This window comes from Periplaneta americana, chromosome 16 (genome assembly GCF_040183065.1).
Source record: "Periplaneta americana isolate PAMFEO1 chromosome 16, P.americana_PAMFEO1_priV1, whole genome shotgun sequence".
NCBI lineage: Eukaryota > Metazoa > Arthropoda > Insecta > Blattodea > Blattidae > Periplaneta > Periplaneta americana.
The window spans coordinates 159,305,766-159,377,854 of NC_091132.1; the positions used below are offsets into that span (position 1 = coordinate 159,305,766).

The 72,089-nt window shown below is 48.9% G+C and overlaps 1 protein-coding gene across 1 annotated transcript; it reads left to right on the forward strand.

Annotated features, from left to right (window-relative positions):
- The first annotated feature begins 39,496 nt into the window (after nucleotides 1-39,496).
- LOC138691418 (uncharacterized) lies at nucleotides 39,497-40,690 on the forward strand. Its single transcript, XM_069813329.1, has one exon. It carries the CDS (start codon nucleotides 39,497-39,499, stop codon nucleotides 40,688-40,690), a length of 1,194 nt encoding a protein of 397 aa, XP_069669430.1.
- Nucleotides 40,691-72,089: the final 31,399 nt, after the last annotated feature.

The following is a 72,089-nucleotide window of genomic DNA, read 5'->3' on the forward strand; positions in this document are numbered from 1 at the left end:
TTTTGATTAATTTATTTCAAATTCGGCAGGTTTGTTGTGTCTGTACATTTAAATAACAGTACCAAACTTCATCAAGTTTTATTCATTAGTTACTAAGGGTGCTATGCATAGACATTTCGCTAGCCCGCGCTACGAACGTGCTAAACTATCGACTGATTACTTGTACAGGATTCATATCATATCATATATTGCTAACACTGGTTTATGAATACGAAAAACGTTAGTTCGCTGATCATACACTGGAAGTCCGCGCTAAGAATGTCTATGAATATGGCCCATAGACATTAATTTTCATTTATTTTAATAATATTAAATTAATATTAAATATGACTCAGTTAAGAGAGAAGTTTTATATGATATTCCTATTGAATTTGGTATTCCCAAGAAACTAGTTCGATTAATTAAAACGTGCCTCAGTGAAACTTACGGCAGAGTCCGTATAGGCCAGCTTCTGTCTGATGCTTTTCCAATTCACTGCGGGCTAAAGCACTCTCACCTTTACTTTTTAACTTCGCTCTAGAATATGCCATTAGAAAAATTCAGGATAACAGAGAGGGTTTGGAATTGAACGGGATACATCAGCTTCTTGTCAATGCGGATGACGTGAATATGTTAGGATAAAATCCAGAAACTATTAGGGGAAACACGGAAATTTTACTTGAGAAATTAAAGAGATAGGTTTGGAAGTAAATTCAGAAAAAAAAAAAAAAGTATATGATTATGTACGAAATGGAAATATAAAAATTGGAGGTGGAAAAATTCAAATATCTTGGAGCAACAGTAACAAATATAAATGATACTCGGGAGGAAATTAAACGCAGAATAAATATGGGAAATGCCTGTTATTATTCGGTTGAAAAGCTTTTGTCATCTAGTCTGCTGTCAAAAAATCAGAAAGTTAGAATTTATAAAAGTTATATTGCCGGTTGTTCTGTATGGTTGTGAAACTTGGACTCTCACTTTGAGAGAGGAATAGAGATTAAGGGTGTTTGAGAACAAGGTTCTTAGGAAAATATTTGAGGCAAAGAGGAATGAAGTTACAGGAAAATGGAGAAAGTTACACAACACAGAACTGCACGCATTATATTCTTCACCTGACGTATTTAGGAATATTAAATCCAGATGTTTGGGATGGGCAGAGCATTTAGCATGTGTGAGCGAATCCAGAAATGCATATAGAGTGTTATTTAGGAGGCCAGAGAGAATAAGACTTTTGGGGAGGTGGAGACGTAGATGGAAGGATAATATAAAAATGGATTTGGTGGAGGTGGGATATGAAGATAGAGACTGGCTTAATCTTGCACAGAATAAAGACCGATGTCGGGCTTATGTGAGGGCGGCAATGAACCTGCGGGTTCCTTAAAAGCCATTTGTAAATAAGTAAGTAATTTTAAATTATGCGTAAATTCAAAATATAGTCCTAGCTGACGGCTTCAGAATTGTTTTTGCTTTTAAACATTTTCTGTGAGGGAGTTACATTCCATGATAAAGAAAACTGTGTATGGATTTTTAAATTTGAGAATTGGATCACGAGAAAACATTTTCTTACAAATAATAATTTTTGCATAATAATTTTCTTTAATTTTTTTAAAGTTAAAAATTCATGTCATGAAAAGTTTTCGGTAAAGAACTCATTCCATGCACAGCTTTGTGTATTGGACTAAGCTGAGTATTATTGCAAAGTTTCATGTAAATCGGAGCCAACGGAAGCCTTCAACATAAATGATCGCATTAAGTTATGCAACTCCTGAAATAATAGCCATTCTATGTTGACCAAAGCCCTAGTTTTGAGAAAACTTTATTTTTAGTGGGTGTAGTAGGTTTAAGAGAGCTGCGCGTAGCATCTTAAAAATGGTCGCCAGAGCTTTAAAATTTGTAGGTGAGGGTTAAATATAGGACAGAATGTTAAACAAATTATGTTGTTGTTTAGTCAACTGTTCGAAGACAGGTTTGAACCTCACAAGTGACACCAACAAAGCACTGAGGCAACTAGACCAGGAGATAATGGGGTAGGGTGGTCAGTTACTTTTCCCCTCCATTGCATACATCGATGACTAGCTACATATTACATTAGTCAGACTTCAGATGCATACAAACAATTATTTTTCCTCCGACACATATCGTCAAGTGAAAGGTACTGCCTGATAATAGATAGGCTATACATATCAGCCAGAACTTCAATCAGAGGATATGAACAATTGTATAAGATAATTATTTATGGAAAGAAACAAAAATGTTTATTTTTACTATTTTGGCCAAAAATTCAGTCCTAGTGTCCCTCAAGGAAGAGTTTTCATGAAGATCCTAAATAAAAAAATAGTGCAATAAGTAATTAAAATATTTTGTATATTTGTTTCATTTCAGTAAGAAATCTTTACCAATATTCCTCTCATAAAACTAGAAAAATTTGTACGGAAGTGTGTTTAAAAATATCCTAATTTAGACTATTTATATTTTGGTTATAATAAGATTTTCTGTAAGTTATAGAATTGGGAAATTTTGAGAATTGAACTTGGTTCAATTTTTCTATATCTGAGGGATTCTCCTTATATGAACGATATCATGTTTTAATGTGCTAATGTACTTTTTTTTTTACACTGAGCTTTCTGATGCGCAGTATGCTATATTGAATTAACATGATATTAGTGCTATAAAGCAGAATTGACATATCTAAAAGAATATTTGTCTACCTTACACAGCCCTATCGGACAAATAGGCAGAGGTACCTTCAAGCGGCACGTGATGTGTAAGAGATGAATGCTGTGTAACAATATTTGAAGAGAAGAAACAAACCAACTCTTGACTTTCGGTACTTGAAAAGCAATGCTACAAAAAACAATTGCACTTTATCTACGTGGTTGTCACCTGGTTCAAGAATTGTAAATTTGTTTTGTTGGGTTTTTAGCTTTTCAAAGTGTAGGTAAAATGGAAGTGGTTTTGGTTACATTAATCATTTTCAGAAAGAGTGTTGTTTTATTGGAGAGATTATGGATGACTAAAAGGGGTATTTTGAGGAATTTTGAATGAAATTAGAAGAAAATTAGGTGGAAATAATCAAAAACTTCTCATAAAAAGAAAGTGTGGCCATTTGCAGTAACGACGAAAAAACACACTATCATGTAAAAACATTTACAGGACATTTCTTTCATAAACGGTGTCAGTGTCCATATAACGATATAAGACCATATGTCCACATCTGTGGAGTAATGGTTAGCGCGTCTGGCCGCAAAACCAGGTGGCCCGGGTTCGATTCCCGGTCGGGGCAAGTTACCTGATTGAGGTTTTATCCGGGATTTTCCCTCAACCCAATATGACCATTTGCTGGGTGACTATTGGTGCTGGACCCCGGACTCAATTCACCGGCATTATCACTTTCATCTCATTCAAAAGCTAAATAACCTAAGCTGTCGATAAAACGTCGTAAAATAACCTACTAAAAATTAAAAAAATCAATTTAAATATGTAGGTTTGTAGAGCAGGTACATCCAGTGAATATATAAGTGCACTTGTACGAGGTGGAGATAATTATTCTTCTCAGCTAAGAGGTGTAGGGCTCATCAGTAAGGTCTACATTGTGTTACGTTACACAAAGCATTGAAGATTTTACACTATTTTGAAGATGGCAAATGTGATACCTTGGGGACAAGAGATGACTACAACAATATAGCCTATCACAAAATTACGATATTCAAATTGTACTTTCATTCATTCATTCATTCATTCATTCATTCATTCATAGTGTTCTGTCCAAGGACAGGTCTTTCACTGCAGACTCAGCTTTCTCTAACCTTTTCTATTTTCTGCCTTCTCTTTGTTTCCACATATGTCCATATATCTTAATCATCTGATATCTTCTTCTGCCCCGAACTCTTTTTTCGTTTATCATTCATTCTAATGCATCCTCCAGTAGGCAGTTTCTTCTTAGCAAGTGACCCAACCAATTCCTTTTTCTCTTCCTGATCAGTTTCAGCGTCATTCTTTCTTCACCCACTCTTTCCAACACAGCTTCATTTCTTATTCTGTCTGGCCACTTCAACCTTCCATTCTTTTCCATATCCACATTTCAAATGCTTCTATTCGCTTCTCTTCACTTCATCGTAACGTCTATGTTTCTGCTGTCAAACAATGCTATACTCCACACAAAGCACTTCACTAGTCTCTTCCTTAGTTCGTTTTCCAGAGGTCCGCAGAAGATGCTCCTTTTTCTATTAAAAGCTTCCTTGGCCATTGCTATCCTCCTTTTGACTTCCTGGCAGCAGCTTTTACTTTAATATGTACAAATGATTTACCGAGTGACAGATTTGTTCTGGTTGGATGCTGCATGCCGTTCAGTTTTGCGTCCACTCTGATGTTTTATGAATGAATCAAAAACCTATTTCGTTATTTCATTCAGCTGTGCGCTCCGCTGAGTTGCTGTACAGGAGAAGCTCGCAGTCGCTCCATTGGCGACTGTAAACTTCCCAAGTTTCCTAGTTTTCACGTTATGAAATATACACGAATGTGATGTTCATGAAACCTAATGCATTTCCTCAAAGTTTCGTGGTACGGACAAGAGACTTTCACACACATAGTAGCAGTGCTGATGCCTCTATTTGGTGCTCAGAGTTAATTGGCCTGATACGTGGGAAATGCTACAGGCTTTCCTACAAACATTGCTTATGGCAGAAAATTGCGGTTAAATAAATAAGAATGTGTGAAATAGTACGTACTTTCTTTTTAAATATTTGACGAAGTAACTAAAAGTAGCTCTTTAAATAAAATTTTGGTAAATTAATTTTTCACGATAATTTCTACATGCTCTTCTTAGAAGGAGAATAACTGTGTGCTATGTATGAGAAGGAACTAGATACATAGGGAACCTATTACAATATTCACAGAGATAATAGATCAAGTCATGCGAACCAGTTTTGACAGATAATTTTCTTGATAAGTCAATAGTTTTGGGAGTACGAAACATAACGTGTTTCAACGCTCCTTGAGGTCATTGCTCCGCAGTGGAGACGAGTGTAACTCCAAGACTTGCGAGAGGAGAATGTAAACAAAAACGTCTCATCACATACGTTTCGATCAAATTACTGTACTATCGTAACACTTAACACATTATTTAACAATACTGTAAACTTAATTTCTTTTCTAAATTAATTTATATTTAATTCCTTCAAAGATAGTAACTTTAATGAAGATTGAGTTATAGAATGTGTATTCGTAATAATGTTATTTTTTAGTTTACATCTAATGCAAAGGAATCTTTAATGGAAATAGATACAGTGAATGTTAGATTAAGTTTCATGGCACTAAACTTAAAGTTAAAGTGGTTATAGCGTCATAAAGAATATTATTTTGATGTACCGAAGTACGTACTGTTGGTGACTGGTAAATCCGGCCCTGTAACGAATTTCACCCACTCCACTTCTAACAGTCCGCAAGCTGTCAACAAACACGTGACAAACCGAGGTAGAGGGTAGAGAAGAGACTGCTCTGCTACTGCTACTATTGATAAAGAAAAGATATTACTCACCGGTGAATCATAATGCTGTTGCTTCAATTACATTAGCCTCAGAAACCGTTTTAGCTGTATTTGATAACAGCCATACTATTAAACTGAACATATTCACCTGTTCAAATATTTTATTTACTATTACATATTACTTGCTTATTTTCTGTTACAAAAAAGGGTGCTGTTTAAAAAAAAACAGCACTATATGAACGATTGGATACACTTAGATAAATCACACGAGAAATGTCGAAATTCAAACATTAACCAAAATGACATATTGCAAGAAAGGGACGAATTCACATTGCATATTTCTGACAACAAAATCAGAAGGAAAATAAGTTTGAAAAGATTTCTGGTAAATTACTACGTGCATTAGTTCGCCGAAATTAACTATTTCATCAAACATTTGTGACCAATGGTAATTAAAACATTATTGGAAACTTAGGACTGCAGTGTCCTAAATGTAATACATCAAATAGCAAATACACATTAAAGCGATCTGAGGGTATTCTGAAAATGACTATAACTACATCTAAATAGTAAATACTAGTTTGCTAATATGTAGTTTAATTAGTAACGGGAAAACGTTTTGCCTATCCAGTCGCAGCCCTTTCAACAGCTGTAAATGAATTAACATACTCCTTTAATAAATTGCGAGTTAATCACACTCTTCAGTATTTTCAAAATTGTTTCGATAAGCTAACTGCAAATTAAGAGAAAGTGCCATCCAGCACTTTGCTGTAAAAATAGAATAAAATAATACTTTTAAGAAGTCGCGTTGTGAAAGTAGGTAGCAATAAATTTTCACAAGAAAGAAGTGTAGGATCCGCAGTTACGACAGCGTGTGCTTCACAACTAGGCAGTCCGTGGTTCCATTCCTGACGTGGGGTGAAATTTATCTCTATGCCACAGGACTCGGTAGGTCTTGCACTTGTCCTGTAACATATCCTGTGAGAGATATGCCATCCCCTACATCTCGTTGTCTTGTTGAGTTGGTTAAGGCGAAGATAAAACAAGACAAAGACGGAAGTTGTGTACGAAGGCCTGCCAAAGGATAGCGAGACTCCCTCGAATCATTAAGAAATGGACAAAGGGCTAAAGTAACGAAGAAGTTCATTACCCGTCATCATGAGTAATTATCAAATCAGGCTTGGCATTGAAATCAGATTCCTGCTTTCAAACTAGGCAGAGGGAGTCGGATGTTAACACCGAATGAGTAAGTCCAAGGTGACATTTATTATAACTAAAAACTTGAAACAATTATAAAGAAGAACACACTAACTAAACTAAATTGTTATAACAAAAACTAAAGAGCTAGTAATGTATTACAGAACGCGAAAGCGAAAGATCATGAAACCAATGTTTTCAACACGTACAACACACAGGCAGGCAAGACTGAGGATCTGACCACCTGACAACCATAAATTGACTGACAAACTCTCGCTACTGAAGCGTGTGGGGGGTGGGGAGCAATTTTCACCCCTAACTTCTCCAAGTTCTAGGGCCGGATTTACCAGTCACTAACAGTATGATATTTCCGTGCAGAAATTCTGCGATGGATAGAACAGAGAAAAATTCTCTCCGGCACCAGGACTCGAATCTGCGTTTTCAGTTCTACATGCTGACGCTTTATCTACTAAGCCACACCGGATTATAGTTCTGATGCCTGATTGAATCCGTCTCAGTTAAGTTCTACCTCTCAGATTTCCTTTGGTGGCCTACCCTCATGTACTGTGTCACAGAATATGTGTCAGTGGCATAATGTCCAACGCACTGTGTACAGAGGTGCACTCATTACGAGTGACAAAGTGGCCGGAATCCGATGGGATGAGCGCCATCTTGAATCACTAAGTGATTACTTACGCATATCATATTATTATGATGTACTGAAGTACATAATGATATTTCCGTGCAGGAATTCTGCGTTACCATGTGATTAAGTATGGATAGAACAGAGAAAAATTCGAGAATTTTTCTCTGTTCTATCCATCCTTCATCATGTAATAAAGAATGCTAAATACCAAACAATTTGCGTAATTAATTGATTCAATACTTTGTTTTCATCTACAGTAATTTTATTGAAATGTATTTGATGAGACGTTTTTGTTTACATTCTCCTCTCGCAAGTCTTGCGGAGTGGATGATTGCAGTTACACTCACCCACCCATACTGAGTAGCAATGACCTCAAGGAGTGTTGCAGCGTTGCAACATCTTACATTTCTTATTCTCAAAACTATTTGACGTATCAAAAACTTATTTGACAAAACTGGTTCGCATTGACTTCATCTGTTACCACTGTGATTTAGTGCAATAGGTTCCCTTCCACCTTGTAGAATGGTATAATTCATTCTATGTATGCGAAATATGTATTTTATTAGTTGGAATTAGATTTAAATACTACAAATATACAAGTATTGCCACTTTTAGGGTAATTCTGTACTACATAGAGTAATTCTAAGGTAAGGTTACTCTTAGGATAATTTTAGGGTAATAATGAAAAAACTAGAAGCTTTTATATGGAAAAAGAAATTGTTTATTAAAGCATTATTTGACTATTAATATTGAACTATATCAGTCTTATTTCCAATTCTGCTGTAACAGTTTTTTGCGGGTTCAAATTTAACACAGTCCTGAACACCATTTTTGGTACACATAATTTCACTCATCGAGTCTGTTTTTAGCTGATTTCTGTGACGAGTTTTTATTAGCTTTAGCTGGCTAAAAACTCTCTACTGATGCATTTGACGATGGCAGACAGAAAATAATCTTCAGATTCGGGAACACCTGATGGTCTGCAGCATTTTTCAAAGAAAAAAACATTTTCCAATAATCTAAAACACTTATATTAGGGTTTAAACCCAAAGATTTAGGATCAATAAGGCTATGTTGCCTCAATTCATTGAAAGTATTTTGTAATTTGACATCATGCAAATACCGATAAGTGTGAAACTAAGATGAAATTATTCTCTTGTTTTAATATTCATGTATTTCTTTTAATATAGGGTAATTTAGGATAAATCTTTGATAATGTCGGTTTACAAGCAAAACAATTTAAGTAAAAAATATTAATTAATTTTGAGAAACGGCGTTTGTATGTTCTTGGAAAAACTGAATCCTCGAAGTATTATTTTTAGTAAGTTGTTCTCTTTATGTGTATGTGATAATTCAATTCACACATAGAAGTTATATTTTTGACTTAATGTGTTTTGCTTCTAAACCGACGATATAAAGAAAATGAATCAGGAAGGTTGTTCTTTCACACAATGTTAATATGATTTTGTAACCCAGTTATGTCAGATTGCATTACTTTCTTACAATATCGGATTGGCATTGCTCCAACCCCACATAATATGAGATTTGCAATATCTGCATTGAATTGCCCTCCTCCAAGACAATTACTTGATTAAATTATGTTAACGCATCAACCTATAGCCCTAGTACATAGCCTAACACAGCGATCATCAGAACACTGCACTCTCGGGCTAGCGTCTCTTACCCGCGGACAGACACTGCCCTAGCGTGCAATCGTCGCTGCTGGCGGGTATGCTGTCTCTCTATCCCTTGTGCACGATGGAGCAGAGTTCCTTACCCTCCATGCACTCTACCCATTTCAGCGAGTGCTGACGACCACTGGCCTAACAGAATTGGAAAGCCTATACTGTTTGTGCAGCAACATTTAATGGCATCCCTTTGATGAAGCGGTTGTTTGTAAATTTAACTGCATTATTTCTCGATATAAGTACTGAATTTTATGATCTTCGAAAATATTCTCGTGTGTTCCACAGTTGTAGTTTGAGTGTTCTGGTTTGAAAAACTCTCGTTTTTTGATAATTTCAATATTAGTCTATTATTATTATTATTATTATTATTATTATTATTATTATTATTATTATTACCTATATACTGTATTTTAATTGGCCAACGGGTGTTGACCAGCACATAAATAAATAAATAAATAAGTAAATAAGTAAATAAAACAGACGAACGAACGAACCAAGGAACCAACGAACGAGCGAGTGAGCAAGCATTGAGAATATTCCTCACTACAGAGGTTCTTCTCCTGCCAGAACAGTATGACATTACAGCCACACAAGCTTCACTCTTTTTTTCCATTTATTAACTGCCTCCATCGATCTCTATCTTTAGCATCATCCTCTGTGATCTCAATATTCCTCATAGGTTGCTGCATATTCTGTTTCCAGTAAGTCTGTAGTCGATTTCCTCTTCCCTCCAACTTCCATTCATACACCATCTTAGGAGTACATGTCTCATCCATTCTGCATAAATGTCCATACCTACCACTTAAATCGTCCTCTTTCAGTTTCCACCATTATATCCTCTTCATTTTCATATTTCTCCTTATCTCGTATTCCTGATGTATTTTTAGCAGTGGTTTCCTGCTGATTTTCTCCAGAAGTCCATTTCAACCGTAATTGACTCATCAAAACATTTCTTCAGCATCGTCCAGCTCTCTGCCCTATACAGGGTGAGGCTTATTACAGTAATTTTATTATTATTATTATTATTATTATTATTATTATTATTATTATTAGAGACGGGTCGGCACCACAGTTTCTCGAAACTCGATATCGATATATATTTTAGAGCTTCCATATACGAAACTCGATAGAACTTTAAAAGTTGGAGGGATTAAAGAACTACAAACAGCATTAGAATTGAATTAAAACCTGTTTTTTTAGGTTACTTGTATTGTGAGATTTTCTCGTCAAAATATTGTTGAATCTACTATCAGCGCGGTTCATATCGTTCAGATCCACTTGAAAAAACTAGAACGTACTGAATAGCTCTGTCACTTAAAAGTGAAAACTGCAGAAGGATTCTTTAAGCCACAAGTACTTGTTTAAGAATTACTTTATTATTGTTTTCTTCAAATCTTCATTAGTCCCGCATTCAAAGCAACGAAAGGACTTTGCTCGGCGTAATAATAATAATACTAATAATAATAATAATAATAATAATAATAATAATAATAATAATAGTAATAATAATAGTAATAATAATAATAATAATAATAATAACAATAATAATTAGGGGCGGAAGTTGATGACCTCAAAATTTACATAAAATGATCATTAAAATGCCCTTCAACTAATGGAAAAATGACATAAAATTAAAAGAAAATTACATTTAAATATTATTCACCGTACTCATACCACAACTTTTTAAAAATTAGTCACCTTGTTTCAATGACTGCCCTGAAAATCTCGGAGAGAGGAGGCAACTTCCTGCAATTTGGCTAAGATAAAGGAAAAGAACATGCAACAAAATGAAGGTTTCAAGGGAAAACTATAGATTTTAATGAGGGTTTACACTGTGTTTCAATCAGGGGTGGTCCATGTCAGTGCCTTCATTCTGTCTCCTCCTCCTTCCACACTTCACTTTTGTTACCAGATCTTCCAGATGAGCGAGTGTAAATGACGAAACAAATTGTGGCGCAGCTGCATTCTTGCAATCTTTGTGTTAAAATGCTGTCTGCTGCAGTAGACATCCCTTCCGAACCATGTTGAGGACACAACGTCCTGTCCAGGACATGGTGAAAGTTTCCTCCGTTCCAAACATAAATTCTAAAGACACCCTCGTACCAACAAAAGAACAGTAGCGGTCAAAGTCCTCACTTAAACTAAGCTGCTATGAAGCATTTGATATTACTTCCGTGGTGTGAGGTGAAGCCTTCAGTGGAATGAGGAATGGACTTTAGAGTCTGTTCCAAACTATAAAACTCAAACTCCATTGTTATTCACTTATTCAGTAGGTAATTGCTACTGATCTATTTGATTAGAAAATGATATAACAGACCTATCGGTAAAGAAGAAAGTAAAATGCATTCCAAATTATCTCAAAGTTCTTCAAAGTATTAAAAATGACCAAAAAATGTCGAAAAAATGTAAAAATGACCTGTTAGTTAAAAAAGTAAAAAAATGTAAAAAATGTAATATAAGAAATTACTTTTTTACGTTGATATTAACATAGTAAGGATTTCTATATTAATAGACACTGTCCTAATGTGAAAATAAGAAGATGACTTTTCATCAACATCCGCCCGCCTATAATAATAATAATAATAATAATAATAATTTTAAACTTACATTAGACATTCACAAATAGAGCCACTCCCTGATGAGGATTGAACCTGTGTCTGCTAGACTTTAGTGAACATATTGTCAATTGAATCATGGCAGAAGAATTCTAATGTGATAGAAGTTCACACTTGACTAAAGACTCGCATTAAGCAAATGACTGACATCGACTTCCCAGACAGTTCTTTACATAGAAACAATCAGAATCCCATTCCAACAAACTGAACCATCTAAACCGCAGGAACCAAGAAATGATACCCAGTTCGTCAAGTGTGAATCATGTCATCAACCTCTCGAGTTACAACTTGTCAGAAGCAGAATCTTCTATTCTAAATAAAGGACTGAACTTTGCTCTGTCCAACCCGGTCACCAATCTGGACCTATCATGTGCAGCCGAGGCTGCAGCGTCCAAACTTTCAGATCCACAGGCCTCTGAGTACAGGTGGAGAATTAGATCCATGCTCGAGAAATCGAAACCACCTAAACATAATATATCCCCTGCAGAACGCAAAGCCCTACACGACCTAAAAACTAACCCTAACATCAAAATCCTACCTGCGGACAAAGGAAACTGTACCGTAGTACTCAATACAACTGATTACCAAGAAAAGATCTCCGATTTCCTTCAGAACGAGACCTATACCGAAATACACAAAGACCCCACTACTAAGGTGGAAAACAAAATCAAGAAACTGTTGAACAAACACAAATCTCTTCTCCCACCGAATATCTACAAGAAGATTACCCCACGCCACAGCAAACCACCACACTTATATGGTCTCCCCAAGGTTCATAAACAGGATGTCCCTCTCACACCCATAGTGAGTTCCATAGGCTCTCCTTGTCATGCCTTAGCTAGATTCTTGTGCAAGACCTTAACACATCTCGCCGGGAAGACGTCCTCCTACGTAAAGAACTCCAGACACTTTGTCGACATCATAAGGAACACCTCTGTAGATATGCACGACACTCTTGTGAGCTTTGACGTGGTAAGCCTATTTACAAATGTCCCAGTAGATGAAGCTCTTTCCATTGTAAGAAGGAAATTAGAAGCTGATAATAACATCTCTTCGTCCACTCAACTCTCCATAGAGTCAATAATGGAACTACTGGATATTTGTCTTAAGACGACTTATTTTGTTTTTAACAACAGGCTCTTCCAACAGAACGAAGGCATGGCGATGGGTTCCCCCCTTTCCCCTCTCATCAGAACATCTACATGGAATATTTCGAGGAACTGGCCTTATCTACTGCCAGCCATAAACCTACCCTGTGGCTCCGTTATGTAGATGATACATTCATAATATGGCCTCATAGGCCCCAATTATTAGATGGCTTCTTAACACATCTCAACTCACTCCGCCCCTCTATCCAGTTCACGATGGAATTGGAAAAAGACAATTGTCTGCCATTTCTAGATGTATTAGTCACGAGGGACCAAGACAAACTGGCAACCACAGTCTACCGGAAATCCACACATATGGGGAGGTATCTTCATCTGTAATAAAGAATCCGACCTTCAAAATGAAGTACAATCACTCACTAACACTTTTGTAAATCCCCAAGAATTCATCAAAAAGCCATAAGTCATAACCAAGAAAACAAGAGCGATCCCCCCCCCCCCCTGACCTCCTGAGTACCATAGTTATCCCATACGTAAGAGGCACCTCTGAAAAAAATTCAAGAAAATCTCCAAGAAATATAACATCAGAGCGGTCTTCCAATCAGAGAGTACACTCAGCCGAATCCTGTCCAACAACAAACCCAAACCTAATTACATGGATACCAGACACTGCTTTTATAACATTCCGTGTGAATGCGGTCGCGTGTATATAGGCGAAACGAGCAGACCTCTGTCCACAAGAATTAAGGAGCACAAGTACAACTTCAAACAATGCCTAATAGACAAATCAAGAATAGTACAACGCAGCTTTGAATCTGGACACAAAATGAAGTGGGAAGATACTTCAATCCTACAAACTGAGCGTTCTCTGACTCAGAGGAAATACAAGGAAGCCGCACATATGAGTTTTTCGGATGGTGCCATTAGTCAACCTAGTCTAATTCTTCTGGATATTTGGTTACCCATAGTTGAACAAGACATCAGAAATATTCAATACAAGAGGAAGAATGCTGTCACCTACACCACGTAGACCACCTGGGGTCATCTCCACCACCATTAGACAACTCAACCTAGTGTTGCAGCTTAGTAATTAGTAGTAGTGTCTGCTACCGCTACGTGGCAGTAGTAGTTTTTTTATCTTGTCCTTTGTTACTAGTTTTTTTCCCTTTTATCTTCATATTATTTTCTATCGCAGTATCATAACACTTGTTCATTATTTCAGTTCCCCACCCCCTTCTTTTGTGTGTCTTTCATCAATTTTTTAGCCACTTCACGCCCATCTTCTTTATTCCGTTTGGTTTTAGTGCCAACATACTGCTAATGACTTCGGGTCTTTCTTAATTATAATCTCCACTGAAGCCAGGACTCGACGATCAGTCATACAGAATAGCTGTACGTAACGATCCCAACAATAGGTTTTTTTCTCTTCTCTCCTTTCCACCTGAAGACGAAGGGAGAACCACCCTTCGAAACGTTGTGTCTTAATTTTTTGATTGTGACAACCAGCAATGGAAAAAGTCCAAACACTTCACCTAAACAAAACGACAATATTTAAATTCCCTTGTGGCCGGTCGACTACATTTAAAATAAAGTCGAAAGTTCTCAACCCGAGTAGTCTACTATCAATTTTCTTTTCTAAAACTTCTACCACTCTCTGCTAGATCTCGTCGTAAGATGTGCCATAAGATGTGTTCCAGCAGGCAGTGCTTCTACTTATTAATGCTAGTTCCATTTTTTCATTCTCTATGGAATTCATTGCTCAACCTAGCCCCTACCACGCCGTAGCGGAGAAGTGAGAAATATGTTCCCAAATTGAAGCAGCCAAAAGCCGCCATTTGTTGGTAGAAAACGCGCGGGATTTCGAAACCGCTATTTAAATACGCGTTGTATTGCGTATCCGAAAGCTAAATGGTTTTATTTACAAGAACAAAACTTCCTTTGCGATTTACCTTTAATACCGCGTTTCTGCTGTCAGCAGAGTTGCTACGTTTTCTGTGAGAGAAATCGGGATATCAGAAGCTGACTTAAGACATTAGACTGATCATCACTTTATAGTTGTTTTCTACAAAGTAGTGTTCGCGTGCTTATAATGTAATACTCGCCTCCTTGAGGAACGCTAAAATACGAAGGACACACAATAGAGTGAATAGGCTACTACAGGCTAATCGTTTTCTCTTTTATTAACCACGAATATGTTTTAACCATTCGCTACTAAATAACTTTTCTTTCTCGGAACCGGTATTGCAACAGTATATCTGACGATTAATCCATGTTTAAACATAGTTCACTGAATTATACAACGCAGGAATTGTATGTGTCTGTTATTAGTGTAAAATACCATATCAAAACGCTATCCTTTTTTTTCCACTCAACACAGCTAAAATATGCAATGGTGATTAATTGCGAGAGCAGCAACTAAGTACCGAAAAGGATTAATCAACAAAGAGGTAGAATTAGCGGAACTATTATCTTGTGAGTAGAGTTGCCTTATGGCAATTAGCTGGGTTACCTCACAGACTTACTAAATTTCCGCGGGTTATCTCTATGTTTACAATGCTAAATTTGAATAAATAAAAATATGGGATAATAGGAAATGCAGACTAACTTGTTTAAATGACGTTGTAGGCTGTTATCGCTCAAATCGGGATCTTTTATCAATCTCGACTAGCTTTATCGGGATTCAATTAGGCTGTCAGGCTTGCATCATTTTCATAGAAACTCTGAATGTGAATATTCATAACCACGGTTAATACAGGAATTAATGTATACTTTTTGCCGTAGGTTAAACTGCTGTATGAAATTTAAAGAAGCAGCAGCAGCAGTAGTGGTAGTGGTGGTGGTAGTAGTGGCAGTAGTAGTAGTAGTAGCAGCAGCAGCAGCAGCAGTATAAGGAACTGTTTCATTAATCCGTAACTAAGACAAGAGTCACTTTCAATCATTCAAATTAAATAATTAACGTTTTCTGTACCTTCAAATTCAGCGAATAATTATTCATGTATGCACTGAAACATCAACTGTTTGAAGAAAATGAAGGCTATGAAGTGGATGAAGAACAATAGCAATGTATATTGTAATAACGTAGTTTCAAGGTAAAAACTACTGTATCTTCGAAATGAGTTGAACACACTGAGTGACTCATTGTAGGGTAGAAATTCTCTCTTCGGATTGCACCTATCCACTTTCGGTTAAGGGAATCTCTACTCGGAGGAAACCTGAAGCACAAACAGTCATATAAGTATAATAGTTAGTCTTCTGTAACATAATTCGGGGCAAAAATCGTAGTAGAAATTAAAGATTAACTAATAAGTGAAATGTAACATTCCTTCCTTCTTTATCTTTACATCCTTGCTCATTGCTGCAATTAAAAAACAGCGCACGAACGAACCTGTACTTATTCAGCTCAACCAACAAATGGCCGGCCGTCGGCTGTTCAATTTGGGAGCATAACACTAGCACCAGTGAGCGGTCTAGCAGTTATTTAGTAAGTCTATGTGCTCAACGCGTAACAATGCCATCTTCAACAAAGCAAATGACATATTGGACCGCCATTATGATTCTTTATTTCAATTAAAACAAGCAAAGATAGCGTTTTATGTACAGTATGTGTATTGAGGAGCTCGGTTTGAGTCCCATGGGATAACCAGGATGAATCTTTCCCACTGAGGTAAGCTTTATAAGTTTTATTATGTTTCTTGCTTGAAAACTGCAATAATAAGTAGGGAATAGAAACATTTACGTTTCATAGCGTCAATAGCAATTCTAAGAATAAATGTGTATATTGGGGGCTGATAATTAAGCCTCGACTGGACAGGCACATTTAAAAACACTACCGATCGTGCGACGCAATTTAAAAAATACTGAGGACAAGGAAGTTTTATGGTTTTAATACATTACATTACTTTATGACCATCCTTTTTTATCAATAAACATAAACAAAATAAATCGTATAATGCAGCGCTTCTGAAAGTTTGGAATTCTGTAATTGTAGACTATTTAAGTAGTATTTCAAATTTGGAGATTACTGCAAAATGTAGGTATATGAAGTCACGAAAATACGAATCAATAAAAACATGATGTCAGACAGTGTACTAGGTTTAGTGTAAAATAATGATAACAAATTTCTGCGCCCGACCCCAAAATATTAATCATTATCATATTTCATAATTATTACTATTGAATATCTAAAAAGAAATATAATATTTATCACTTCATATCTGGATTTTCTGTGTATTTATCCATGAAAACAAATCACAGAAATAGTCTACAGCTTTCCGCCCTAAAACCAGATAATTATGCCTTTAAAAAGTAACATATTCATCCCACTCAACAGAACAATAATTAAGTACTAGATTTTATATAATTACGTGTGTGAATTATTGTTAAATACTATTAAAATATATTAACATTTGTATACTAAGGATTATTTTTTATTAAGTTATTATTTTTTTACTCTTAAAAATCTAATACAAGTTCATAGTAGGCCTACTGATTATAGCAAATGTGCACTTTAAACCAATTGAAAATGCAAGCTTTTGAGAGTGTATGTGCATTATTAACATAGTTTCAATTCTACAGTTACACCCACCTCTTTAAATTAATAATAATAATAATAATAATAATAATAAAAATGGACTACAAGAATTCCAAGTTTGTACACTACGTTAAAAGTGATCCGAAATGGAAAAAAGTTTGAGAAAGACTGGCATAATGTATTACAATATGTTCATATTCGTTGTTATTAAATCTAATTCAAATTCAAGTAACTGTTACGAAAATCTTCATTTGTCCCTAATTTAATAGAAATATATTGTACGAATGAACAATTGCTTCGAAATATCTATAATTTTTAACCAACGTTACGAACTTACAATATCAGAGGTCTTACAGGTGGCCACGAACTAATCATAGACCCCTCAATTAATAACGGCTGAATTGACACGAACTCATCTTTCCTTTTTGGTGCTTTTATTATCGAAGCGGTCTCAACGTTGACAGAAATTGAAATATATTGAATCTCATAACTACTTCCAGCCTACTTGGTCTGATCAATTGTTTGGGTCACATAATCCCGTAGCTCACCATGGATTCATTTTGCCTTAATATCACCTCCATTCCACCAATTCAGTCGACGCTGAGTGACCTCGTTAAATAACAGACTTACAAGCTGCCGGAAAGAAAAAAAAAGTGGATACATTTTATCTTTCCACGTTCGAATGTAGAAAGTTGCACTGTCTCCGAGAGCGTGGAAATAAAATATAGGTTATGCACATAATTATAATCAATCAGTCGGAGTGTAATCAAACTCACATCCCAGCACACGAGTCTCTTTCCCTAGTCCATCTATGCCGATTGTCACTAGCTGTATTAAATTAAATTAAACATTTTAGGCGGCTTTTACAAGTCTTTCAGAACTTTCGAAAACAATTCCAGGAATTTTCAAGTAATTCACTGATTCGATTATTATCGAAGTTACTTGCAGTATTGTAGGTTTACAGAGAGATCTGCTTGCGACAGAGAACATTTTCAGACAAAGTGAACTCTAAATCTTCCATAGAATCCTCTCATTTAGGTAAGACTAGTCTAATGTAATTGTGTCAATCTAAATCATGGGACATATCACTTTACTTTTGTTCTAAAGTGAGGCAAATTACGCCGTTTATAGTCTTTAAAACTTCACCTTCGTCGATTAAAATTTTAACATTTATTATTCCACATTTCTGAAATTTTCTAGGAACAAGAGGAGCCCGTGCAGTGGGAAGGCATCGATGCCGACAGTGACATGCAGCCCATGGAGTGGGACCCTTTAACTAACCCTGTCGAACATCAGGATAACAGACAATGGAATTAATGATGGCGGACTAAACGTTTCGCCAACAAGGTAAGACTTTGCGGCTTTCATCTTCTTTATTAGGTCTAATAATTGAATTAGCATGAACTATTACTCCAGAAATATTCAGTAGCAGGAAACTGAGGGTTTAAGATTATTTACCTCTAGAAATGTAAGGCTTTTGCTTTGAGAAATATACACGTTAAATTATTGCATGTTCATAACGTATTGAACGGGAAATTCTTCTTAATTCTTGAAATTAGTTTGTAGAGTTTTTTGACAGCTTCTATGTTCAAATGTGTGAAAACATGTCGATTTCAACGACGATAAAACAGTATGTTCTCCCTTATAGCGGTGTCTTTTGGGGTTTAGGCAACACCAAGACTCAAGGGGTTTTAGTAGGACAATCAAAATTATCTCATGCATACCTATGTGTCCCCCACTCCACACGAATATAAAAATTAAAATTAAAACTTTTTTTTTCAGAATTATACCAATTCTATAGTTATTAATTTAATAAACTGTATTCAGTTCATGATTTTTCCTTTGTATTTGTTTCACAACTTCTCTTATCACTGCATAAATAAATAATATTGAAGTGTTAGTTTGCTTAATCTTGATAGACATTTGATTTCATCTTGTTTCTGCTTCGCATCTAGATAATGAGCAAACTAAAAATTAATTAATAGTATTTGTGAACTTAAAAATGGTGTCGTTCTAATAACAAATAAATTATGTTTTATTTAACGACGCTCGCACCTGCAGAGGTTATATCAGCATCGCCAGTGTGCCGGAATTATGCCCCGCAGGAGTTCTTTTACATGCCAGTAAATTTACTGACATGAGCCTGTAGCATTTAAGCACACTTAAATGCCATCGACCTGGGCCAGGATCGAACCCGCAACCTCGGGCACAGAAGGCTAGTGCTATACCGCCTGTGCCACGCAGGTCGACCATTATAGTAATCTTATTTATTAATGTAGACAGAACTTCACGTTTATTTCTTAGTATGTATGTATTTAATGTCTACCCGCTTCACTTTATGTGATTCAGGTTTCGCATATTGCGGATAGATGGCAGAACTGTGCCCCATTTTCTAGTTGCACACCACTTCGGCAGGTCACACTGTACATGATGTGTATCTGTGGAGAGTTATGTCTTGTACTAGGGTGAGTGTATGTGTAAGTATAGTATATGGAATGAGTGATGATGATGAAGATGAGAAAGAGAGAAGGAGAACCCCGGTGCCGGCACGTAGCCTACTCCTATCGAATAGCACTAAGAGGGCCGTCAAGCTTAACGCCCCTATCCGACAGACGAATCCCTAACAACAGTGACATATGCCTTCTCTTCATATGCACTGCGGAGAGATTTGAGATTTAATATTTATTTCTTGTAATAATGTTAATTTTACATATCTAGTATTTCAATGACGTAACTTTAATCTTAAATCCTGGAAGACTAACTTTCTTGGTGTTATGTTCGATAAGTATCTTAGTTATTCTTTCGCATGGATGACCTTTATAATGCTTTAAACTCAATATGGGGGGCAAAGGCTAATTGGGATTTCCTGGTCTCTGATCGGGTCAAAAACCCTGATGGAACTGATATTTAACCCTTGTGGAGAATTTCGGTGAAGTCCGGAGGGCCTAATTAGTCAAATCCACTCTCCTCACCTTCACGCTGGGGCCCCCTGGGATCTTTTAAGATGCGAAAGAGAGAGTGGTATGCGGATAGCAATGGGAGGCTACCGCATTTATATATCCCAAGAAGATGATATGATAAAAATGCCATGATGAGTCTTTCCCTGGTAAAAAACTCCGGACGTAAACTATCCCCCCAATCGGATGTCCGGGTGGGGGATACTGGGGAAGGACATGTCATGACGAAATCCAACGGAGAGAAGAAAAGAAGATGGACAAGAAGATGGACAAGATGGACAAGAAGACTGACTTCAACGTGGCATTTGAAGACTCCGCCTGTACCAGGTAAGTTGGAAAACTTGAAGGAAACAATGAGAGGAATCAGAATGGATGTGATGGGAATATCAGAAGTGAGGTGGGAAAATCGTTTAACTTAATCCAAATTCGGATCATGTTTTATATATGCCTGAAGCTTTAAACTTCAGTTTTCTGAAAACTTTAAATTTTGAGTTGTTTCCCTTTTGAACTGGCCCGTCGATATTATGCTTGCAGGCTTGAAATCGATCTGTTATTACTTAGGCAGTCGTTTACCAATACCCCTTTCCCTTTGAGTGCTAATACCGTACACACAACAATGAAACATAGTTTATTATTAAAAAACACAATTTAAATAAATAAATAGATTTTTAACTACAAAATACACTATTACACACGTTAATAAGATACGGTAAACGCTTGTAATATCGTGATAGGAGTAATATCGTGATAGTTTGTTTGAGAATTTATTACAATTTTACGTATCGAGACAAAAATCAGTTTTTTTACGACAACGTATTAAGGATAAGTTCGTGGACAATTGGTCCTTCTCTCGCTCCGTAAAACCGTGATAAGCTATCAAACACAGTATCACGATATTACTCGTATTACAGGATTACCAACTTTTACCCTACTTCGTTTTCCTCTTTTAATATTCCTCTTACAATTTTTATTCCATTTCAATGAAATATAGCTATTATTTTTTCTTTGAAAGTATTGACAATAAAATTCGGAATGCTTTATGGTTGCTGGGTCGTTAGTAGTCAGTATCATTTAACTGTGCTTATGTTTGAATCTAAATCCCACACAGCAATCAGTATAGTGCAATGAAACGTGAAGGCATTTCATCAAGTCTTCTAAAGCCTTGTTTTTTAAGATCTTGATTTCAAGTGTTGATGGTTCACCTTGGAAACAAACACCCGCAACGAGAATTTGCGGTATTCATTTTATTGGGAACGAGATCAGGACACCCCCAAAACTAGCATACTGTTCCCAGTATTTTTCTAAAAGATTACAAGAAAAAGACTGCCTCATCTCAACTAGCTCCCCAAAGATACGAAAGAGACGCAAAAAGAAGAAGAAAAAATGAAAATTTAAGTTTTATGGAAGGCGAATGCTCAACAAGTGTTATTTATAAAAATTAAGTAGCCATACAGGCAGAAGTAAATGAAACTATTCTTAGTAATTTTGTTTTTTCTTTCACAACTGAATTATGTGAATTTTCTACTCAAGTGTTTATTCCATTATATGCCGAACTGAAGTCACATAAGAAATGTTATGAGAAGAGTTCAGGAACAGATGATAATATATGTTTAATGAAATGCAAGATTTCCGAGATTATTCTACAATAAAATATGAGCAAGAACTACCAGACTTAATGGGAGTGGCATTTGTGGTTTTGAATATATTGTTAAAATTGCTGCCAATTGAAACACAATCATACCCGTAGAATCATAATAGGAAATATTTCCAATTCTATCATTTAACCCAAAAATAGCTACCATAGATAGTCGAAACGCCCTAAGATGTAGACCATACATATTCTTTTCTTTCCATTTTTATTAGTGGATTTCACATCGAAAGCTTTCGAAAAATTCTGTCCAAGAGTAAGATTAGTAAAGAAAATCGTCTACTCATATTTTTAAATTAAAATGAAAACTGGATTGTCGTATTCTGCTGTGAGGGTGATGTTCGGAGTTAATCGTACAATTATAATTATGATATATTTTTACCGCCACTTTAATGTTGTTGGCATCCACAATGGTTACTGTAATTTTGGGTTTTGGCCTAGCAGAGAAAGTATTCAGGAAACAATGCCTGCAATATTGAAAAATGTAGAGTGACAATTAATTGTTCAAAAGTGGAACAGCCACCCAACGTGGATCAGATGGTGGCCTTCAAATCTAAATGCTAACATGGCAGATCGAGTGACACATTCATGACAACTGATTGCGGATTATTGGCGTTATTAGAAGGTGGTGATGAAATCAGGTTTTCCCGGAATAATAACAAACCTCTCCGATAAAGGGATCATGTTGTTACTCCACCGTATCTGCATGATGGTAAATTAACAGCTGAAGAAGTCGAAACTACTTACAGCGTTGCCAGTGTTCGAATTCATGTTGAAAGGTGCATTCAGCAAATTAAAATATACAGTATAACACTTTACACAAACTATCAATTGAACTACTTCCGCATGTTGATCTTGTTTATTCAACTGTCCAAAGAGAAGTCTGAACCTCACAAGTGATACCAACAAGGCACCACCTATGAGGGAACTAGGCCAGAATATCATGGGGTAGGGTGATCAGTTCCTTTTCCCTTCCATTGCATATATCGCCGACTAGCTACAAATTACATTAGTCAGACTTCATATGCATACAAACAATATTGCTCTTCCTCTGACACATATCGTCAAGTGAGTTGTACAGCCTGATAACAGATGTACATATCAGCCAGAACCTCAACCAGGGGTAGTTTGTTGATGATATTGTTCATATGTGTTGTGTTTTAGAGAATTTGCAGACGCTCATTATTCAGGAAGTGTAATTAAGACTACTTTTAGAATTAAATCACATTAAAATACGTAATTTATAGAGACATTATACACACATAAATATTACACACGTCATGACATCAAATATAAGTATATCAATGTTTTCGTAATATGACTGTTTACCCTCATTCAATGGTCTGAAATCTGATTTAAATGCCAAACAACTACACTGCTATTTCAGGAACTTTGTAGTTAACATTTTACACTTCTCTAGCAGTACTGAACTTTCCCCTGAGTCTATTAAATAATTAAAGACTGGAGATTTGCTGAGTTTGCAGTGAAAGACCTGCCCTTGGGCAGAACACTATGAATCAATGAACCCATTCTTACTAATACTACAACTTTTTATCGGCAGAAAGCCGCATGTAATTTCTGTATCACACATGACTAGTGAATGACTGCGAGCCTGTAATTAATTAGGAATTGAGACACTGCGCGGCGCCACCAGTACGATTTTGAGACCCATGCACGGTGCCTATACCACAGTCTAGTATATACAGTCACGAAGCTTGAGTTGTGAGGGTGCTAGGAACAATAGACTGTGCTGGTACTATTTCGCATTGTCTGTAATGAGGCAATATTAACGATCCTAGTGGTGAGCAACTATCTAATGTTTGCATATTTACTACATATTGAGCTTCGCGACTGTATATACTAGACTGTGCTTCAACGTTGACTATGAAGCTGCTGAACAAGCATGTCCATAAGCAAAAGTTTTAATATTGTAATTTCAAGTTATCATAATACATAAATTACTTATTATTAGGAATTTTATACAACCAAGTCACTATCCAATGCAGAAAGAGAGAAAGGCTAACTTTATTTATAAATAGGCCTATGTAGATAAATTAACGTGGAACAACCTTAAGTGAAATATTCATAATTATCATGAAATAATGTTATTTAATTATTATGTCTATTTACAATCCCCTAGTTACTTTCTTCTCACTAGGTATGGGAGGTAACTTGGACATGGAGTTCTATCTCCTTGGCCCCCAAACACCTTCATTGCATGTAAAGACGACACCTTTACATTCTTTAGGAAACGTAAATTTGATTACTTTGCTCCAAAATATGACGGCCTTCCCTCACACTCTTCACCACATAAGGATCCTTGCACACGAGCGACTTTTAGCTGCCAAGGTCGACTGCAAAAAACAGTTGACCTTAGCGGCTTGTCACGGGGATGCAGTCGGTAATGTATTTAAATGAAAAACATAGGTTGCTTTACACACGAGCGCTGACCCCGACGGCAGACTCACAGTCGGTCCCCGCGACCGGCGGCAGCGTTTTCTGCTTACACAAGGACGAATTTTAGCCGCCAAGATCGGCGACACGCAGTGGTTCAGAATATAAATTTATCTGGATATAATTAATGTCTTTTCTCCTATTTAACAGATATTCATGAAACTTTGTATAGTAGTTACACGTAGTATATTTGTTTTGTATATAAACTTTGATAACGTTTTTATAAGGGAAACTACCCCTTATAGGGTGCATGTAGGGAAAATTAATAACTTTTCTCCTATGTAACAGATTTTCATAAAAACTTTGTGTAATAGTTTCGAGTAGTATATTTGTTTTGTATACAAACTCTGATTACTTTGGTACAAGGGGAAGTACTCCTTACAGAGGGTGTATTTAGAGAAAAATTAATAACTTTTCTCCTATTTAACAGATTTTCATAAATCTCTGTGCAATAGTTTCGGGTAGTATATTTGTTTTGTATTTGAAAAGAAGAAGGAGAAGACTAACGTAGTAACTTTCGAGGAATATCACTTTTGTTGCCGTCGTACAAAATTGTGTCGAATATTCTTTTGAGAAGATAAACTCCATATGTAGATGAAATTATTTGGGATCATCAGTGTGGTTTTAGGCGTAATAGATCAACTATTGACCAGATATTTTGTATTCGACAGATAATGGAGAAAAAATGGGAGTATAAGGGTACAGTGCATCAGTTATTCATAGATTTCAAAAAGGCATATGACTTGGTTAAGAGAGAAGTTTTATATAATATTCTTATTGAATTTGGTATCCCAAGAAACTTGTTCGATTAATTAAAATGTGTCTCAGTGAAACTTACAGCAGAGTTCGTATAGGTCAGTTTCTGTCAGATGCGTTTCCAATTCACTGTGGACTAAAGCAAGGAGATGCACTATCACGTTACTTTTTAACTTTTCTTTGAAAAATATTGGAGTGCAAGAGGTCAAATGACTTCATTGTCAAATGCCTGGCATTAGAAAACAACAACAACTTTTCAACTTTGCTCTAGAGTATGCCATTAGGAAAGTCCAGGATAACAGAGAGGGTTTGGAATTGAACGGGTTATATCAGCTGCTTGTCTATGTGGATGACGTGAATATGTTTGGAGAAAATTCACAAACGATTAGGGAAAACACGGGGATTTTACTTGAAGCAAGAAAAGAGATAGGTTTGGAAGTAAATCCCGAAAAGACAAAGTATATGATTATGTCTCGTGACGAGAATATTGTACGAAATGGAAACATAAAAATTGGAAATTTATCTTTTGAAGAGGTGGAGAAGTTCAAATATCTTGGCGCAACAGTAACAAATATAAATGATACTCGGGAGGAAATTAAACACAGAATAAATATGGGAAATGGCTGTTATTATTCGGTTGAGAAGCTCTTATCATCCAGTCTGCTGTCAAAAAGTCTGAAAGTTAGAATGTATAAAACAGTTATATTATCGGTTGTTCTTTATGGTTGTGAAACTTAGACTCTCACTTTGAGAGAGGAACACAGGTTAAGAGTATTTGAGAATAAGGTGCTTAGGAAAATGTTTGGGGCTAAGAGGGATAAAGTTACAGAGAATGGAGAAAGTTACACAACACAGAACTGCACGCATTGTATTCTTCACGTGACATAATTACGAACATTAAATCCAGACGTTTGAGATGGGCTGGGCATGTAGCACGTATGGGCGAATCCAGGAATGCATATAGAGTGTTAGTAGGGAGGCCGGAGGGAAAAAGACCTTTAGGGAGACCGAGACGTAGATGGGAGGATAATATTAAAATGGATTTGAGGGAGGTGGGATATGATGATAGAGAATGGATTAATCTTGCTCATAATAGGGACCAATGGCGGACTTATGTGAGGGCGGCAATGAACCTCCGGATTCCTTAAAAGCCAGTAAGCAGTATATTTGTTTTATATACAAACTGAATACGTTGGTAGATGGGAAACTACACCTTAAGGGGGTGTATTTAGAGAAAAATTAATAACTTTTCTTCTATCTAACAGATTTTCATGAAAAGTTGTACAGTAGTTATAGGTTGTATATTGGTTTTGTATACAAACTCCGATTACGCTTGTATAAAGGAAACTACCCTTTATAGGGGCTGAATTTATAGAAAAATTAACAACTACTCGTATTATTAATTTTTCTCCATTTTAACAGATTTTCATTAAAAACTTTGTACAGTAGTTACAGGTAGTATATTTGTTTTGTACAGCAAATCTTGTTACGTTTGAGGGAAACTACCCCTTATAAGGGGCGCATTTAGAGGAAATTAATAACGTTTCTTCTATCTAACAGATTTTCGTTAAAATTTACACAGTAGTTATAGGCAGTACATTTGTTTTATATACAAACTCTAACTATACTTATGTAAAAGAAACTGTCTCATTGTAGGGGTGAATTTAGATAAAATTAGTACCTTTTCTCATATGAAACAGATTTTCATAAAAATTGTACGTTAGTTAAGGGTAACATATTTGCTTTGTATACAAGCTTTAATTATATTTTTGTAAAACAAACTACCCCATTATAGGGGTGAAATTAGATAAATTTAATAAGTTCACTTCTATCTATCAGATTATGATCAAACTTTGTACAGTAGTTAGAGGTAAAATATTTATTTTGTAACAAGAGGCAAAAGTTAGTGGAGTAGGCTTTATGGCAGCTGACATGTACGCTCTTTTTATTTTGTGACACGTTTCGGTGTAGTAATTGTAATTTCCTCGACAAAATTAGCAGTATCTCTCTTTCCCTGATCTGTCAAGCTTATCTGTGTAAGAAAGAGAAGTTACTCCTTTTTTGTGACTGCAATGTGTGTGGTAATTTAACGACGTTGTATCAAATACTAAGTAATTTAGCGTCGATGGGATTGGTTTTAGCGAGATGTTATTTGACGAGATGAGACCGAGATTCGCCATAGATTACCTGACACTCGCCTTACGGTTGAAAAATCTCGGAAAAAATCCAACCAGGTAATCAGTCCAAGCGGAAATCGAACCCACGCCCAACTGCAACTCCAGATCAACAGGCGAGCACCTCAGTCGACTGACGCCGGTGGCCTGCAATATGTTCCTAGCTTTCCTTCTCTCAGACCTTTCAGAAGCTTCAGAAAAAGGTTTCCTAGGTCTGCACCGTCTGTCACTTTTTCCAACAGATGATCGAATGATAATCCTGACATTCTGAAATAGTGAAGAAAATTATCTCCATAGGTACGAAGCTCGTGAAAAATACAGTGAAATTGGCCATACTGCGCTCATTGAATGAGAATCCGGTGTATCCGATATTTTCTATGTTTAACACTTATTTTTCTAGGACGGAGAAGAAATAATAAAAGTAGTTCTTCCTCGATGTGCATTATTATAATGCGAGTGAAAATGACACACCTTTTGCAGTTCGACTGCCGCCGGAACCGACGACACACAACGCCCGTATCAACTGTAGAGTCGCTCTTGTCAACTGCGTCTGCCGTCGAAGAACCGCTCATGTCGGCAGCAAACCGATTGCTTTTTGCAGTCGACCTTGGCGGCTAAAAGTCGCTCGTGTGGAAGGGCCCTAAGGAACGAGCAAGGGATAAACACTTAGCTCAGTTGCCAATTCTTGAAGTTATTGTCATATTTCATTTCTGCCACGTGCCTAAGACTTGAGGAGAAGATGGGAATTTACCAATTTCTGGAAGAAAGGCCGTCATGTTTTGGAGCAAGATATCCCTCATCATTATTAAAATCTAAAAAGCGTCACATTCCAGTACAATGCCCCGAAATTTTCGCATGTTATGCATCGTGTGAATATTGGATGAAAGAGTTATAAGAGTTATAGTGACAAAATTTTCTCCAAAGAACTTTTAATTGCACAACTGAACAACACTGCACAACACAGCATGTCTTAGTAGTCTACTTTAGTGTAACGTTTATTGTTATAATTGTTAGTGTAACGTTTATTGTTATAATTGCAACTAACAAACAATAAAATTACAAGAAATGGATAAGAAATAAAGAGAACTGAGCGACTTGGCTCAAACGGTAGTGTTCGAAACTAGTATTCGGAAGGCCCCGGGTTCAAATCCCGTGCTCAGTCAAACGTTTTTCATGGTTTCCCTCCGCCACGAAGGCACATGCCAGATTGGAAATTTACATAGGCCTGCCATGATTCTTGATCTCCTTAATCACTAATATTATAAACATTAAAACAAAATGTAAATCAGTTACATGAACGTAAGCCATCTATAACACACGACAATAAAAACAGACACAGAACAAAGATCCACGCGCTACTGATATAGCCAAACATCCTACACACGCGATATGACGAAATTAACACAGGCGTAAAACAGGATTGCGGTCTTTCCCACCTGTTTATAATGCACAAGAATGAAATTCTTCAGGAATGGAGACAAATGCGACATGATCAGTTGCAGATAAACAGAAATTTAAAAATTGGTTCATTGATATTTGCAGTATTTGCACATGACCTGGTTTCAATAGCACCTACAGAAAATCATTTACAGTATTCAGTACATAATTTAAATATAATTGCAAAACAATATAGCATGGAAATAAATACAGAAGAAAAGCGACGAAGTTATGGCCTTCTGGGAAAAATATTCTCTTCCGCGTAAAATACGTTTAGAATGCAAAATTTTAGAAAGACAAGGATTTTACATATCTTGGCTACAAATTAATATTTGATATTGATTTGAATATGACCAAAATTGTAAAATACTCCAAAACTATGGGAATAATCAACAGGGTAATGAAACCTTCCATGGCACAGGAAATCACTAGAATACGCCTTTAATGAACCTTGTGCTCTGATATAGCATTGAGGCATGGGTATTAAGGCGGGTGGCTGAAAGCAGAATAACAGTAACTAAATTAGGCTTATGCGAAGAACAGCCTGATATACAAACTGGAACCATGAACGCAACGACGAATTATGGAATAACTCGGTCTGGAATCAGTATTCCATTTCATATAGAAATATCAGAGCTGGATGAGCCATTTGCGATGAATGAGATCCACAGAATGCGAAAAGCTATAGTTCACTGTCAGTCCCATGGGAAGAGATCTCTGAGACGTCCCAAAGAGTTGAAGAGTAAATTCCTCTTTATTATGAGATCGTAATAGGCCACATGGCCTAATAGGCTAAATGTTTGGATGAATATGATGATGAAGTCAGGTAGGTAGTGGTGTTTGGGAATGTTTCTTGTTGTACAGTAACTAAATGGAACAAAAGCATAGTGTGCTTGTTTTGGTTTTTCCACACCCACATTGCATATGCAAGGAATTTCCCGCCATCGGGTACAGTTAAGAGAAAACATATTATGTGATTACAAATAATTTAGAAAATTGTTGTTTTCACAAAATATTCTAATTTGGGGCTTCATGACACAAAAATCTAAGATACGTTACATTGCATGCTCATTAGTGTATTATATACACGATCGCCTGAAATATGAAAAAATAGTATGTACAATTAATTTGGAATATTCGTCATTACAATCGTTCAAAATGTGTATAAATTGATTTTGTATTACTTCCAAATGAACAGCAAAAGTATGCAGTTGCATACGAATCCTCCTATTAATAACCCATTCACTGAAAGCCAGTGAATACATTGATACATGCTTAACGATCAAGTTTATTTTGCTTCTTGCAGAGGTGAAGGAAGTCAAGGATGACTATCGAAATATCCCCATCCTGAAGGCCATACCATCCATGCCAAATCTCATGGCAGCTCGCATGCCAACACCATCATTGGAACACCTACCAGCAGAAGAAGAAGCTGAGGAAGGAATAACGAAGATTGTCTGCTGGTCCTTTTTAAGAAATTTATTTCGTAGACGTCGTCTTTTTAGGCGTAAGTAAATATAAAATTTTATGTCTCAGAGCCATTTTCAGATTGATCACCCTCGGCGTCTTCCTTTGTTTCTGTTACAGTAATAGTGCTTACATTATGTGCACTCCTTAAAGTTACCAACAATTAAAACTTTCATTTTGTTTGGCGCTTTTTTTCTTTATGTGCTAAAAATATATCTGAATCTCACACTCGGTCCCTTCGTTTCACTCAATGTCGCTACAATTAAGCACGTGTGCTTGTAATTTTCATTTAATTCTTTTGTTTCCGAACAAGTACATCATGCTTAGAAATATTTGGAGCTGTATATTGTGAATTAATCATAGTTTTATTGCTAAGCAACAGGAAAGGGATGTTCTTTCTTCTGTTCTTATTTTTTTCACACTTTCGTCGCAACAAATCTCTCGTAAAATGTTTAGAAGACAAAATTTTAGAAAGTCTTAATGAATTTACATATCTTGGCTAGAAATTAATATTTGATTTGATTATGAGCAAAATTGTAAACTACTCCAAAATTATGGGAATAATCAACAGGATAATGCAACCTTCCATTTTACGAAAGTCCCTATAACACGCCTTTAGTTAATCTTGTACACTGTTATGGTTGTGAGGCATGAACATTAAGGCCGGTGGATGAAAGCAGAATAAAAATAACGAAATTAGATTTATACGAAGAACAGCTTGCTATACAAAATGGAACCACAAACACAACGACGAAGTAGGAAAGAGCTTGATCTGGAATCAGTATTCCATTTCATACAGAAATATCAGAACAATTGGAAGAACCATTTGCGACGTATGAGATCCCACAGAATCCCGAAAGCTATACTTCACTATAAGTCTATGGAAGAGATCTCTGGGACGACCCAAAAAGAGGGGGGGAATTCATCTTCATTGTGAGATCGTAATAGTCCACATGGCCTAATAGGCTATTTGTATAGCTGCTGATGATGATTAATCCAGGTAGGTAGAGGTATTTGGGAATGCTTCTGTTGTGCAGTAACAAAAGCATAGTGTGGTTGTTTTGATTTTTCCACACCCACATTGCATATTCAAAGAATTCCCCGACACCGAGTACAGTTAAGATATAAATATTATGTGATAAACAATTCAGAATATTTTTTACAAAATATGCGAATTTGGGGCTGTGTGCCACAAAATACTAAAAATATTGCATGCTCATTACTCTATTATGTAGAAGAACGCCTGAAATATGCAAAAATATGCAGAATTAATTTGGAATATTCGTCATTACAGTAGTTCAAAATATGTATAAAATGATTTTGTATGACTTCCAAATGGACAGTTAAACTATGCAATTGCATACGAATCGTGGCCCTATTAATGTTATCACTGAAAGACAGTGAATGCAATGACTCATGCTTAACGATCAAGTTTATTTTTATGTTGCAGGGTTCTCGAAAGCCAGGACAGCTCCCATACCACCCTTACCAGCTCCCATCGCCAGTTCCCATGCCTTATCCCATACCAGTGATCCCATGGCAGTTCCCATGCCGGATTCCATGCCATATCCTATTACCAGCTCCCATGTAACATATATTGCGAGGACCCATGCCAGATCCATTGCAAAATCTGATGCGAGCTCTCATACCAGCGATTCCATGTCAGCTACCATAATAGATCTCATGCCAGACCCCATGCCAGGTCCCATGACAGACCCCCTGCCAGCACCAATGCCAGATCCCATGCCAACCCGTCTGAGGGTTGAAATTGAAATTGCCATGCTTCGTGCCAGTATAGGTGCCTCCATAGGTGCCTTAGATGTCAGGCTAGTTCCCATGCCAGCTCGCATTCCTGATGACATGCCATCTCCCATGCTAGGTTTCATGCCAGCCCCCCTGCAAGTTGACATTCAAATTGTCATGCTATATGCCATGATAAGTCCCTGTACAGGTGCCTTAGATGTAATGCTAGGTCCCATGCCAGCTCCCATTTCAGCTGACATGCCACCTATCATACTAGGTATGATGCTAGATAACATACCAACAGCCATGCTGGATGCCATGCCAGCTGACATACTAGCTGCCCTTCTAGTTATGCCAGCCTCGATCCTAGCTGCCGTGGCAGCTCCCATGTTAGCCGCCATGCCGGCTATCATGACAGATCCCATGCCAGTTCCCACGCCAGCCCCTATACCAACTATTATGCCAACTCCCATGCCACCCCCCCTGCCAGGTCCCACGCCAGCCCCCATGCCAGCTTCCATGCTAGCCCCCATGCCGGATCCCATGCCAGCCCCTATGCCAGCTCCCCTGCCACATCCCTTACCAGCCAATTTGCGACTTGACATTCAATTTGCCATGCTTCGTGCCAGGATAAGTGCCTTAGATGTCATGCGAGCTCCCATACCAGTCCTTCCAGCTCCCATGCCAGGCCCTATGGCTGCAACCCTGCTAGGTCCAATGCCAGCCCACATGCTAGATCCCATGCCAGCCACCCTGCCAGTTGACATTCAATTTACCATGCGTCGTGCCAGGATACGTGCCTGTATAGGTGCCTTAGATGTCATGCTAGGTCCCATGTCAGCTCCCATTCCAACTGACATGCAAGCTGACATGCCATCCCCCATGCCAGATTCAATGCCAGCCCCTATTCCAGCTCCTATGTCAGCTCCCATGCCAGGTAACATACCGCCAGCAATGCTGAATGCCATGCCTGGTGAAATACCAGCTGCCGTTCTAGTTCACATGTCCGCCTCGATCCTAGCTGCCGTGCCCACTTCCACGCTAGCTCTCATGCCAGCCCCCCTGCCAGCTCCCACCCCACACACAATATCAGTTCCCATACCAGACCCCATACAGGCTCGCACGCCAGACACCATGTCAGTTCAAATGCGAGACACCGTGCCAGCTCACATGGCAGCTCCCATGCCAGCCATTCTGCCACTTGACATTCAATTTGCCATGCTACGTGCCAGGATAAGTGCCTTAGATGTCATGCGAGGTCCCATGCCAGCCCCCTTGACAGGTCTCATGCCAGCCCCAACGCCAGCTCCCATAGCAGCCCCCCTGCCAGGTAACACACCTGCTCCCATGCCACGTCCCATTCCAGCCAATCTGACACTTGACATTCAATTTGCCATGCTTCGTGCCGGGATAAGTGCCTGCATAAGTGCCTTATATGTCATGCGAGGACCCTTGCCAGTAACCCTTCCAGCTCCCATGCCAGCCTCCCTTCCAGCTCCCATGCCACCCTCCATGGCAGCACCCCTGCCAGATCCCATGCCAGCCCACCTGTTAGGTCCCATGCCATCCACCCTGCCAATTGACATTCAATTTGCCATGATTCATGCCAGGATACGTGCCTGTATAGGTGCCTTAGATGTCACGCGAGCTCCCTTGTCAGCTCCCATTCCAGCTGACATGCCAGGCCCCATGCCAGCTCCTATGACAGCTACAATATCAGATAACATACCACCAGTCATGCTGAATGCCATGCCAGCTGAAATACCAGCTGCCGTTTTAGTTAACACGCCAGCCTCGATTCTAGCTGCCGTACCAGGTTCCACGCCAACGCCCATTCCAGCTCCCACGCCAGACTCCATGCCAGATCCAATGCCTGCCCCCATGCCAGCTCCCACGCCAGCCCCCATGCCTGCCCCCATGCCAACTCACATGCTAGACCCCATGCCAGGTCCCACGTCAGCCTCCATGCCAGCTCCCACACCAGCCCCCATGCCATCCCCCATGCCAGCTATTCTGCCAATTGCCATTCAATTTGCCATGATTCGTGCCAGGATAAGTGAATCCATAGGTGCCTTAGATGTCAGGCTAGGTCACATGCCCGATCCCACGCCAGCCTCCATGCCACCTCCCACACCAGCCCCCATGTCAGCCACCATGCCAGATTCCAAGCCATCTCCCATGCCAGCTATTCTTCAACTTTACATTCAATTAGCCATGAATCGTCCAAGGATAAGTAAATCCATAGGTGCCCTAGATGTCAGGCAAGGTTACATACCAGCCCTCAAGCCAGCTCCCACGTCAGCCTCCATGCCAGCCCCCAAACCAGCTCTCATACCAGCCCCCAAGCCCGCACCTATTCCAGGTCCCAAGCCATCCCCCAAGCCACCTCCCAAGCCAGCTCCCCATCCAACTCCCATTCCACCTAATAAGCTAGCCCTCAATCCATCACCCATGGGAGCTCAAAATGCAGCCCCCAAGCCAGCTCCCATTCGAGCCCCCAAGCCAACTCTCATTCCATCATCCAAGGCAGCCCCCAAGCCAGATCCCATTCCTGCTCCCAAGCCAGCTTCTAAGCCAGCCGGCAATTCAGCTCCCAAGCCAGCACACAATCCAAGTGCCATTCCACGTCTCAAGCCATTCGACAAGCCAGCTTCAATGGCAGCACGCAAGACAGCCACCAAGTCAGCACCCAAGCCAGCTCACATTCGAGCACCCAAGCCAACTCACATTCCAGCTCCCAAGCCAGCTCCCATGCCAGACGCCAAGCCACCTCCCATTCCTACTCCCAAGCCATCCCCAAAGACAGCCCCCAAGCCAGCTCCCAAGCCAGCCCCCAATCCAAATCCCAAGCCAGACCCCATTCCAGCCCCCAAGCCAGCCCCCAATCCACCTCCTATTCCTCCTCCCAGGCCAGAACCAAAGCCAGCTCCCATGGCAGCTCCACAGCTACGTCCCATGCCAGCTATTCTGCCAATTGCCATTCTATTTGCCAAGCTTCGTGCCAGGATAAGTGAATCCATAGGTGCCTTAGATGTCAGGCTAGGTCACATTCCCGATCCCACGCCAGCCTCCATGCCACCTCCCACACCAGCCCCCATGTCAGCCACCATGCCAGATTCCAAGCCATCTCCCATGCCAGCTATTCTTCAACTTTACATTCAATTAGCCATGAATCGTCCAAGCATAAGTAAATCCATAGGTGCCCTAGATGTCAGGCAAGGTTACATGCCAGCCCTCAAGCCAGCTCCCACGTCAGCCTCCATGCCAGCCCCCAAACCAGCTCTCATACCAGCCCCCAAGCCCGCACCTATTCCAGGTCCCAAGCCATCCCCCAAGCCACCTCCCAAGCCAGCCCCCCATCCAACTCCCATTCCACCTAATAAGCTAGCCCTCAATCCATCACCCATGGGAGCTCAAAATGCAGCCCCCAAGCCAGCTCCCATTCGAGCCCCCAAGCCAAATCTCATTCCATCATCCAAGGCAGCCCCCAAGCCAGATCCCATTCCTGCTCCCAAGCCAGCTTCTAAGCCAGCCGGCAATTCAGCTCCCAAGCCAGCACACAATCCTAGTGCCATTCCACGTCTCAAGCCATTCGACAAGCCAGCTTCAATGGCAGCACGCAAGACAGCCACCAAGTCAGCACCCAAGCCAGCTCACATTCGAGCACCCAAGCCAACTCACATTCCAGCTCCCAAGCCAGCTCCCATGCCAGACGCCAAGCCACTTCCCATTCCTACTCCCAAGCCATCCCCAAAGACAGCCCCCAAGCCAGCTCCCAAGCCAGCCCCCAATCCAAATCCCAAGCCAGACCCCATTCCAGCCCCCAAGCCAGCCCCCAATCCACCTCCTATTCCTCCTCCCAGGCCAGAACCAAAGCCAGCTCCCATGGCAGCTCCACAGCTACGTCCCATGCCAGCTATTCTGCCAATTGCCATTCAATTTGCCAAGCTTCGTGCCAGGATAAGTGAATCCATAGGTGCCTTAGATGTCAGGCTAGGTCACATTCCCGATCCCACGCCAGCCTCCATGCCACCTCCCACACCAGCCCCCATGTCAGCCACCATGCCAGATTCCAAGCCATCTCCCATGCCAGCTATTCTTCAACTTTACATGCAATTACTCATGAATCGTCCAAGGATAAGTAAATCCATAGGTGCCCTAGATGTCAGGCAAGGTTACATGCCAGCCCTCAAGCGAGCTCCCACGTCAGCCTCCATGCCAATCCCCAAACCAGCTCTCATACCAGCCCCCAAGCCCGCACCTATTCCAGGTCCCAAGCCAGCCTCCCATCCAACTCCCATTCCACCTAATAAACTAGCCCTCAACCCATCACCCATGGGAGCTCAAAATGCAGCCCCCAAGCCAGCTCCCATTCGTGCCCCCAAGCCAACTCTCATTCCATCACCCGAGGCAGCCCCCAAGCCAGTTCCCATTCCTGCTCCCAAGCCAGCTTCTAAGCCAGCCGCCAATTCCGCTCCCAAGCCTGCCCACAATCCAAGTGCCATTCCACGTCCCAAGCCATTCGACAAGCCAGCTTCAATGGCAGCACCCAAGACAGCTACCAAGTCAGCACCCAAGCCAGCTCACATTCGAGCACCCAAGCCAACTCACATTCCAGCTCCCAAGCCAGCTCCCATGCCAGACGCCAAGCCACCTCCCATTCCTACTGCCAAGCCATCCTCAAAGACAGTCCCCAAGACAGCTCCCAAGCCAGCCCCCAATGCAACTCCCAAGCCAGACCCCATTCCAGCCCCCAAGCCAGCCCCCAATCCACCTCCCATTCCACCTCCCGTGCCAGCACCAAAGACAGCTCCCAATCCAGCCCCCAAATCACCCCACAAACCAGCACCCATTCGAGGCCCCAAGCCAACTCGCATTCCATCACACAAGCAAGCTCCAATGCCAGATCCCAAGCCAGCCGTCAAACCAGCTCCTAAGCCAGGACCCAAGCCATTCCCCAAGCCACATTCCATGCCAGCCCACAAGCCAACCCCCATGCAAGCCCCCACGCCAGGTCCCAAGCCATCCCCCAAGCTAGACCCCAAGTCAGCCCCCAAGCCAGCTACCATTCGAGCCCCCAAGCCAACTCCCATTCCATCTCCCAAGCCATCGCACAAGCCAGCTCCCAAGCCACCTTCCAAGCCATCCCCCAAGACAGCTCCCAAGCCAGCTCCCAAGCCATCCCCTAAGCCAGATCCCAAGCCTTCCCCCAAGCCAGCCCCCAAGTCAGCCCTCAAGCCAGCTCCCATTCGAGCCCCCAAGCCAACTCCTATTCCAGAACCTAAACCAGCTGCCATGCCAGCCCACAAGCCTGATCCCAATCCAGCCTCCAATCCAGCTCCCAAGCCAGCCCCCAAGTCAGCCCCCAAGCCAACTTCCAAGCCAGCCTCCAATTTACGTCCCATGCCAGCTATTCTGCCACTTGATATTCAATTTGCCATGCTTCGTGCCAGGATAAGTGAATCCATAGGTGCCTTAGATGTCAGGCTTGGTCACATGCCAGCTCTCACGTCAGCCTCCATGACAGAACACACTCCAGCCCCCATTCCAGCCCCCATGCCATTAACCATGCCAGCTCCAGTGCCACGTTCCACGCCAGTTATTCTGCCACTTGACATTCAATTTGCCATGCTTCGTGCCAGGATAAGTGAATCCATAGGTGCCCTAGATCTGAGGCTAGCTCACATGCCAGCCTCCATGCCAACTCCCACTTCAGCTTCCATCCCAGCCCCCAAGCCAGCTCCTATTCCAGCTCCCAAATCATCCCTAAAGCGAGCTCCCAAGCCAGCCCCCAATCCATCACCCATTACACCTCCAGAGCCATACCCCAAGCCAGCTACTAAGCCAGTCCCCAAGTCAACTCCCAAGTCAGTTCCAAATCCAACTGCCATTCCACATCTCAAACCATTCCCCAAGCTAGCTCCCATGGCAGCTCCCAAGCCAGCAACCAAGATAGTCCCCAAGACAACTCCCATTCCAACACCCAAGCCAGATCCCATGCCAGCCTACAAGCGAGCTCCCAAGAAAGCCCCCAAGCCAGCTCCCAAGCCATCCCCCAAGCCAGCTCCGAAGCCATCCCCGAAGCAAGCTCGCAAGCCAGCACCCAAGCCAACACATAAGTCAGTCCCGAAGCCCATTCGAGCCCGCAAGGCAATTTCCATTCCAGCACACAACCAAGCTCCCATGCCAGCCCCCAAGTCTCCTCCCAATCCAGCTCCCAAGCCATTCCCAAAGCCAGACCACAAAACAGCTCCCAAGCCTGCCACCAAGCCATCCCCCAAGCCAGCTTCCAACCCAGCCCCCAAGCCAACTCCCAAGTTTTTCCGCAAGCCAGCTCGGAAGCCATCCCCCAAGCCAGCTCCCAAGCCAACCCCCAAGACAAGCCCCAAGCCATCCCTCAAGCCAACTCACAAGCCAACCCCCAAGCCAGTCCCCAAGCCAGCGATCACGCTAGCACCCAAACCATCCCCCAAGCGAGCTTACAAGCCAGATCCCAAGCCAGCACCGAAGTCAGCCCTCGAGCCAGCTTACATTCGAGCACCCAATCCAACTTCCATTCCCACACTCAAGCCAGCTACCATGCCAACCCACAAGCCAACTCCCAAGACAGGCCCAATTGCAGCTCCCAAACCATCACTCAATCCAGCTCCCAAGCCATCACCCAAGCCAGTTCGCAAGCCAGCCCCCAAGCCAAGCACCAAAACAGGCCCGAAGCCAGCTCCCATTCGAGCCCGCAAGGCAACTTCCATTCCGGCACCCAAACCAGCTCCCATGCCAGCCCCCAAGCCTGCTCCCATTCCAGCTCCCAATTCATCCCACAAGCCAGCCCGCAAGACAGCTCCCAAGCCAGCCAAAAAGCCATCCCCCAAACTAGCCCCCAAGCCATCCCCCATGCCAGCTCCGAAGCCATCAACCAAGCCATACACCAAGCAAGCTCCCAAGCCAGCTCGCAAGCCAGCCCCCAAACCAAACCTCAAATCAGCTCTGAAGCCAGCTCCCATTCCAGAACACAAACCATCTACCATGCCAGCCCCCAAGACTGCTCCCAGTGCAGCTCCCAAGCCTTTCTCCAAGCCAGCCCTCGAGACAGATCCCAAGCCGGCTTCGAAGCCATCCCCCAAGCCACCTCTCAAGACTTCCCCCAAGCCAGCTCCGATGCCATCCCCCAAGACAGCTCCTATCCCAGCCCCCAAGCCAGCGCTCAAGGTATCACTCAAGCTATCCCCCAAGACAGCTCACAAGCCAGCTCCCAAGCCAGCCCTCAAGCCTGCTCTCATTCGAACCCCCAAGTCAACTTCCATTTCAGTGCGCAAGCCAGCTCCCATGCCAACCCACAATCCTGCACCCAAGCCAGCTCCCATGACAGCCACAAACCAGCTCCCAAACCAGCCCCCAAGAAAGCTCTCAAGCCTTCCCCTAAGCCATTTGACAAGCAATGCTCCAAGCCAGCCCCCAAGACAGCGCTAAAGCTATCCCCCAAGCTATCCCCCAAGTCAGCTTACAAGCTAGCTCCCAAGGCAGCCCTCAAATTAGCCCTCACGCCAGCTCCCATTCGATCACCCAAGACAACTCCCGTTCCAGAACCCAAGACAACTCCCATGCCATGCCCCATGCCTGAACCCATTCGAGCACCCAAGTCATACCCCAAGACTGTTCCCAAGCCAGCCACCAAGCCATCCCCAAAGCCAGCTTCCAAGTCAGGTCCCTTGCCATCCCCCAAGCCAGCTCCGAAGCCATCCCCCAAGCCAGCTACCAATCTAGCTCCCAAGCCCGCTCACAAACCAACCCCCAAGCTAGCACCAAAGCCTGCGCCCAAGCCAGCATCCAAGCTAGCTCCCAAACCATGCCCCAAGCCAGCTCACAAGCCTTCCCCCAAGACAGGTACCAAGCCAGCCCCCAAGCCATCCCCCAAGCTAGCTCGCAAACCAGCCCCCAAACCAGCTCCCAAGCTAGCCCCCAAACCAGCTCCCAAACCATACCCCAAAACATCCCCCAAGCCAGCTCCCAAGCCATCCCCAAAGCCAGCTCCTAAGCCAGCCCCCAAGACAGCAACCAAGCCATCACCCAAGCCACCTAACAATCCAAGCCGCAAGTCAGCCCTCAAGCCAGCTATTATTCGAACATCCAAGCCAACTCCCATTCCAGCTCCTAAGCCAGCTCACATGCCGGCCCACAAGCCAGCTCCCGATCCAGCCTCCAAGCCAGTTCCCAAGCCATCCCCCAAGCCAGTTCACAAGCCATCCCCAAAGCCAGCTCCCAAGCCTGCCACCAAGCCAGCCCCCAAACCAACTACCAAGCCAGCCTCCAATCCACGTCCCATGCCAACTATTCTGCCACTAGACATTCAATTTGCCATGCTTCGTGCCAGGATAAGCGAATCCATAGGTGCCTTAGATGTCAGGCTAGGTCACATGCCAGCTCCCACGTCAGTCTCCAAGGCACCTCCCACACCAGCCCCCATGCCAGACTCCATGCCATCACTAATGCCAGCTCCCCTGCCTCGTCACACGCCAGCTATTCTGCCAATTGACATTCAATTTGCCAAGCTTCGTGCCAGGATAAGTGAATCCATAGGTGCTCTAGATGTCAGGCTAGGTCACATGCCATGCTCCATGCCAGCTCCCGCTTCAGATTCCATGCCAGCCCCCAAGCCCACTCCTATTTCAACTTCCAAGCCAGCCCCTAATCCAACTCCCTTTCCACCACCCAAGCCACCTCCTCAGCCAGTCACCAAGTCAGCCGGCAATTCAGCTCCCAAGCCAGCTCCCAAACCAACAGCCATTACATCTCAAATCATTCCCTAAGCTAGTTGCCATGGCAGCTCCCTATCCAGCCCCCAAATCAGGCCCCAAGCCAGCTCCCATTCGAGCACCCAAGCCAACTCATATTCCTGCACTCAAAACAGCTCCCATGCCTGCTGCCAAGCCAACTTCCGAGCCATCTCCCAAGCAATTATCCAAGCCAGCCTTCAAGCGAGTTCCCAAGCCAGGCCCCAAGCCACCCCACAAGCCATCACCCATTCCAGCCCCCAAGCTATCACTCAAGCTAGCTCCCAACCCTGCAGCGAAGCCAGTTCCCAAGCAATCACCCAAGCCATCTCTCAAGCGAGCCCCCAATTCAGCCCACAAGCCAGCTCCCAATCCAAGTCCCAAGCCAACTCCCCAGCCTGCCTCCAAAGCATCCCGCGAGCCAGCCCCCAAGCAAGCTTCCAAGCCAGCCCCCAAGCCATCCCCCAAGCTAGCTCCCAAGCCATCACCCAAGCCAGCTCCAAATCTGGCACCCAAACCATCCCCCAAGCCAGCCCCCACGTCAGCCCTCAAGCCAGCTCCCAATCGAGCCCCAAAGAAATCTCCCATTCCAGCAACCAATCCAGCTCCCGTGCCACCCCACAAGCGAGCTCCCAAGACAGCCCCCAAGCCAACTCTCGAGCCAAGCCCCAAGTAATCTCCCAGCCATCCCCGAAGCTATCCCCGTAGCCAGCTCGCAATCCAGCACCCAAGCCAACACACGTCAGCCCCGAAGCCAGCTCCCATTCGAGCCGGGAAGGCAACACCCATTCCAGAATCCAAACCAGCTCCCATGCCAGAACCGAAGCCTCCTCCCTTTCCAGCTCACAAGTCATCCCCCAAGCCAGGACACAAGACAGCTCCCAAGCCATCCACCAAGCCATCCCCCAAGCGGGCTCCCAAACCATCCTCCAAGCCAGCTCGGAAGCCATCCCACAGCTCCCAAGCCAAACCACAAGCCAAATACCAAGCTAGCTCCCACGTCTTCCCCCAAGCTAGCTCACAAGCCATCCCCCGAGCCAGCGCTCAAGCTATCTCCCAAGCCATCTCCCAAGCCAGCTCACAAGCCAGCTCCCAAGCCAGCCCTCAAGCCAGCTCCCATTCGAGCCCTCAAGTCAGCTTACATTCCAGAACATAAGCCAGCTCCCATGCCAGCCCACAAGCCTGCACCCAAGCCAGTGCCCATGCAGCCCAGAAACCAGCTCCCAACTCAGCCCCCAAGCCGGCTCCCAAGCCATCCCCCAAGCCAGGTCACAGGCCATTCTCCAAGCCAGCTCCCAAGCCAGGTCCCAAGACTACGCTCAAGCTATCTCCCAAGCCATCACACAAGCCAGCTCACAAGCTAGCTCCCAAGCCAGCCCCCAAGTTAGCCCTCAAGCCAGCTCCCTTTCGAGCCCGCAAGGCAACTCCCATTCCAGCACCCAACCCAGCTCCCATGCCAGCCCCCAAGGATCCTCCCATCCCATCCCCCAAACCAGGCCTGAACACAGCTCCCAAGCCAGCCACCAAGCAATCCCGCAAGCCAGCTTCCAAGCCTGCCCCAAGCCAACTCCCAAGCCATCCCCCATGCCAGCTCGGAAGCCATCCCCCAATCCAGTTACCAAGCCAGCCCCCAAGCCAGTTCCCAAGCTAGCTCCCAAGCCATCCCCCAATCCAGCTCACAAGCCAAACCCCAAGCCAGCTACCTAACTAGCTCCCAAACCAAAACCCAAGCGACCTCGAAAGCCAGCCCCAAGCCAGGTCCCAAACTAGCTCCGAAGCCAGCTCCCATTCGAGCCCCCAAGGCAACTCCCATTCCAGCACCCAACCCAGCTCCCATCCCAGCCCCCAAGGATCCTCCCATCCCATCCCCCAAGCCAGGCCAGAACACAGCTCCCAAGCCAGCCACCAAGCAATCCCGCAAGCCAGCTTCCAAGCCAGCCCCAAGCCAACTCCCAAGCCATCCCCCATGCCAGCTCGGAAGCCATCCCCCAATCCAGTTCCCAAGCCAGCCCCCAAGCCAGTTCCCAAGCTAGCTCCCAAGCCATCCCCCAATCCAGCTCACAAGCCAACCCCCAAGCCAGCTACCAAACTAGCTCCCAGACCAACACCCAAGCGACCTCGAAAGCCAGGTCCCAAACTAGCTCCTAAGCCATCCCCCAAGCCAGCTCACAAGCAATCCCGCAAGCCAGCCCGAAAGTCAGTCCTCGAGCCAGCTCCCATTCTAGCCTCCAATCCACATCCCATTCAAGCACACGAGCCAGCTCCCATGCCAGCCCACAAGCCAGCCCGAAGCCAGTCCCAACCCATCACTCAATCCAGCTCCCAAGCCATTACCCAGGACAGCTCGCAAGCCAGCCTCCAAGCCAGGCACCAATGCAGGCCTGAAGCCAGCTCCCATTGGAGCCCGCATGGCAACTCCCACTCCAGCACCCAACACAGCACCCATGCCAGCCCCCTAGCTTGTTCACATTCCAGCTCCCAAGCCATCCCACAAGCCAGACCCCAAGCCAGCCAACATGCGACCCCCCAAGCAAGCCCCCAAGCCAGCTCCAAAGCCATTCCCCAAGCCAACTCGGAAGGCATGCTCCAAGCAATACCCCAAGCCAGCCACCAATTCAACCCTCAAGCTAGCTCACATTCCAGACCCCAAGCCAACTCCCAATTCAGGACCCAACCCAGCTCCGAAGCCAGCTCTCATTCGAGCCCGCAAGGCATCTCGAATTCCAGCACCCAAGCCAGCTCCTATTTCAACTCCCAAGCCAACCCCTAATCCAAGTCCCATTCCACCTCCTAAGCCATACCACAAGCCTGTCACCAAGTCAGCTCCCAAGCCAGCTCCCAATCCAACTTCCATTCCACATCTCAAACCATTCCCTAAGCAATATCGCATGGCTGCTCCCAAGCCAGCCCCCAAGTCAGGCCCCAAGCCAGCTCCTATTCGAGCACCCAAGCCATCTCATATTCCAGCACACTAGCCAGCTCCCATGCCTGCCGCCATCTCAGCTTCCATTACAGCTAACAAGCCATCGCCCAAGCCATTTCCCATGCCATCTCCCAAGTCATCATCCAAGCCAGCCATCAAGCGAGCTCCCTAGCCTGGCCCCAAGCCAGCCCACAAGACATCCCCCATTCCAGCCCCCAAGCTATCACTCAAGCCAGCTACCAACCCCGCCCAAAAGCCAGTACCCAAGCCATTCACCAAGCCAGCTCCCAAGCCAGCCCCCAGTCACCCACAAGCCAGCACCCATTCGAGCATCCAAGCTAGCTCAGATGCCAGCCCACAAGCCAGCTCTCATTCCAGCTCACAAGTCATCCCCCAAAACAGATCCCAAGCCAGCCCGCAAGCCAACTCCCAAGCCTGCCTCCAAGGCATCCCGCAAGCCAGCCCGAAAGCCAGCTTCCGAGCCAGCCCCTAAGCTATCCCCCAATACAGCTCCCAAGCCATCCTCCAAGCCAGCACCCACGTCAGCCCTAAAGCCAGCTCCCATTCGAGCCCCCAAGACATCTCCCATTCCACCACCAAAGCCAGCTCTCAAGCCATCCCATAAACCAGCTCCCAAGCCATCCCCGAAGCCAGCCCGCAAGCCAGCGCCCAAGCCAACACACACGTCAGCCCCGAAGCCAGCTCCCATTCGAGCCCGCAAGGGAACTCCCATTCCAACACCCAACCCAGCTACCATGCCAGCCCACAAGCATGCACCTAAGCTAGCTCCCATGCCAGCCCACAAACTATCTCCCAACCCTGCCCCCAAGCCAGGTCCCTTTCCACCTCCCAAGCCATCCCACTAGCCAGGCCCCAAGACAGCTTTCAAGCCAGCCAACATGCCATCCCCCAAGCAAGCCCATAAGCCAGCTTCCAAGCCATTCTCCAAGCCAACTCGGAAGCCATCCTCCAAGCCATCCCCCAAGGCAGCTTCCAAGCCAACCCCCAAGACAGCCCACAAGCTAGCTCCCTAACAAGCTCCCAAGGCATTCCCCAAGCCAGCTCACAAGCCAGCCCCAAAAACCAACCCTCAAATCAGCCCCGAAGCCAGATCCTATTTGAGCCCACAAGGAAAGTCAAATTCCAGGACACAAGCCAGCTCCCATTCCAGCCCCCAAGACTGTTCCCATTGCAGCTCCCAAGCCTTTGCTCAAGCCAGCCCCTGAGATAGATCCCAAGCCGGCTACCAAGACATTCTCCAAGCCAGTTTCCAACCCAGCCCCCAAGCCAACTTCCAAGATATCCCCAAGCCAACTCCGAAGTCATCCCCAAGCCAGCTTCCAACCCAGCCCCCAAGCCAGCTCTCAAGCTTTACCCCAATCTAGCTCACAAGCCATCCCCAAAGCCAGCTGCCAAGCCAGACCCCAAGCCAGTGCTCAAGCAATCTCCCAAGCCAACCCTCAAGCCAGCTCACAAGCCAGCTCCCAAGGCAGCCCTCGAGCCAGCTCCCATTCGAGCCTCCAATTCAACTCCCATTCCAGCACACAAGCCACCTCCCATGCCAGCCTACAAGCCTGCAACCAAGCCAGCTTCATTGCCAGCCAACAAACCAGTTCCCAACCCAGACTCCAAGCCAGCTCACAAGCCATCGCCCAAGCCAGCTCACAAGCCATCGCCCAAGCCAGCTCAAAAGCAATGCTCCAACAAAGCACCCAAGCCAGGCCCCAAGACAGCGATCATGCTATCTCCCAAGCCTTCCCCCAAGCCAGCTGTCAACCTAGCTCCCAAGCCAGGCCTCAAGTTAGCCCTCAAGCCAGCTCCCAATCGAGCCCCAAGGCAACTCCCATTCCATTACCCAAGCCATCTCCCATTCCACACCACAAGCCTGACCCCATTCCAGCTATCAAGTCATCCCACAAGACAGGTCCCAAGCCAGCCACCAAGCCATTCGCCAAGCCAGCCCCCAAGTTACTTCCCTTGCCATCCCCCAAGCCAGCTCCGAAGCCAGCCCCCAAGTCATGTCCCTTGCCATCTCCCAAGCCAGCTTCGAAACCATCCCCCAAGCCCGTTACCTAACTAGCTCCCAACCCAACACCTAAGTCAGCTCCAAAGCCAGCCCCCAAGCCAGCATCCAAGCTATCCCCCAAGCCAGCTAACAAGACATCCCGTAAGCCAGTTCACAACCCAGGCCCCAAACCATCCCCCAAGCCAGCTCCAAAGCCAGCACCCTAACCAACTCCTAAGCCAGCCCCAAAACAAGCTCCCAAGCCGGACCCCAAGCCATCCCACAAGCCAGCTCCCAAGCCATCCCCAAAGCCAGCTCCCAAGCCAACTCCCAAGCCATCATCCAAGACTACTTCCGAGCCATCCAGCAAGTCAGCCCTCAAGCCAGCTCTTATTCGAGCTCTCAAGCCAACTCCCATTCCAGCATCTAAGCCAGCTTCCATGCCAGCCCACAACCCTGCTCCCAATCCAGCCTCCAAGCCAGCCCACAAACCATCCCCCAAGCCAGTTCCTAAGCCATCCCCTAGTCAGCTCCCAAGCCTGCCTCCAAGCCAGCTCCCAAACCAGCCTCCAATCCACGTCCCATGCCAGCTATTCTGCCACTTGACATTCAATTTGCCATGCTTCGTGCCAAGATAAATGAATCCATAGGTGCCAGGCTAGGTCACATGCCAGCTCCCACGTCAGTCTCCATGCCAGCTCCCTCACCAGCCCCCATGCCTTCCTTCGTGCCAGCTCTCCTGCCACGTCACAATTCAAATTTTCTGCTAATTGACGTTCAGTTTGCCAAGCTTCATGTCAGGATAAGTGAATCCATAGGTGCTATAGATGTCAGGCTAGGTCACATGCCATGTTCCATGCCAGCCCCCAAGCCCGCACCTATTCCAGGTCCCAAGCCATCCCCCAAGCCACCTCCCAAGCCAGCCCCCCATCCAACTCCCATTCCACCTAATAAGCTAGCCCTCAATCCATCACCCATGGGAGCTCAAAATGCAGCCCCCAAGCCAGCTCCCATTCGAGCCCCCAAGCCAACTCTCATTCCATCATCCAAGGCAGCCCCCAAGCCAGATCCCATTCCTGCTCCCAAGCCAGCTTCTAAGCCAGCCGGCAATTCAGCTCCCAAGCCAGCACACAATCCTAGTGCCATTCCACGTCTCAAGCCATTCGACAAGCCAGCTTCAATGGCAGCACGCAAGACAGCCACCAAGTCAGCACCCAAGCCAGCTCACATTCGAGCACCCAAGCCAACTCACATTCCAGCTCCCAAGCCAGCTCCCATGCCAGACGCCAAGCCACTTCCCATTCCTACTCCCAAGCCATCCCCAAAGACAGCCCCCAAGCCAGCTCCCAAGCCAGCCCCCAATCCAAATCCCAAGCCAGACCCCATTCCAGCCCCCAAGCCAGCCCCCAATCCACCTCCTATTCCTCCTCCCAGGCCAGAACCAAAGCCAGCTCCCATGGCAGCTCCACAGCTACGTCCCATGCCAGCTATTCTGCCAATTGCCATTCAATTTGCCAAGCTTCGTGCCAGGATAAGTGAATCCATAGGTGCCTTAGATGTCAGGCTAGGTCACATTCCCGATCCCACGCCAGCCTCCATGCCACCTCCCACACCAGCCCCCATGTCAGCCACCATGCCAGATTCCAAGCCATCTCCCATGCCAGCTATTCTTCAACTTTACATGCAATTACTCATGAATCGTCCAAGGATAAGTAAATCCATAGGTGCCCTAGATGTCAGGCAAGGTTACATGCCAGCCCTCAAGCGAGCTCCCACGTCAGCCTCCATGCCAATCCCCAAACCAGCTCTCATACCAGCCATAAAGCCAGCTCCCATTCGAGCCCTCAGGAAATCTTCCATTCCAGCACCAAAGCTAGCTCTCAAGCCATCCCACAAACCAGCTCCCAAGCCATCCCCGAAGCCAGCTCGCAAGCCAGCGCCCTAGCCAACACAAACGTCAGCTCCGAAGCCAGCTCCCGTTCGAGCCCGCAAGGCAACTCCCATTACAGCACCCAACCCAGCTCCCATGCCAGCCCCCAAGGTTCCTCCCTTCCCATCCCCCAAACCAGACCTGAACACAGCTCCCAAGCCAGCCACCAAGCAATCCCGCAAGCCAGCTTCCAAGCCAGCCCCAAGCCATCCCCCATGCCAGCTCAGAAGCCATCCCCCAAATCCAGTTCCCAAGCCAGTTCCCAAGCTAGCTCCCAAGCCAATACCCCAATCCAGCTCACAAGCCAACTCCCAAGCCAGCTACCAAACTAGCTCCCAAACCAACACCCAAGCGACCTCGAAAGCCAGCCCCCAAGACAGGTCCAAAACTAGCTCCGAAGCCAGCTCCAATTCGAGCCCGCAAGGCAACTCCCATTCCAGCACCCAACCCAGCTCCCATGCCAGCCCCCAAGGATCCTCCCATCCCATCCTCCAAGCCAGGCCAGAACACAGCTCCCAAGCCAACCACCAAGCAATCCCGCAAGCCAGCTTCCAAGCCAGCCCCAAGCCAACTCCCAAGCCATCCCCCATGCCAGCTCGGAAGCCATCCACCAATCCAGTTCCCAAGCCAGTTCCCCAGCTAGCTCCCAAGCCATCCCCCAATCCAGCTCACAAGCCAACCCCCAAGCCAGCTAACAGACTAGCTCCCAAACCAACACCCAAGCGACCTCGAAAGCCAGCCCCCAAGCTAGGTCCCAAACTAGCTCCGAAGCCAGCTCAAATTCGAGCCCGCAAGGCAACTCCCATTCCAGCACCCAACCCAGCTCCCATGCCAGCACCCAAGAGTCCTCCCATCCCATCCCCCTAGCCAGGCCAGTACACAGCTCCCAAGCCAGCCACCAAGCAATCCCGCAAGCCAGCTTCCAAGCCAGCCTCAAGCCAACTCCCAAGCCATCCCCCGTGCCAGCTCGGAAGCCATCCCCCAAACCAGTTCCCAAGCCAGCCCCCAAGCCAGTTCCCAAGCTAGCTCCCAAGCCATACCCCAATCCAGCCCACAAGCCCACTCCCAAGGCAGCTACCAAACTAGCTCCCAAACCAACACCCAAGCGACCTCGAAAGCCAGCCCCCAAGCCAGGTCCCAAACTAGCTCCTAAGCCATCCCCCAAGCCAGCTCACAAGCAATGCCGCAAGCCAGCCCGAAAGTCAGTCCTCGAGCCAGCTCCCATTCCAGCCTCCAATCTACATCCCATTCAAGCGCCCGAGCCAGCTCCCATGCCAGCCCACAACCCAGCGCCCAAGCCAGCCCAAAGCCATTCCCAACACATCACTCAATCCAGCTCCCAAGCCATTACCCAGGACAGCTCGCAAGCCAGCCTCCAAGCCAAGCACCAATACAGGCCTGAGGCCAGCTCCCATTGGAACCCGCATGGCAACTCCCACTCCAGCACCCAACACAGCACCCATGCCAGCCCCCTAGCCTGTTCACATTCCAGCTCCCGAGCCATCCCACAAGCCAGACCCCAAGCCAGCCAACATGCGACTTCCCAAGCATGCCCCCAAGACAGCTCGAAAGCCATTCCCCAAGCCAACTCGGAAGGCATCATCCAAGCAATACCCCAAGCCAGCCCCCAAGTCAACCCTCAAGCTAGCTCACATTCGAGCCCCCAAGCCAACTCCCCATTCAGGACCCAACCCAGCTCCGAAGCCAGCTCTCATTCGAGCCCGCAAGGCATCTCGAATTCCAGCACACAAGCCAGCTCCGATCTCAGCCCCCTGTACTGTTCCCATTGATGCTCCCAAGCCAGCCCCCGAGACAGATCCCAAGCTGGCTACTAAGCCATCCCCCAAGCCACCTTCCAAGCCAGCCACCAAGCCAGCTCGAAGGACATCCCCCAAGCCGGCTCCGAAACCATCCCCCAAGCCATCTCCCAACCCAGCCCCCAAGCCAGCTCCCAAGTCTTCCCCCAAGCTAGGTCACAAGCCATCCCCCAAGCCAGCGCTCAAGCTATCTCCCAAGCCATCCCCCAAGCCTGCTCCCAAGCCAGCCCTCAGGACAGCTCCCATTCGAGCCCTCTAGTCAGCTCACATTCCAGAACATAAGCCAACTCCCATGCCAGCCCAAAAGCCTGCACCCAAGCCAGCTCCCATGCAGCCCAGAAACCAGCTACCTACCGAGCCCCCAAGCCAGCTCCCAAGCCATCCCCCAAGCCAGGTCACAAGCCATTCTCTAAGCCAGCTCCCAAGCCAGGCCCCAAGACTGCGCTCAAGCTATCTCCCAAGCCGTCACCCAAGCCAGCTCACAAGCTACCTCCCAAGCCTGCCCTCAAGTTAGCCCTCAAGGCAGCTCCCATTCGAGCCCCCAAGGCAACTGCCATTCCAGGACACAAGACATCTCCCATGCCACGCCCAAAGCCTGAAACCATTCCAGCTCCCAAGTCATCCCCCAAGACAGCTCCCAAGCCATCCCCCAAGCTAGATCCCAAGCCAGCTCCCACGTCAGCTCTACAGCCAGCTCCCATTCGAGCCCTCTAGAAATCTTCCATTCCAGCACCAAAGCTAGCTCTCAAACCATCCCACAAACCAGCTCCCAATCCATCCCCGAAGCCAGCTCGCAAGCCAGCGCCCTAGCCAACACAAACGTCAGCTCCGAAGCCAGCTCCCATTCGAGCCCGCAAGGCAACTCCAATTCCAGCACCCAACCCAGCACCCATGCCTGCCCCCAAGGATCCTCCCATCCCATCCCCCAAACCAGGCCAGAACACACCTCCCAAGCCGGCCACCAAGCAATCCCGCAAGCCAGCTTCCAAGCCAGCCCCAAGCCAACTCCCATGCCATCCCCCATGCCAGCTCGGAAGCCATCCCCCAATCCAGTTCCCAAGCCTGTTCCCAAGCTAGTTCCCAAGCCATCCCCCAATCCAGCTCACAAGCCAACCCCCAAGTCAGCTACCAAACTAGTTCCCAAACCAACACCCAAGCGACCTCGAAAGCCAGCCCCCAAGCCAGGTCCCAAACTAGCTCCGAAGCCAGCTCCCACTCGAGCCCGCAAGGCAACTCCCATTCCAGCACCCAACCCAGCTCCCATGCCAGCCCCCAAGGGTCCCCCATCCCATCCAACAAGCCAGACCAGAACACAGCTCCCAAGCCAGCCACCAAGCAATCCCGTAAGCCAGCTTCCAAGCCAGCCCCAAGGTAACTCCCAAGCCATCCCCCATGCCAGCTCGGAAGCCATCCCCCAATCCAGTTCCCAAGCCAGCCTTCAAGCCAGTTCCCAAGCTAGCTCCCAAGCAATCCCCCAATCCAGCTCACAAGCCAACACCCAAGCCAGCTACCAAACTAGCTCCCAAACCAACACCCAAGCGACCTCGAAAGCCAGCCCCCAAACCAGGTCCCAAACTAGCTCCTAAGCCATCCCCCAAGCCAGCTCACAAGCAATCCCGCAAGCACGCCCGAAAGTCATTCCTCGAGGCAGCTCCCATTCGAGCATCCAATCCACATCCCATTCAAGCACCCGCGCCAGCTCCCATGCCAGCCCACAAGCCAGCGCCCAAGCCAGCCCAAAGCCAGTCCCTACACATCACTCAATCCAGCTCCCAAGCCATTACCAAGGACAGCTCGCAAGCCAGCCTCCAAGCCAAGCACCAATACAGGCCTGAAGCCAGCTCCCATTGGAACCCGCATGGCAACTCCCACTCCAGCACCCAACACAGCACCCATGCCAGTCCCCTAGCCTGGTCCCATTCCAGCTCCCAAGCCATACCACAAGCCAGACCCCAAGACAGCTCCCAAGCAAGCCAACATGCGACCCCCCAAGCAAGACCCCAAGCCAGCTCCAAAGCCATTCCCTAAGCCAACTCGGAAGGCATCCTCCAAGCAATACCCCAAGCCATCCCCCAAGCCAGCCCCCAAGTCAACCCTCAAGCTAGCTCACATTCGAGCCCCCAAGCCAACTCCCAATTCAGGACCCAAGCCAGCTCTCATTCGAGCCCGCAAGGCATCTCGAATTCCAGCACACAAGCCAGCTCCCATCCCAGCCCCCAGGACTGTTCCTATTGATTCTCCCAAGCTTTTACCAAGCCAGCCCCCGAGACAGATCCCAAGCTGGCTACTAAGCCATTCCCCAAGAAACTTTCCAAGCCAGCCACCAAGCCAGCTCGAAGGACATCCCCCAAGCCGGCTCCGAAACCATCCCCCAAGCCATCTCCCAGCCCAGCCCCCAAGCCAGCTCCCAAGTCTTCCCCAAGCTAGCTCACAAGCCATCCCCCAAGCCAGCGCTCAAGCTATCTCCCAAGCCATCCCCGAAGCCAGCTCACAAGCCAGCTCCCAAGCCAGCCCTCTGGGCAGCTCCCATTCGAGCCCTCAAGTCAGCTCACATTCCAGAACATAAGCCAGCTCCCATGCCAGCCCACAAGCCTGCACCCAAGCCAGCGCCCATGCAGCCCAGAAACCATCTCCCAACGCAGCCCCCAAGCCAGCTCCCAAGCCATCCCCCAAGCCAGGTCAAAAGCCATGCTACAAGCCAGCTCCCAAGGCAGGCCCCAAGACTGCGCTCAAGCTATCTCCCAAGCCATCACCCAAGCCAGCTCACAAGCTAGCTCCCAAGCCAGCGCTCAAGTTAGCCCTCAAGCCAGCTCCCATTTGAGCCCCCAAGGCAACTGCCATTCCAGGACCCAAGACATCTCCCATGTCACGGCCCAAAGCCTGAAACCATTCCAGCTCCCAAGTCATCCCCCAAGACAGCTCCCAAGCCATCCCCCAAGCTAGATCCCAAGCCAGAACCCACGTCAGCCCTAAAGCCAGCTCCCATTCGAGCCCTCAAGAAATCTTCCATTCCAGCAGCAAAGCTAGCTCTCAAGCCATCCCACAAACCAGCTCCCAAGCCATCACCGAAGCCAGCTCGCAAGACAGCGCCCTAGCCAACACAAACATCAGCTCCGAAGCCAGCTCCCATTCGAGCCCGCAAGGCAACTCCCATTCCAGCACCCAACCCAGCTCCCATGCCAGCCCCAAAGGATCCTGCCATCCCATCCCACAAGCCAGGCCTGAACTCAGCTCCCAAGCCAGCCACCAAGCAATCCCGCAAGCCAGCTTCCAAGCCAGCCCCAAGCCATCCCCCATGCCAGCTCGGAAGCCATCCCCCAATCCAGTTCCCAAGCCAGCCCCCAAGCCAGTTCCCAAGCAAGGTCCCAAGCCATCCCCCAATCCAGCTCATAAGCCAACAACCAAGCCAGCTATCAAACTAGCTCCCAAACCAACACCCAAGCGACCTCGAAAGCCAGCCCCCAAGCCAGGTCCCAAACTAGCTCCGAAGCCAGCTCTCATTCGAGCCCGCAAGGCAACTCTCATTCCAGCAACCAACCCAGCTCCCATGCCAGCCCCCAAGGATCCTCCCATCCCATCCCCCAAGCCAGGCCAGAACACAGCTCCCAAGCCAGCCACCAAGCATTCCCGCAAGCCAGCTTCCAAGCCAGCCCCAAGCCAACTCCCAAGCCATCCCTCATGCCAGCTCGGAAGCCATCCCCCAATCCAGTTCCCAAGCCAGCCCCCAATCCAGTTTCCAAGCTAGCTCCCAAGCCATCCCCCTATCCAGCTCACTAGCCAACACTCAAGCCAGCTACCAAACTAGCTCCCAGACCAACACCCAAGCGACCTCGAAAGCCAGCCCCAAGCCAGGTCCCAAACTAGCTCCTAAGCCATCCCCCAAGCCAGCTCATAAGCAATGCCGCAAGCCAGACCGAAAGTCAGTCCTTGAGCCAGCTCCCATTCCAGCCTCCAATCCACATCCCATTCAAGCACCCGAGCCAGCTCCCATGCCAGCCCACAAGCCAGCGCCCAAGCCAGCCCAAAGCCATTCCCAACACATCACTCAATCCAGCTCCCAAGCCATTACCCAGGACAGCTCGCAAGCCAGCCTCCAAGCCAAGCACAAATACAGGCCTGAAGCCAGCTCCCATTGGAACCCGAATGGCAACTCCCACTCCAGCACCCAACACAGCACCCATGCCAGCCCCCTACCCTGTTCACATTCTAGCTCCCGAGCCATCCCACAAGCCAGACCCCAAGCCAGCCAACATGCGACCCCCCAAGCAAGCCCCCAAGACAGCTCCAAAGCCATTCCCCAAGCCAACTCGGAAGGAATCATCCAAGCAATACCCCAAGCCATTCCCCAAGCCAGCTTCCAAGTCAACCCTCAAGCTAGCTCACATTCGAGCCTCCAAGCCAACTCCCCATTCAGGACCCAAACCAGCTCCGAAGCCAGCTCTCATTCGAGCCCGCAAGGCATCTCGAATTCCAGCACACAAGCCAGCTCCCATCTCAGCCCCCTGGACTGTTCCCATTGATGCTCCCAAGCCAGCCCCCGAGACAGATCCCAAGCTGGCTACTAAGCCATCCCCCAAGCCACCTTCCAAGCCAGCCACCAAGCCAGCTCGAAGGACATCCCCCAAGCCGGCTCCGAAACCATCCCCCAAACCATCTCCCAACCCAGCCCCCAAGCCAGCTCCCAAGTCTTCCCCCAAGCTAGGTCACAAGCCATCCCCCAAGCCAGCGCTCAAGCTATCTCCCAAGCCATCCCCCAAGCCAGCTCACCAGCCAGCTCCCAAGCCAGCCCTCAGGCCAGCTCCCATTCGAGCCCTCAAGTCAGGTCACATTCCAGAACATAAGCCAACTCCCATGCCAGCCCAAAAGCCTGCACCCAAGCCAGCTCCCATGCAGCCAGAAACCAGCTACATACCCAACCCCCAAGCCAGCTCCCAAGCCATCCCCCAAGCCAGGTCACAAGCCATTCTCTAAGCCAGCTCCCAAGCCAGGCCCCAAGAGTGCGCTCAAGCTATCTCCCAAGCCGTCACCCAAGCCAGCTCACAAGCTACCTCCCAAGCCTGCCCTCAAGTTAGCCCTCAAGGCAGCTCCCATTCGAGCCCCCAAGGCAACTGCCGTTCCAGGACCCAAGACATCTCCCATGCCACGCCCAAAGCCTGAAACCATTCCAGCTCCCAAGTCATCCCCCAAGACAGCTCCCAAGCCATTCCCCAAGCTAGATCCCAAGCCAGCTTCCACGTCAGCCCTAAAGCCAGCTCCCATTAGAGCCCTCTAGAAATCTTCCATTCCAGCACCAAAGCTAGCTCTCAAACCATCCCACAAACCAGCTCCCAATCCATCCCCGAAGCCAGCTCGCAAGCCAGCGCCCTAGCCAACACAAACGTCAGCTCCGAAGCCAGCTCCCATTCGAGCCCGCAAGGCAACTCCCATTCCAGCACCCAACCCAGCACCCATGCCAGCCCCCAGGGATCCTCCCATCCCATCTCCCAAACCAGGCCTGAACACACCTCCCAAGCCGGCCACCAAGCAATCCCGCAAGCCAGCTTCCAAGCCAGCCCCAAGCCAGCTCCCAAGCCATACCCATGCCAGCTCTGAAGCCATCCCCCAATCCAGTTCCCAAGCCTTTTCCCAAGCTAGCTCCCAAGCCATCCCCCAATCCAGCTCACAAGCCAACCCCCAAGCCAGCTACCAAACTAATTCCCAAACCAACACCCAAGCGACCTCGAAAGCCAGCCCCCAAGACAGGTCCCAAACTAGCTCCGAAGCCAGCTCCCACTCGAGCCCGCAATGCAACTCCCATTCCAGCACCTAACCCAGCTCCCATGCTAGCCCCCAAGGGTCCTCCCATCCGATCCAACAAGCCAGACCAGAACACAGCTCCCAAGCCAGCCACCAAGCAATCCCGTAAGCCAGCTTCCAAGCCAGCCCCAAGGCAACTCCCAAGCCTTCCCCCATGCCAGCTCGGAAGCCATCCCCCAATACAGTTCCCAAGCCAGCCCCCAAGCCAGTTCCCAAGCTAGCTCCCAAGCCATCCCCCAATCCAGCTCACAAGCCAACACCCAAGCCAGCTACCAAACTAGCTCCCAAACCAACACCCAAGCGACCTCGAAAGCCAGCCCCCAAACCAGGTCCCAAACTAGCTCCTAAGCCATCCCCCAAGCCAGCTCACAAGCAATCCCGCAAGCAAGCCCGAAAGTCATTCCTCGAGCCAGCTCCCATTCGAGCCTCCAATCCACATCCCATTCAAGCACCCGAGCCAGCTCCCATGCCAGCCCACAAGCCAGCGCCCAAGCCAGCCCAAAGCCAGTTTCTACACATCACTCAATCCAGCTCCCAAGCCATTACTCAGGACAGCTCGCAAGCCAGGCTCCAAGCCAAGCACAAATACAGGCCTGAAGCCAGCTCCCATTGGAACCCGCATGGCAACTCCCACTCCAGCACCCAACACAACACCCATGCCAGCCCCCTAGCCTGGTCCCATTCCAGCTCCCAAGCCATACCACAAGCCAGACCCCAAGACAGCTCCTAAGCCAGCCAACATGCGACCTCCCAAGCAAGACCCCAAGCCAGCTCCAAAGCCATTCCCTAAGCCTACTCGGAAGGCATCCTCCAAGCAATACCCCAAGCCATCCCCCAAGCCACCCCCAAGACAACCCTCTAGCTAGCTCACATTCGAGCCCCCAAGCCATCTCCCAATTCAGGACCCAACCCTGCTCCGAAGCCAGCTCTCATTCGAGACCCAAGGCATCTCGAATTCCAGCACACAAGCCAGCTCCCATCCCAGCCCCCAGGACTGTTCCCATTGATGCTCCCAAGCATTTCCCAAGCCAGCCCGCGAGACAGATCCCAAGCTGGCTACTAAGCCATCCCCCAAGCCACCTTCCAAGCCAGCCACCAAGCCAGCTCGAAGGACATCCCCCAAGCCGGCTCCGAAACCATCCCCACGCCATCTCCCAACCCAGCCCCCAAGCCAGCTCCCAAGACTTCCCCCAAGCTAGCTCACAAGCCATCCCCCGAGCCAGCGCTCAATCTATCTCCCAAGCCATCCCCCAAGCCATCTCACAAGCCAGCTCCGAAGCCAGCCCTCAGGCCAGCTCCCATTCGAGCCTCAAGTCAGCTCATATTCCAGAACATAAGCCAGCTCCCATGCCAGGACACAAGCCTGCACCCAAGCCAGCGCCCATGCAGCCCAGAAACCAGCTCCCAACCCAGCCCCCAAGCCAGCTCCCAAGCCATCCCCCAAGCCAGGTCACAGGCCATTCTCCAAGCCAACTCCCAAGCCAGGCTCCAAGACTGCGCTCAAGCTGTCTCCCAAGCCATCACCCAAGCCAGCTCACAAGCTAGCTCCCAAGCCAGCCCTCAAGTTAGCCCTCAAGCCAGCTCCCATTCGAGCCCTCAACGCAACTGCCATTCCAGGACCCAAGACATCTCCTATGCAACGCCCCTAGCCTGAAACCATTCCAGCTCCCAAGTCATCCCCCAAGACAGCTCCCAAGCCATCCCCCAAGCTAGATCCCAAGCCAGCACCCACGTCAGCCATAAAGCCAGCTCCCATTCCAGCTCTCAAGAAATCTTCCATTCCTGCACCAAAGCAAGCTCTCAAGCCATCCCACAAACCAGTTCCCAAACCATTCCCGAAGCCAGCTCGCAAGCCAGCGCCCTAGCCTACACAAACGTCTGCTCCGAAGCCAGCTCCCATTCGAGCCCGCAAGCCAAATCCCAATTCAGGACCCAACCCAGCTCCGAAGCCAGCTCTCATTCGAGCCCGCAAGGCAACTCGAATTCCTGCACACAAGCCAGCTCCCATCTCAGCCCATTGGACTGTTCCCATTGATGCTCCCAAGCTTTTCCCAAGCCAGCCCCCGAGACAGATCCCAGGCTGGCTACTAAGCCATTCCCCAAGCCACCTTTCAAGCCAGTTACCAAGCCAGCTCGAAGGACATCCCCAAGCCGGCTCCGAAAACATCCCCCAAGCCAACTCTCAACCCAGCCCCCAAGCCAGCTCCCAAGTCTTCCCCCAAGCTAGCTCACAAGCCATCCCCCAAGCCAGCGCTCAAGCTATGTCCCAAGCCATCCCCCAAACCAGCTCACAAGCCAGCTCCCAAGCCAGCCCTCAGGCCAGCTCCCATTCGAGCCCTCAAGTCAGATTACATTCCAGAACATAAGCCAGCTCCCATGCCAGCCCACAAGCCTGCACCCAAGCCAGCTCACATGCAGCCCAGAAACCAGCTCCCAACCCGGACTCCATGCCATCCCCCAAGCCAGGTCACAAGCCATGCTACAAGCCAGCTCCCAAGCCAGGCCCCAAGACTGCGCTCAAGCTATCTCCCAAGCCATCACCCAAGCCAGCTCACAAGCTAGCTCCCAAGCCAGCCCTCAAGTTTGCCCTCAAGCCAGCTCCCATTTGAGCCCCCAAGGCAATTGCCATTCCAGGACCCAAGACATCTCCCATGTCACGGCCCAAAGCCTGAAACCATTCCAGCTCCCAAGTCATCCCCCAAGACAGCTCCCAAGCCATCCCCCAAGCTAGATCCCAAGCCAGCACCCACGTCAGCCCCAAAAGCCAGCTCCCATTCGCGCCCTCAAGAAATCTTCAATTCCAGCACCAAAGCTAGCTCTCAAGCCATCCCAAACACCAGCTCCCAAACCATCCCGGAAGCCAGCTCGCAAGCCAGCGCCCTAGCCAACACAAACGTCAGCTCCGAAGCCAGCACCCATTCGAGCCAGCAGGGCAACTCCCATTCCAGCGCCCAACCCAGCTCCCATGCCTGCCTTCAAGGATCCTGCCATCCCATCCCCCAAGCCAGGCCTGAACTCAGCTCCCAAGCCAGCCACCAAGCAATCCCGCAAGCCAGCTTCCAAGCCAGACCCAAGCCAACTCCCAAGCCATCCCCCATGCCAGCTCGGAAGCCATCCCCAATCCAGTTCCCAAGCCAGCCCCCAAGCCAGTTCCCAAGCTATCCACCAATCCAGGTCACAAGCCAACCCCCAAGCCAGCTACCAAACTAGCTCCCAAACCAACACCCAAGCGACCTCGAAAGCCAGCACCCAAGCCAGGTCCCAAACTAGCTCCGAAGCCAGCTCCCATTCGAGCCCGCAAGGCAACTGTCATTCCAGCACCCAACCCAGCTCCCACGCCAGCCACCAAGCAATCCCGCAAGCCAGCTTCCAAGCCTGCCCCAAGCCAACTCCCAAGCCATCCCCCATGCCATCTCGGATGCCATCCCCCAATCCAGTTCCCAAGACAGCCCACAAGCCAGTTCCCAAGCTAGCTCCCAAGCCATCCCCCAATCCAGCTCACAAGCCAAACCCCAATCCAGCTACCTAACTAGCTCCCAAACCAACACCCAAGCGACCTCGAAAGCCAGCCCCCAAGCCAGGTCCCAAACTAGCTCCGAAGCCAGCTCCCATTCGAGCCCGCAAGGCAACTCCCATTCCAGCACCCAACCCAGCTCCCATGCCAGCCCCCAAGGTTCCTCCCATCCCATCCCCCAAGCCAGGCCAGAACACAGCTCCCAAGCCAGCCACCATGCAATCCCGCAAGCCAGCTTCCAAGCCAGCCCCAAGCCAACTCCCAAGCCATCCCCCATGCCAGCTCGGAAGCCATCCCCCAATACAGTTCCCAAGCCAGCCCCCAATCCAGTTCCCGAGCTAGCTCCCAAACCATCCCCCAATCCAGCTCACAAGCCAACCTCCAAGCCAGCTACCAAACTAGCTCCCAAACCAACACCCAAGCGACCTCAAAAGCCAACCCCCAAGCCAGGTCCCAAACTAGCTCCTAAGCCATCCCCCAAGCCAGCTCACAAGCAATCCCGCAAGCCAGCCCGAAAGTCAGTCCTCGAGCCAGCTCCAATTCTAGCCTCCAATCCACATCCCTTTCAAGCACCCGAGCCAGCTCCCATGCCAGCCCACAAGCCAGCGACCAAGCCAGCCCGATGCCAGTCCCAACCCATCACTCAATCCAGCTCCCAAGCCATTACCAAGGACAGCTCGCAAGCCAGCCTCCAAGCCAAGCACCAATACAGGCCTGAAGCCAGCTCCCATTGGAGCCCGCATGGCAACTCCCACTCCAGCACCCAACCAAGTACCCATGCCAGCCCCCTAGCCTGTTCACATTCCAGCTCCCAAGCCATCCCACAAGCCAGACCCCAAGCCAGCTAACATGCGACCACCCAAGCAAGCCCCTACGCCAGCTCCAAAGCCATTCCCCAAACCAACTCGGAAGGCATCCTCCAAGCAATACCCCAAGCCATCCCCCAAGCCAGCCCCCAAGTCAACCCTGAAGCTAGCTCACATTCCAGACCCCAAGCCAACTCCCAATTCAGGACCCAACCCAGCTCCGAAGCCAGCTCTCATTCGAGCCCGCAACGCATCTCGAATTCCAACACACAAGCCAGCTCCCAACTCAGCCCTCAGGACTGTTCCCATTGTTGCTCCCAAGATTTTCCCAAGCCAGCCCCCGAGACAGATCCCAAGCTGGCTACTAAGCCATCCCCCAAGCCACCTTCAAGCCAGCCACCAAGCCAGATCGAAGGACATCCCCCAAGCCGGCTCCGAAACCATCCCACAAGACATCTCCCAACCCAGCCCCCAAGCCAGCTCCCAAGTCTTCCCCCAAGCTAGCTCACAAGTCATCCCCCAAGCCAGCGCTCAAGCTATCTCCCAAGCCATCCCCCAAACCAGCCCACAAGCCAGCTCCCAAGCCAGCCCTCATGCCAGCTCCCATTCGAGCCCTCAAGTCAGCTCACATTCCTGAACATAAGCCAGCTCCCATGCCAGCCCACAAGCCTGTATCCAAGCCTGCTCCCATGCATCCCAGAAACCAGCTCCCAACCCAGCCCCCAAGCCAGGTCACAAGCCATGCTCCAAGCCAGCTCCCAAGCCAGACCCCAAGACTGCGCTCAAGCTATCTCCCAAGCCATCCCCCAAGACAGCTCACAAGCTAGCTACCAAGCCAGCCCTCAAGTTAGCCCTCAAGCCAACTCTCATTCGAGCCCCCAAGGCAACTGCCATTCCAGGACTCAAGACATTTCCCATGCCACACCCCAAGCCTGAAACCATTCCAGTTCCCAAGTCATCCCCCAAGACAGATCCCAAGCCATCCCCCAATCTAGATCCCAAGCCAGCACCCACGTCAGCCATAAAGCCAGCTCCCATTCGAGCCCTCAGGAAATCTTCCATTCCAGCACCAAAGCTAGCTCTCAAGCCATCCCACAAACCAGCTCCCAAGACATCCCCGAAGCCAGCTCGCAAGGCAGCGCCCTAGCCAACACAAACGTCAGCTCCGAAGCCAGCTCCCGTTCGAGCCCGCAAAGCAACTCCCATTACAGCACCCAACCCAGCTCCCATGCCAGCCCCCAAGGATCCTCCCTTCCCATCCCCCAAACCAGACCTGAACACAGCTCCCAAGCCAGCCACCAAGCAATCCCGCAAGCCAGCTTCCAAGCCAGCCCCAAGCCATCCCCCATGCCAGCTCAGAAGCCATCCCCCAAATCCAGTTCCCAAGCCAGTTCCCAAGCTAGCTCCCAAGCCAATACCCCAATCCAGCTCACAAGCCAACTCCCAAGCCAGCTACCAAACTAGCTCCCAAACCAACACCCAAGCGACCTCGAAAGCCAGCCCCCAAGACAGGTCCCAAACTAGCTCCGAAGCCAGCTCCAATTCGAGCCCGAAAGGCAACTCCCATTCCAGCACCCAACCCAGCTCCCATGCCAGTACCCAAGAGTCCTCCCATCCCATCCCCCAAGCCAGGCCAGTACACAGCTCCCAAGCCAGCCACCAAGCAATCCCGCAAGCCAGCTTCCAAGCCAGCCTCAAGCCAACTCCCAAGCCATCCCCCGTGCCAGCTCGGAAGCCATCCCCCAAACCAGTTCCCAAGCCAGCCCCCAAGCCAGTTCCCAAGCTAGCTCCCAAGCCATCCCCCAATCCAGCTCACAAGCCCACTCCCAAGCCAGCTACCAAACTAGCTCCCAAACCAACACCCAAGCGACCTCGAAAGCCAGCCCCCAAGCCAGGTCCCAAACTATCTCCTAAGCCATCCCCCAAGCCATCTCACAAGCAATGCCGCAAGCCAGCCCGAAAGTCAGTCCTCGAGCCAGCTCCCATTCCAGCCTCCAATCCACATCCCATTCAAGCGCCCGAGCCAGCTCCCATGCCAGCCCACAACCCAGCGCCCAAGCCAGCCCAAAGCCATTCCCAACACATCACTCAATCCAGCTCCCTAGCCATTACACAGGACAGCTCGCAAGCCAGCCTCCTAGCCAAGCACCAATACAGGCCTGAAGCCAGCTCCCATTGGAACCCGCATGGCAACTCCCACTCCAGCACCCAACACAGCACCCATGCCAGCCCCCTAGCCTGTTCACATTCCAGCTCCCGAGCCATCCCACAAGCCAGACCCCAAGCCAGCCATCATGCGACTTCCCAAGCAAGCCCCCAAGACAGCTCCAAAGCCATTCCCCAAGCCAACTCGGAAGTCATCATCCAAGCAATACCCCAAGCCAGCCCCCAAGTCAACCCTCAAGCTAGCTCACATTCGAGCCCCCAAGCCAACTCCCCATTCAGGACCCAACCCAGCTCCGAAGCCAGCTCTCATTCGAGCCCGCAAGGCATCTCGAATTCCAGCACACAAGCCAGCTCCCATCTCAGCCTCCTGGACTGTTCCCATTGATGCTCCCATGCCAGCCCCCGAGACAGATCCCAAGCTGGCTACTAAGCCATCCCCCAAGCCACCTTCCAAGCCAGCCACCAAGCCAGCTCGTAGGACATCCCCCAAGCCGGCTCCGAAACCATCCCCCAAGCCATCTCCCAACCCAGCCCCCAAGCCAGCTCCCAAGTCTTCCCCCAAGCTAGGTCACAAGCCATCCCCCAAGCCAGCGCTCAAGCTATCTCCCAAGCCATCCCCCAAGCCAGCTCACAAGCCAGCTCCCAAGCTAGCTCTCAGGCCAGCTCCCTTTCGAGCCCTCTAGTCAGCTCACATTCCAGAACATAAGCCAACTCCCATGCCAGCCCAAAAGCCTGCACCCAAGCCAGCTCCCATGCAGCCCAGAAACCAGCTACCTACCGAGCCCCCAAGCCAGCTCCCAAGCCATCCCCCAAGCCAGGTCACAAGCCATTCTCTAAGCCAGCTCCCAAGCCAGGCCCCAAGACTGCGCTCAAGCTATCTCCCAAGCCGTCACCCAAGCCAGCTCACAAGCTACCTCCCAAGCCTGCCCTCAAGTTAGCCCTCAAGGCAGCTCCCATTCGAGCCCCCAAGGCAACTGCCATTCCAGGACCCAAGACATCTCCCATGCCACGCCCAAAGCCTGAAACCATTCCAGCTCCCAAGTCATCCCCCAAGACAGCTCCCAAGCCATCCCCCAAGCTAGATCCCAAGCCAGCTCCCACGTCAGCTCTACAGCCAGCTCCCATTCGAGCCTTCTAGAAATCTTCCATTCCAGCACCAAAGCTAGCTCTCAAACCATCCCACAAACCAGCTCCCAATCCATCCCCGAAGCCAGCTCGCAAGCCAACACAAACGTCAGCTCCGAAGCCAGCTCCCATTCGAGCCCGCAAGGCAACTCCAATTCCAGCACCCAACCCAGCACCCATGCCAGCCCCCAAGGATCCTCCCATCCCTTCCCCCAAACCAGGCCTGAACACACCTCCCAAGCCGACCACCAAGCAATCCCGCAAGCCAGCTTCCAAGCCAGCCCCAAGCCAACTCCCATGCCATCCCCCATGCCAGCTCGGAAGACATCCCCCAATCCAGTTCCCAAGCCTGTTCCCAAGCTAGCTCCCAAGCCATCCCCCAATCCAGCTCACAAGCCAACCCCCAAGTCAGCTACCAAACTAGTTCCGAAACCAACACCCAAGCGACCTCGAAAGCCAGCCCCCAAGCCAGGTCCCAAACTAGCTCCGAAGCCAGCTCCCACTCGAGCCCGCAAGGCAACTCCCATTCCAGCACCCTACCCAGCTCCCATGCCAGCCCCCAAGGGTCCCCCATCCCATCCAACAAGCCAGACCAGAACACAGCTCCCAAGCCAGCCACCAAGCAATCCCGTAAGCCAGCTTCCAAGCCAGCCCCAAGGCAACTCCTAAGCCATCCCCCATGCCAGCTCGGAAGCCATCCCCCAATCCAGTTCCCAAGCCAGCCTTCAAGCCAGTTCCCAAGCTAGCTCCCAAGCCATCCCCCAATCCAGCTCACAAGCCAACACCCAAGCCAGCCACCAAACTAGCTCCCAAACCAACACCCAAGCGACCTCGAATGCCAGCCCCCAAACCAGGTCCCAAACTAGCTCCTAAGCCATCCCCCAAGCCAGCTCACGAGCAATCCCACAAGCACGCCCGAAAGTCATTCCTCGAGGCAGCTCCCATTCGAGCCTCCAATCCACATCCCATTCAAGCACCCGAGCCAGCTCCCATGCCAGCCCACAAGCCAGCGCCCAAGTCAGCCCAAAGCCAGTCCCTACACATCACTCAATCCAGCTCCCAAGCCATTACCAAGGACAGCTCGCAAGCCAGGCTCCAAGCCAAGCACCAATACAGGCCTGAAGCCAGCTCCCATTGGAACCCGCATGGCAACTCCCACTCCAGCACCCAACACAGCACCCATGCCAGTCCCCTAGCCTGGTCCCATTCCAGCTCCCAAGCCATACCACAAGCCAGACCCCAAGACAGCTCCCAAGCCAGCCAACATGCGACTCCCCAAGCAAGACCCCAAGCCAGCTCCAAAGCCATTCCCTAAGCCAACTCGGAAGGCATCCTCCAAGCAATACCCAAAGCCATCCCCCAAGCCAGCCCCCAAGTCAACCCTCAAGCTAGCTCACATTCGAGCCCCCAAGCCAACTCCCAATTCAGGACCCAAGCCAGCTCCGAAGCCAGCTCTCATTCGAGCCCACAAGGCATCTCGAATTCCAGCACACAAGCCAGCTCCCATCCCAGCCCCCAGGACTGTTCCTATTGATTCTCCCAATCTTTTCCCAAGCCAGCCCCCGAGACAGATCCCAAGCTGGCTACTAAGCCATTCCCCAAGCCACTTCCCAAGCCAGCCACCAAGCCAGCTCGAATGACATCCCCCAAGCCGGCTCCGAAACCATCCCCCAAGCCATCTCCCAGCCCAGCCCCCAAGCCAGCTCCCAAGTCTTCCTCAAGCTAGCTCACAAGCCATCCCCCAAGCCAGCGCTCAAGCTATCTCCCAAGCCATCCCCGAAGCCAGCTCCCAAGCCAGCCCTCTGGCCAGCTCCCATTCGAGCCCTCAAGTCAGCTCACATTCCAGAACATAAGCCAGCTCCCATGCCAGCCCACAAGCCTGCACCCAAGCCAGCGCCCATGCAGCCCAGAAACCATCTCCCAACGCAGCCCCCAAGCCAGCTCCCAAGCCATCCCCCAAGCCAGGTCAAAAGCCATGCTACAAGCCAGCTCCCAAGCCAGGCCCCAAGACTGCGCTCAAGCTATCTCCCAAGCCATCACCCAAGCCAGCTCACAAGCTAGCTCCCAAGCCAGCCCTCAAGTTAGCCCTCAAGCCAGCTCCCATTTGAGCCCCCAAGGCAACTGCCATTCCAGGACCCAAGACATCTCCCATGTCACGGCCCAAAGCCTGAAACCATTCCAGCTCCCAAGTCATCCCCCAAGACAGCTCCCAAGCCATCCCCCAAGCTAGATCCCAAGCCAGAACCCACGTCAGCCCTAAAGCCAGCTCCCATTCGAGCCCTCAAGAAATCTTCCATTCCAGCAGCAAAGCTAGCTCTCAAGCCATCCCACAAACCAGCTCCCAAGCCATCACCGAAGCCAGCTCGCAAGACAGCGCCCTAGCCAACTCAAACATCAGCTCCGAAGCCAGCTCCCATTCGAGCCCGCAAGGCAACTCCCATTCCAGCACCCAACCCAGCTCCCATGCCAGCCCCAAAGGATCCTGCCATCCCATCCCACAAGCCAGGCCTGAACTCAGCTCCCAAGCCAGCCACCAAGCAATCCCGCAAGCCAGCTTCCAAGCCAGCCCCAAGCCAACTCCCAAGCCATCCCCCATGCCAGCTCGGAAGCCATCCCCCAATCCAGTTCCCAAGCCAGCCCCCAAGCCAGTTCCCAAGCAAGGTCCCAAGCCATCCCCCAATCCAGCTCATAAGCCAACAACCAAGCCAGCTATCAAACTAGCTCCCAAACCAACACCCAAGCGACCTCGAAAGCCAGCACCCAAGCCAGGTCCCAAACTACCTCCGAAGCCAGCTCTCATTCGAGCCCGCAAGGCAACTCTCATTCCAGCAACCAACCCAGCTCCCATGCCAGCCCCCAAGGATCCTCCCATCCCTTCCCCCAAGCCAGGCCAGAACACAGCTCCCAAGCCAGCCACCAAGCATTCCCGCATGCCAGCTTCCAAGCCAGCCCCAAGCCAACTCCCAAGCCATCCCCCATGCCAGCTCGGAAGCCATCACCCAATCCAGTTCCCAATCCAGCCCCCAATCCAGTTCCCAAGCTAGCTCCCAAGCCATCCCCCTATCCAGCTCACTAGCCAACACCCAAGCCAGCTACCAAACTAGCTCCCAGACCAACACCCAAGCGACCTCGAAAGCCAGCCCCAAGCCAGGTCCCAATCTAGCTCCTAAGCCATCCCCCAAGCCAGCTCACAACCAATGCCGCAAACCAGACCGAAAGTCAGTCCTTGAGCCAGCTCCCATTCCAGCCTCCAATCCACATCCCATTCAAGCACCCGAGCCAGCTCCCATGCCAGCCCACAAGCCAGCGCCCAAGCCAGCCCAAAGCCATTCCCAACACATCACTCAATCCAGCTCCCAAGCCATTACCCAGGACAGCTCGCAAGCCAGCCTCCAAGCCAAGCACCAATACAGGCCTGAAGCCAGCTCCCATTGGACCCCGCATGGCAACTCCCACTCCAGCACCCAACACAGCACCCATGCCAGCCCCCTACCCTGTTCACATTCTAGCTCCCGAGCCATCCCACAAGCCAGACCCCAAGCCAGCCAACATGCGACCCCCCAAGCAAGCCCCCAAGACAGCTCCAAAGCCATTCCCCAAGCCAACTCGGAAGGCATCATCCAAGCAATACCCCAAGCCATCCCCCAAGCCAGCTTCCAAGTCAACCCTCAAGCTAGCTCACATTCGAGCCTCCAAGCCAACTCCCCATTCAGGACCCAAACCAGCTCCGAAGCCAGCTCTCATTCGAGCCCGCAAGGCATCTCGAATTCCAGCACACAAGCCAGCTCCCATCTCAGCCCCCTGGACTGTTCCCATTGATGCTCCCAAGCCAGCCCCCGAGACAGATCCCAAGCTGGCTACTAAGCCATCCCCCAAGCCACCTTCCAAGCCAGCCACCAAGCCAGCTCGATGGACATCCCCCAAGCCGGCTCCGAAACCATCTCCCAACCCAGCCCCCAAGCCAGCTCCCAAGTCTTCCCCCAAGCTAGGTCACAAGCCATCCCCCAAGCCAGCGCTCAAGCTATCTCCCAAGCCATCCCCCAAGCCAGCTCACCAGCCAGCTCCCAAGCCAGCCCTCAGGCCAGCTCCCATTCGAGCCCTCAAGTCAGCTCACATTCCAGAACATAAGCCAACTCCCATGCCAGCCCAAAAGACTGCACCCAAGCCAGCTCTCATGCAGCCCAGAAACCAGCTACATACCCAGCCCCCAAGCCAGCTCCCAAGCCATCCCCCAATCCAGGTCACAAGCCATTCTCTAAGCCAGCTCCCAAGCCAGGCCCCAAGACTGCGCTCAAGCTATCTCCCAAGCCGTCACCCAAGCCAGCTCACAAGCTACCTCCCAAGCCTGCCCTCAAGTTAGCCCTCAAGGCAGCTCCCATTCGAGCCCCCAAGGCAACTGCCGTTCCAGGACCCAAGACATCTCCCATGCCACGCCCAAAGCCTGAAACCATTCCAGCTCCCAAGTCATCCCCCAAGGCAGCTCCCAAGCCATTCCCCAAGCTAGATCCCAAGCCAGCTTCCACGTCAGCCCTAAAGCCAGCTCCCATTCGAGCCCTCTAGAAATCTTCCATTCCAGCACCAAAGCTAGCTCTCAAACCATCCCACAAACCAGCTCCCAATCCATCCCCGAAGCCAGCTCGCAAGCCAGCGCCCTAGCCAACACAAACGTCAGCTCCGAAGCCAGCTCCCATTCGAGCCCGCAAGGCAACTCCCATTCCAGCACCCAACCCAGCACCCATGCCAGCCCCCAAGGATCCTCCCATCCCATATCCCAAACCAGGCCTGAACACACCTCCCAAGCCGGCCACCAAGCAATCCCGCAAGCCAGCTTCCAAGCCAGCCCCAAGCCATCTCCCAAGCCATACCCATGCCAGCTCGGAAGCCATCCCCCAATCCAGTTCCCAAGCCTGTTCCCAAGCTAGCTCCCAAGCCATCCCCCAATCCAGCTCACAAGCCAACCCCCAAGCCAGCTACCAAACTAATTCCCAAACCAACACCCAAGCGACCTCGAAAGCCAGCCCCCAAGACAGGTCCCAAACTAGCTCCGAAGCCAGCTCCCACTCGAGCCCGCAAGGCAACTCCCATTCCAGCACCTAACCCAGCTCCCATGCTAGCCCCCAAGGGTCCTCCCATCCCATCCAACAAGCCAGACCAGAACACAGCTCCCCAGCCAGCCACCAAGCAATCCCGTAAGCCAGCTTCCAAGCCAGCCCCAAGGCAACTCCCAAGCCTTCCCCCATGCCAGCTCGGAAGCCATCCCCCAATTCAGTTCCCAAGCCAGCCCCCAAGCCAGTTCCCAAGCTAGCTCCCAAGCCATCCCTCAATCCAGCTCACAAGCCAACACCCAAGCCAGCTACCAAACTAGCTCCCAAACCAACACCCAAGCGACCTCGAAAGCCAGCCCCCAAACCAGGTCCCAAACTAGCTCCTAAGCCATCCCCCAAGCCAGCTCACAAGCAATCCCGCAAGCAAGCCCGAAAGTCATTCCTCGAGCCAGCTCCCATTGGAGCCTCCAATCCACATCCCATTCAAGCACCCGAGCCAGCTCCCATGCCAGCCCACAAGCCAGCGCCCAAGCCAGCCCAAAGCCAGTTTCTACACATCACTCAATCCAGCTCCCAAGCCATTACCCAGGACAGCTCGCAAGCCAGGCTCCAAGCCAAGCACAAATACAGGCCTGAAGCCAGCTCCCATTGGAACCCGCATGGCAACTCCCACTCCAGCACCCAACACAGCACCCATGCCAGCCCCCTAGCCTGGTCCCATTCCAGCTCCCAAGCCATACCACAAGCCAGACCCCAAGACAGCTCCCAAGCCAGCCAACATGCGACCCCCCAAGCAAGACCCCAAGCCAGCTCCAAAGCCATTCCCTAAGCCAACTCGGAAGGCATCCTCCAAGCAATACCCCAAGCCATCCCCCAAGCCACCCCCAAGACAACCCTCAAGCTAGCTCACATTCGAGCCCCCAAGCCATCTCCCAATTCAGGACCCAACCCTGCTCCGAAGCCAGCTCTCATTCGAGACCCAAGGCATCTCGAATTCCAGCACACAAGCCAGCTCCCATCCCAGCCCCCAGGACTGTTCCCATTGATGCTCCCAAGCATTTCCCAAGCCAGCCCGCGAGACAGATCCCAAGCTGGCTACTAAGCCATCCCCCAAGCCACCTTCCAAGCCAGCCACCAAGCCAGCTCGAAGGACATCCCCCAAGCCGGCTCCGAAACCATCCCCCAAGCCATCTCCCAACCCAGCCCCCAAGCCAGTTCCCAAGACTTCCCCCAAGCTAGCTCACAAGCCATCCCCCGAGCCAGCGCTCAATCTATCTCCCAAGCCATCCCCCAAGCCATCTCACAAGCCAGCTCCGAAGCCAGCCCTCAGGCCAGCTCCCATTCGAGCCTCAAGTCAGCTCATATTCCAGAACATAAGCCAGCTCCCATGCCAGGACACAAGCCTGCACCCAAGCCAGCGCCCATGCAGCCCAGAAACCAGCTCCCAACCCAGCCCCCAAGCCAGCTCCCAAGCCATCCCCCAAGCCAGGTCACAGGCCATTCTCCAAGCCAACTCCCAAGCCAGGCCCCAAGACTGCGCTCAAACTATCTCCCAAGCCATCACCCAAGCCAGCTCACAAGCTAGCTCCCAAGCCATCCCTCAAGTTAGCCCTCAAGCCAGCTCCCATTCGAGCCCTCAACGCAACTGCCATTCCAGGACCCAAGACATCTCCTATGCAACGCCCCTAGCCTGAAACCATTCCAGCTCCCAAGTCATCCCCCAAGACAGCTCCCAAGCCATCCCCCAAGCTGGATCCCAAGCCAGCACCCACGTCAGCCCTAAAGCCAGCTCCCATTCGAGCCCTCAAGAAATCTTCCATTCCAGCACCAAAGCTAGCTCTCAAGCCATCCCACAAACCAGCTCCCAAGCCATCCCCGAAGCCAGCTCGCAAACCAGTGCCCAAGCCAACACTCAAGCAGCTCCCCTGCTTCGTCACACGCCAGCAATTGTGCCAATTGACATTCAATTTGCAAAGCTTCGTGCCAGGATAAGTGAATCCATACGTACTCTAGATGTCAGGCTAGGTCGAATGCCGTGCTCCATGCAGCCAGCCCCCAAGCCTTCGCCCAAGCCAGCTCCCAAGCCATCCGCCAAGCCAGCTCTTCAGCTATCCCCCAATATAGCTCCCAAGGAAGCCCTCTCGTCAACTCTAAAGCCAGCTCCCATTCGAGCGCCCAAGACATCTTCCATTCCAGCACTCAAGCCAGCGCTCAAGCCATGCCACACACCAGCTGCCAAGCCATCCCCGAAGTCAGCTCGCAAACCAGTGCCCAAGCCAACACCCAAGCCAGCTCGCAAGCCAGCCTCCAAACCAAGTGGCAATATAGGCCCGAATCCAGCTCCCATTCGAGCCCGAAAGGGAACTCAGCCAGCACTAATTCGAGCCCGCAAGACAGCTCCCATTCCAGCACCCAACCCAGCTCCCATGCAAGCCCCCAAGACTCCTCCTATTCGAGCTCCCAAACCATCCCCCAAGCCAGGCCAGAAGACAGCTCACAAGCTAGCCACCAAGCCATCCTCCAAACCGCCTTTCAAGCCAGCCCTCAAGCGAGCTCCTAAGCCATCTTCCAAGCCAGCTCGGAAGCAATCCCCAAAGCCAGTTCCCAAGGCAGCCCCGAAGCCAGATGCCAAGATAGCTCCCAAGCCATCCCCCAAGCCAGCTCACAAGCCAACCCCCAAGCCATCACACAAGCCAGCGAGCTAGCTAGCTCCCAAGCCATCCCCAAAGCCAGGTTAGAAGCCAACTCCCAAGCCAGCCCCAAAGTCAGACCTCGGTCCACATCCCATTGGAGCCCGCAATCCAACACCCATTCAAGCGCACAAGACAGTTCCCATGCCGGCCCACAAGCCAGCTCCCACGCCAGGCCCAAAGCCACCTCCCAAGCCATCCCGCAAGCCAGCTCCCAAGCCATTACCCAAGCCAGCTCGCAAGCCAGCCCCCAAACCAAGCGTCAAGATAGGCTCGAATCCAGCTCCCATTCGAGCCCGAAAGGGAACACCCATTCCAGCATCCAACGCAGCTCCCATGACAGCACACAGGCCTGCTCCCATTCCAAAACCCAAGCCATCCCACAAGCCAGCCCCCAAGACAGCTCCCGAGCCAGCCAACATGCCATCCCCCAAGCAACCCCATAAGCCAGCTCACAAGCCATACCCCAAGCCAACTCCGTAGACATCCTCCAAGCCATCCCCAAGCCAACTTCCAAGCCATTTCCCAAGCCAGCACCCAAGTCAGCCCTCAAGCCAGCTCCCATTCGAGTTGCCAAGCCAACACCCAAACCATCACGCAAGCCAGCTCCCATTCCAGCCCACAACCCAGCTCCCAAGCCAGCCCCTAAGCCAGCTCTCAAGCAAGCTCCCAAACCATCCCCCAAGCCAGCTCGCAAACCTGCCCCCAAATCAGTCCCGAACTCAGCTCCCAATCGAGCCTGCAAGATATCTCCCAATCCAGCACACAAGCCAACTCCCATGCCAGCCTACAAACCAGCTCTCAAGCCAGCCCCCAAGCCAGCTCCCAAGCAAGCTCCCAAGACATACCCCAAGCCAGCTCGCAAGCCAGCCCCCAAACCAACCCCAAATTAGTCCCGAAGCCAGCTCCCATTGGAGCCCGCAAAGCATCTCCCATTCTAGCACACAAGCCTGCTTCCATTCCTTCTCCCAAGACAGCTCCCATTGCAGCTCCCAAGCCTTTCCCCATGCCAGCCCCCGAGATAGATCCCTAGCGGACTACCAAGCCAACCCCTAAGCCAGCTCCCAAGCCATCCCCCAAGGCAGCTCCCAAGCCAGCCCCCACGTCAGCCCTAAAGCCAGCTCCCATTCGAGCCCCCAAGACATCTGCCATTACAGGACTCAAGCCAGCTCCCATGCCAGGCCACAAGCCTGAACCCTTTCCAGCTCCCAAGTCATCCCCCAAGAGAGCTCCCAATCCAGCCACCAAGGCATCACCCAAGACAGCTTCCAAGCCAGTCACAAGTCAGGTTCCTTGCATTCCGCCAAGGCAGATCCGAAGCCATCTCCCAGGGCAGCTACCAAACTAGCTCCCAAGCCAGCTCACAACCCCCGTAAGCCAGGTCCCAACCCAGTCCCCAAGTTAACACCCAAGCCAGCTCCCGAGCCGGCACCCAAACCAGCTCCCAAGCCAGCCCCCAAACTAGCTCCCAACCTAGACCCCAAGCCATCCCCCAAGCCAGTTCCCAAGCCATCCCGAAAGCCAGCTCCCAAGCCAGCCCCGAAGCCACCTCGCAAGCCAGCCCTCAAGTCAGCCTTCAAGTCAGCTCTTACTCGAGCTCCCAAGCCAACTCCCATTC

Excerpts from the sequence above, each read along its gene's own strand:
- LOC138691418 (XM_069813329.1), top strand. The coding sequence starts at position 39,497 with ATGCCTGAACCCATTCGAGCACCCAAGTCATACCCCAAGACTGTTCCC.